Here is a 72,089-nt window from a genome sequence, read left to right as displayed (position 1 = left end):
TGCCTTTTAGAAATTGACTTTCGAATAATCTCGAAAAATTAAAATATCTCTATCGTCCAAACCCTTGGACATACATTGACGAGACTCTGACATGAAGTTGACATATATGTTCCCTCAAAGTGACATAAGTTTTGTCTCTCAGATGCCTACAGATCGGGAGATATTTGCCTTTTAAAAATTGACTTTCGAATAATCTCAAATAATTAAAATGTCTCTATCCTCCAAACCCTTGAACATACATTGACGAGACTCTGACATGAAGTTGACATATATGTTCCCTCAAAGTGACATAAGTTTTGTCTCTCAGATGCCTACAGATCGTTAGATATTTGCCTTCTAAAAATTGACTTTCGAATAATCTCTAAAAATTTAAATGTCTCTATCCTCCAAACCCTTGGACATACATTGACGTGACTCTGACAGGAAGTTGACATATATATTCCCTCAAAGTGACATTAGTTTTGTCTCTCAGATTCCTACGGATCGGGAGATATTTGCCTCTAAATAATTCACTTCCAAATAATCTCAAAAATTAAAATGTCTCTATCGTCCAAACCCTTGGACATACATTGACGAGACTCTGACATGCAGTTGACATATGCGTTCCCTCAAAGTGACATAAGGGTTGTCTCTCATATGCCTACAGATCGGGAGATATTTGCCTTTTAATAATTGACTTTCGAATAATCTCGAAAAATTAAAATGTCTCTGTCGTCCAAACCCTTGGACATACATTAACGAGATTCTGACATGAAGTTGACATATGTTCCCTCTAAGTGACATAAGTTTTGTCTCTCAGATTCCTACAGATCGGGAGATATTTGCCTTTTAAAATTTGACTTTCGAATAATCTATAAAAATTTAAATGTCTCTATCCTCCAAACCCTTGGACATACATTGACGTGACTCTGATCGGAAGTTGACATATACGTTCCCTCAAAGTGACATAAGTTCTGTCTCTCAGATTCCAACAGATTGGGAGATATTTGCCTTTTAAAAATTGACTTTCGAATAATCTCTAAAAATTTAAATGTCTCTATCCTCCAAACCCTTCGAAATACATTGACGTGACTATGACATGAAGTTGACATATACGTTCCCTCAAAGTGACATAAGTTTTGTCTCTCAGATTCATATAGATCGGGAGATATTTGCCTTTTCAAAAATTGACTTTCGAATAATCTCGAAGAATTAAAATGTCTCTATCCTCAAAACCCTTGGACATACATTGACGAGACTCTGACATGAAGTTGACATATGCGTTCCCTCAAAGTGGCATAAGGGTTGTCTCTCAGATGCCTAGAGATCGGGAGATATTTGCCTTTTAAAAATTGACTTTCGAATGATCTCGAAAAATTAAAATGTCTCTATCGTCCAAACCCTTGGACATACATTGACGAGATTCTCACATGAAGTTGACATATACGTTCCCACATAGTGACATAAGTTTTGTCTCTTAGATTCCTATTGATCGGGAGATATTTGCCTTTTCAAAAATTGAATTTCGAATAATCTCTAAAAATTTAAATGTCTCTATCCTCCAAACCCTTGGACATACATTGTCGTGCCTCTGACAGCAAGTTGACATATACGTTCCCTCAAAGTGACATAAGTTTTGTCTCTCAGATTCCTACAATCGGGAGATATTTGCCTTTAAAAATTGACTTTCGAATAATCTCGAAAAATTAAAATGTCTCTATCCTCCAAACCCTTGAACATACTGTAGCGTGGGTCGGTATACAACCTTGATTGTCAACCCTTGATTTCTTGCGGGGATTGTAAGAGACCACAAAGTCTTCCAACAATAATAAATTTAATCAACTAAAACGTCTTTACAGCACAAAATAATCTCGTCTACAACACACTTCTCCTACAAGCGATTCACACTTCAGCTCTCTTCGCAGTATTTCTTCCACACTCTCACCTACTACACTACTCAAAGCCGATTGTCAATCGGCTTTTATACAAATACAACAATGTCTATGCAACAATGCTAAACGCAACAATGCTAAACGCAACAATGCCAATAATACAACAATGCATGAATACAACAATGTCTATAAACTAACAACAATGCCAACCCCAACACATCACACTACCCCCTCCTTAAAGCTGCTCGTCCCCTAGCAGCACCCAAATACGGCGCCAACCTGTCCAGGTGGACTACCATCTTCCGGGTCCGGGTATGCCGCTGAATCCGATAAACCACGTCGTTGATTCTGGCCACCACCCTTTAGGGGCCCTCCCAAGATGTTTGTAGCTTGGGAGACTTCCCTTTTGTCCGGGTAGGATGATACAACCACACGCGATCTCCCTCCTGGAAGCCAGCCGAGTTTGCCAGGCGATCATAGCGTGCCTTCATTCGGTCGCTGGCCATCTTCAGATGCTGGCGGGCATGGTTATGCGCGTCATAGAGTCGTTCCTCGAGATCCGCCGCATAATCGGTTGTCGACTTCTCCCTATCTGGTGGAGACCCGAACATAAGGTCGCACGGCAGGCGTAGCTCTCTCCCAAACACTAGGCTGGCCGGTGTTACCCCCGTAGTCTCGTGGGTCGAGGCTCGGTACGCCAGGAGGAAGAGAGGCAGTCTGGTGTCCCAGTCCCGCTGATGTGATGAGACGACCTTCCGTAGATGTTCTTCGACCGTTTTCACATAGCGCTCTATCATGCCGTCCGACTGTGGGTGCAGAGGAGTGGTGCGAGTCTTGGCCACCCCCAGACGCTGCAACACTTCTTGGAGCAGTCGGGATTCAAAGTTCCGGCCCTGGTCGCTGTGCAGCTCCCTCGGAACTCCGAAGCGGCAGAAGAAATTGCTTATGAGTACATCTGCCACTGTTGATGCCTCCTGATTGGGTATGGCATAGACCTCTGGCCATTTCGTAAAATAATCCATTGCGATCAGGAGATAGCGGTTTCCTGCGTCGCTCCTCGGGAAGGGTCCCGCGATGTCTATGGCGATCCTCTCAAATGGAGCGCCCACGTTGTATTGGCGCATGAGGCCGCGACTTCTGGTCCTGGGGCCCCGGCTGGCGGCACATGTGTCACATTGCCGACACCATTGCTCCACGTCGCTCCTGGAGTGTAGCCAGTAATACCGCCGCCTGATCTTGTCTAGGGTTTTGTTAATTCCCAGGTGCCCTCCGGAAGACCCTCCATGAACCTCGGCCAGAACCTCCTTTATCTTATTTCGTGGCAGGACCAATTGAGCCGTCTTCGCTTTACCATCCGCCGACTCCCAATGTCGTTCTAGCACACCGTCCCTAATCGATAGGGAGTCCCACTGTGCCCAGTAGCTCTTGTAGACCGGGCTACGGTCAGCAATGTCATCCCACTGGGGTCGTTGTCCCTTTTCCATCTCTTGAAAGATCTGCCCCACATCTTGGTCCTCCAGCTGCTCTTTTCTTAATGTTACCCGGTCCCAACCATCCGCGACTGTAACGGCGACGGCTCGCACCTTCACGCGACCCGCTCGTTGCTCGAACTTCTGGCAGTGGCCACAGTCCTCCGAGCATGGCCTTCTAGAGAGAGCGTCGGCGTTGGTATGCCTCCGTCCTTGTCGATGTTCAGAGGTAAAGTTATATTCTTGTAGTCGCTGGACCCAACGGGCAGTCTGTCTCTCCAGGTTCTTGAAACTGAGCAGCCACGTTAAGGCGGAGTGATCCGTACGCAGGTGGAACTCTTGCCCATACAGGTACTTGTGGAAATGTTCCAAGGTTTTTACCACAGCCAGCAGCTCCCTCCGGGTGACACAGTAATTCCTCTCGGGGCGGGATAGGGTCTTGCTATAGTAGCCTATTACTCGCTCCTGGCCATCTTGTACCTGGGATAACACGCCTCCGATCCCAACACTGCTTGCGTCGGTGTCTATCAGGAACTTCTCGCCAGGTCGTGGATATCCTAAAATGGGCGATGCACACAGCGACTCTTTTAAGGACTCGAATGCGACGTTCGCCTCCGGGGACCAGTGGAACGTTCTTTTCTCCTCGGTGAGTTGAGTCAGTGGCTTGGCGATGTCAGCAAACCCGGCAATGAATCTCCGATAGTAGGTGCATAGGCCGATGAAACTCCTTAGCTCGTGCTTGTCCTTTGGCCTCGGCCACTCTCGCACAGCTTTCAGCTTTTCGGGGTCGGTGGTCACCCCGCCGGGGGAAACCACATGTCCTAGATATTTCGCTTCCTTCTGGAACATCCGACACTTTCCGGAGTTCAGCTTAAGTCCGGCTTCCCTGAGCCTCTGGAGCACTTCCCTCAGATTATTCAAGTGCTCCCGGAATGTCCGACCAATGACGATGACATCATCCAGGTAGACCAAGCAGGATTTGTGCGTCAGGCCACGCAGGACGGACTCCATCAGCCGCTCGAACGTTGCCGGAGCGTTGCAAAGGCCGAATGGCATTACCGTGAATTGCCACAGCCCCTGTCCAGTAGAGAATGCAGTCTTCTCTTTATCCTCGGGATGCAGGGCCACCTGCCAGTAGCCACTCTTTAGGTCTAATGTCGAGAACCATTTGGCCCCTGCCAGTGTGTCTAGGGTGTCGTCGATCCTGGGCAGTGGGAAGCAATCCTTCTTGGTGACGTTATTCAGCTTCCTGTAGTCAACGCAGAACCGCAGTTCCCCGTTCTTCTTTCGCACAAGCACGACGGGTGACGACCACGGGCTGTCTGATGCCTCGATCACACCTTGTTCCCCCATGTCTCTTAGCATACCGTCCACCTCTTCTTGTTTTGCTAACGGAAGCCTCCGAGGAGGCTGACGGATCGGACGAGCATCGCCTGTGCTGATGCGGTGGAGCACTCTGTCCGTCCGCCCATAACCATTGTTTTCTGTTACGAAGACATCCTGAAAGTCGAGGACCAATGACTTCAACTCCCTGACTTCCATTGTCGTCAGGTTCAGGATAGCATCGGCGACCATGCCCTGCAGTGGCTTGCACAGCTCTCTATTCTGCGACGGAGGTTCTGTATTGCCGGCCGGGCCCGCTCACGTGACCGGTTCACACAGGCCCAGGGTTGTGCCTTCCGCCAGCACTTGGTCGCCGTCCCCGACATTCACAATTCTCACAGGCACGCTGCGCTGGGTGCGGACTAGCGCCCTGGCTACGTATAGTCCTTCTCGTGGTAAAGGGTCCACACCAGGTTCTATTATTCCGCTCGCCGTTCCCACGGGGTCGTTCATCCGTGCCATCACCACCCTCTCGCACCGCGCCGGTATTATCTCCTCGCTGGCTAATGTCAGGCGTGTGGATCGGGGTCTGCTCCGAGGGCTCCATAGAGATATCTCTTCTTGGCCCAGTCGCAGCACTTGGCGTCCTAGGTCCACCGTCGCATCGTAAGCTCGCAGGACGTCCAGCCCCAGGATGATCTCGTCCGTGATGTCGGCAACAAAAATCCAGGTGCGGATGGCACTCTGCCCCAGCGTTAGCTCAACTAACACCTCTTTCAAAACGGGGATGGTTTCACCGGACGCTGTCTGCAGCACGTACGGTCTGCTCGGCTCCCGCTCTGATTCTCCCGCTACGACGTCGGGCCTGGCGATGGTCACTGCAGCTCCGGTGTCGATGGTCACATTACAGCGTCTTCCCCGAATCCAGCCTTCGGTGATCAGACCATCGTCACTCCTCTTGGTGACCACGCTCAGTGTAAAGCGAGGGGAAGGGGGTGGTGGGGCCGACGGTCCCCTCCATACGCCGGCCATTACTCGTTTCCCGAGACCTGGTTGGTCCTTGCGGAGACCTGCGGACACCATCTCATCAGGTGGCCGGGGGCGCCGCACTGCCAGCACACCGGTCGCCCCCATCCAGAACGTCTATCCTGGGGCGATCGCTCCTCCGTCGGGTCCTTTGACTGTATTTGACGCACCGTTAGTGTTGATCCTGCGGCTGCCTTTGCTGCCTGTAGCTTCAGGGCCTGTCCGAGTGCTTCATTGAGGGATCGGTCCCCGCCCATTAGTAGGTGTTGCTTAATCTCTCTGTCTCCCAGGCCGTCGATGAAAGCGTGAGCGGCCTCCCTCTGCAAGAAATCTGCTGGAAGCCCTACGAACGCTCGATGGGCCAGCTTCTCTATTGCCGCTGCGAATTCCTGCAGAGTTTCGCCCCTCCCCTGCGTCCTTGATTTCAACTGAGATCGGTAGACCGCCGCCAGCTGATGGTCCCCGTAACGGCCCTCTAATGCGTTGAGGATGTCGTCGTAGGCCGCCCCAACAGGAAGGCCATGCAGGATGTCAGCAGCCTGCCCCTGAAGTACGGCAAGGAGATGCGTTACCTTCTCCCCAGACGTCCAGCCATTGTGGTTGGCCACAGCCTCAAACTGCCGATGAAATACTGTCCAAGACGTGGATCCGTCGAACTTAGGCGGTTTCACACGGTCCGTGCCACCCACGAACGTTCCGGCCCCTCCGTGCCTTGTTCGGGCTTCCACCGCCTGCAGCCGTGTCTCGAACTCGCGCCGCGTGGCCTCTAACTTTTGTCCGAGATCGTCGGTGATCCTTTCCTCTAATTCCACCTGACTGCACCTCAGGGCGCTTATTTCTTTCGAAAACTGTGCGCCTAGATTTTCTTGTAGCTGTTGCTGGCTGGCATCCATCTTGTCTTCAAGATTTTCCTGAAGCTGTTGCTGGATGCATGTAAACTGGTCTCGTAGCTGTTTCTGGCTGTCCTGAAGCTGTCTCCGGCTGGCATCCAGCTTGTCTTCAAGATTGTCCAGAAGCTGTTGCTGGATGCATGTAAACTGGTCTCGTAGCTGTTTCTGGCTGTCCTGAAGCTGTTTCTGGCTGGCATCCATCTTGTCTTCAAGATTGTCCTGCAGATGTTGCTGGTCGTTGCTCAGACTCTGCAATCTTTCCAGTATTTCTTGCAGTACACAATCCATGGTTGACAATCCCACTTCTGACACCAATGTAGCGTGGGTCGGTATACAACCTTGATTGTCAACCCTTGATTTCTTGCGGGGATTGTAAGAGACCACAAAGTCTTCCAACAATAATAAATTTAATCAACTAAAACGTCTTTACAGCACAAAATAATCTCGTCTACAACACACTTCTCCTACAAGCGATTCACACTTCAGCTCTCTTCGCAGTATTTCTTCCACACTCTCACCTACTACACTACTCAAAGCCAAAACCAACCAAAAAGCTAACTGAGGGCGGAGGCCTGCGCAAGCGCAAGCATCGTCCCTACCTAGGTGAAACCATTCCTGCGCACAAGGCGCATTGCTGAAAATGGTAAACAGTCTTAATATAAGAAACGGAAATTTTGCTATCGCTAACAGGGTTACGTCGTGGCGGGAGCCTCGACCATTCAAACTGGGATCCGTTGCTGATGATGGGAGGTCATCTCGTCAGGCAAGTTGTCCAAAGGAATTTGGTTGGTTGGATCTCCGGGGTTTGAACCCAGAGAGGGAGGGGCCGTTTCGGCTGAAGGCCTCTGCGGCATGGGGGGAAGATCACTTCAGCTGATGGCCTCCATGATCGGGGGGAGGGTGGCGGGCCGTGCCCCTATTAAGTTATACCCTGGCATTCGCCTTACAACTGAGGAAAAGCACGGAAAACCTCAGTCAGGGTAGCCGAGTAGTCTAACCACTCGTTGTGCCGACTTGGCCGTCTTTTGGGGACGGCCTCGGCTGGCCTGCTGAACATCGGTCGCCCTCTGTTGGCCTTGGGCGACCTCTGGCAGCCCTGGTTCGACACGAGTCCCACTGGACACAACCAAAAAGCTAACTGAGGGCGGAGGCCTGCGCAAGCGCAAGCATCGTCCCTACCTCTCTCCAGGCTGTGCCGGTGGGGGTCTCGTCCGTTGTCGCCGCATCCACTCACTCTCTGCCTCTCCGCCTCCTCAATCGGCTTTTATACAAATACAACAATGTCTATGCAACAATGCTAAACGCAACAATGCTAAACGCAACAATGCTAAACGCAACAATGCTAAACGCAACAATGCTAAACGCAACAATGCTAAACGCAACAATGCTAAACGCAACAATGCTAAACGCAACAATGCCAATAATACAACAATGCATGAATACAACAATGTCTATAAACTAACAACAATGCCAACCCCAACACATCACAATACATTGACGAGACTCTGACATGAAGTTGACATATGCGTTCCCTCAATGTGACATAAGGTTTGTCTCTCAGATGCCTACAGATCGGGAGATATTTGCCTTTTAGAAATTGACTTTCGAATAAGCTCTAAAAATTTAAATGTCTCTATCCTCCAAACTCTTGGACATACATTGACGTGACTCTGACAGGAAGTTGACATATATATTCCCTCAAAGTGACATTAGTTTTGTCTCTCAGATTCCTACGGATCGGGAGATATTTGCCTTTAAATAATTCACTTCCAAATAATCTCGAAAAATTAAAATGTCTCTATCGTCCAAACCCTTGGACATACATTGACGAGACTCTGACATGCAGTTGACATATGCGTTCCCTCAAAGTGACATAAGGGTTGTCTCTCATATGCCTACAGATCGGGAGATATTTGCCTTTTAAAAATTGACTTTCGAATAATTTCGAAAAATTAAAATCTCTCTATCGTCCAAACCCTTGGACACATATTGACGAGATTCTGAAATGAAGTTGACATATACGTTCCCTCTAAGTGACATAAGTTTTGTCTCTCAGATTCCTACAGATCGGGAGATATTTGCCTTTAAAAAGTGTCTTTCGAATAATCTATAAAAATTTAAATGTCTCTATCCTCCAAACCCTTGGACATACATTGACGTGACTCTGACCGGAAGTTGACATATACGTTCCCTCAAAGTGACATAAGTTTTGTCTCTCAGATTCCAACAGATTGGGAGATATTTGCCTTTTAAAAATTGACTTTCGATTAATCTCTAAAAATTTAAATGTCTCTATCCTTCAAACCCTTCGAAATACATTGACGTGACAATGACATGAAGTTGACATATACGTTCCCTCAAAGTGACATAAGTTTTGTCTCTCAGATTAATACAGATCGGGAGATATTTGCCTTTTAATAATTGACTTTCGAATAATCTCGAAAAATTAAAATGTCTCTATCCTCCAAACCCTTTAACATACATTGACGAGACTCTGACATGAAGTTGACATATGCGTTCCATCATGTGACATAAGGTTTGTCTCTCAGATGCCTACAGATCGGGAGATATTTGCCTTTTAGAAATTGACTTTCGAATAATCTCGAAAAATTAAAATATCTCTATCGTCCAAACCCTTGGACATACATTGACGAGATTCTGACATCTAGTTGACATATACGTTCCCTCAAGGTGACATAAGTTTTGTCTCTCTGATTCCTACAGATCGGGAGATATTTGCCTTTTCAAAAATTGACTTTCGAATAATCTCTAAAAATTTAAATGTCTCTATCCTCCAAACCCTTGGACATACAATGACGTGACTCTGACAGGAAGTTGATATATACGTTCCCTCAAAGTGACATAAGTTTTGTCTCTCAGATTCCTATAGATCGGGAGATATTTGCCTTTTAATAATTGACTTTCAAATAATCTCTAAAAATTTAAATGTCTCTATCCTCCAAACCCTTGGACATACATTGACGTGCCTCTGACTGCAAGTTGACATATACGTTCCCTCAAAGTGGCATAAGGTTTGTCTCTCAGATGCCTACAGATCGGGAGATATTTGCCTTTTAAAAATTGACTTTCGAATAATCTCGAAAAATTAAAATGTCTCTATCGTCCAAACCCTTGGACATACATTGACGAGATTCTCACACGAAGTTGACATATACGTTCCCTCAAAGTGACATAAGTTTTGTCTCTCAGATTCCTACAGATCGGGAGATATTTGCCTTTTAAAAATTGACTTTCGAATAATCTCGAAAAATTAAAATGTCTCTATCCTCCAAACCCTTGAACATACATTGACGAGACTCTGACATGAAGTTCACATATGCGTTCCGTCAATGTGACATAAGGTTTGTCTCTCAGATGCCTACAGATCTGGAGATATTTGCCTTTTAGAAATTGACTTTCGAATAATCTCGAAAAATTAAAATATCTCTATCGTCCAAACCCTTGGACATACATTGACGAGACTCTTACATGAAGTTGACATATATGTTCCCTCAAAGTGACATAAGTTTTGTCTCTCAGATGCCTACAGATCGGGAGATATTTGCCTTTTAAAAATTGACTTTCGAATAATCTCTAAAAATTTAAATGTCTCTATCCTCCAAACCCTTGGACATACATTGACGTGACTCTGTCAGGAAGTTGACATATATATTCCCTCAAAGTGACATTAGTTTTGTCTCTCAGATTCCTACGGATCGGGAGATATTTGCCTCTAAATAATTCACTTCCAAATAATCTCGAAAAATTAAAATGTCTCTATCGTCCAAACCCTTGGACATATATTGACAAGACTCTGACATGCAGTTAACATATGCGTTCCCTCTAAGTGACATAAGTTTTGTCTCTCAGATTCCTACAGATCGGGAGATATTTGCCTTTTAATAATTGACTTTCGAATAATCTCGAAAAATTAAAATGTCTCTGTCGTCCAAACCCTTGGACATACATTGACGAGATTCTGACATGAAGTTGACATATACGTTCCCTCTAAGTGACATAAGTTTTGTCTCTCAGATTCCTACAGATCGGGAGATATTTGCCTTTTAAAAATTGACTTTCGAATAATCTATAATAATTTAAATGTCTCTATCCTCCAAACCCTTGGACATACATTGACGTGACTCTGACCGGAAGTTGACATATACGTTCCCTCAAAGTGACATAAGTTCTGTCTCTCAGATTCCAACAGATTGGGAGATATTTGCCTTTTAATAATTGACTTTCGAATAATCTCTAAAAATTTAAATGTCTCTATCCTCCAAACCCTTCGAAATACATTGACGTGACTATGACATGAAGTTGACATATACGTTCCCTCAAAGTGACATAAGTTTTGTCTCTCAGATTCATACAGATCGGAGATATTTGCCTTTTCAAAAATTGACTTTCGAATAATCTCGAAAAATTAAAATGTCTCTATCCTTAAAACCCTTGGACATACATTGACGAGACTCTGACATGAAGTTGACATATGCGTTCCCTCAAAGTGGCATAAGGTTTGTCTCTCAGATGCCTACAGATCGGGAGATATTTGCCTTTTAATAATTGACTTTCGAATGATCTCGAAAAATTAAAATGTCTCTATCGTCCAAACCCTTGGACATACATTGACGAGATTCTCACATGAAGTTGACATATACGTTCCCTCAAAGTGACATAAGTTTTGTCTCTTAGATTCTTATTGATCGGGAGATATTTGCCTCTTCAAAAATTGAATTTCGAATAATCTCTAAAAATTTAAATGTCTCTATCCTCCAAACCCTTGGACATACATTACCGTGCCTCTGACAGCAAGTTGACATATACGTTCCCTCAAAGTGACATTAGTTTTGTCTCTCAGATTCCTACTGATCGGGAGATATTTGTTTTTTAATAATTAACTTTCGAATAATCTCGAAAATTTAAAATGTCTCTATCGTCCAAACCCTTGGACATACATTGACGAGATTCTGACATCTAGTTGACATATACGTTCCCTCAAGGTGACATAAGCTTTGTCTCTCTGATTCCTACAGATCGGGAGATATTTGCCTTTTCAAAAATTGACTTTCGCATAATCTCTAAAAATTTAAATGTCTCTATCCTCCAAACCCTTGGACATACATTGACGTGACTCTGACAGGAAGTTGATATATACGTTCCCTCAAAGTGACATATGTTTTGTCTCTCAGATTCCTACAGATCGGGAGATATTTGCCTTTTAAAAATTGACTTTCAAATAATCTCTAAAAATTTAAATGTCTCTATCCTCCAAACCCTTGGACATACATTGACGTGCCTCTGACTGCAAGTTGACATATACGTTCCCTCAAAGTGGCATAAGGTTTGTCTCTCAGATGCCTACAGATCGGGAAATATTTGCCTTTTAAAAATTAACTTTCGAATAATCTCGAAAAATTAAAATGTCTCTATCGTCCAAACCCTTGGACATACATTGACGAGATTCTCACATGAAGTTGACATATACGTTCCCTCAAAGTGACATAAGTTTTGTCTCTTAGATTCCTATTGATCGGGAGATATTTGCCTTTTCAAAAATTGACTTTCGAATAATCTCTAAAAATTTAAATGTCTCTATCCTCCAAACCCTTGGACATACATTGACGTGCCTCTGACAGCAAGTTGACATATACGTTCCCTCAAAGTGACATACGTTTTGTCTCTCAGATTCCTACAGATCGGGAGATATTTGCCTTTTAGAAATTGACTTTCGAATAATCTCGAAAAATTAAAATATCTCTATCGTCCAAACCCTTGGACATACATTGACGAGACTCTGACATGACGTTGACATATATGTTCCCTCAAAGTGACATAAGTTTTGTCTCTCAGATGCCTACAGATCGGGAGATATTTGCCTTTTAACAATTGACTTTCGAATAATCTCGAAAAATTAAAATGTCTCTATTCTCCAAACCCTTGAACATACATTGACGAGACTCTGACATGAAGTTGACATATATGTCCCCTCAAAGTGACATAAGTTTTGTCTCTCAGATGCCTACAGATCGTTAGATATTTTCCTTCTAAAATTGACTTTCGAATAATCTCTAAAAATTTAAATGTCTCTATCCTCCAAACCCTTGGACATACATTGACGTGACTCTGACAGGAAGTTGACACATATATTCCCTCAAAGTGACATTAGTTTTGTCTCTCAGATTCCTACGGATCGGGAGATATTTGCCTCTAAATAATTCACTTCGAAATAATCTCGAAAAATTAAAATGTCTCTATCGTCCAGTCCCTTGGACATACATTGACGAGACTCTGACATGCAGTTGACATATGCGTTCCCTCTAAGTGACATAAGGGTTGTCTCTCATATGCCTACAGATCGGGAGATATTTGCCTTTTATAAATTGACTTTCGAATAATCTCAAAAAATTAAAATGTCTCTGTCGTCCAAACCCTTGGACATACATTGACGAGATTCTGACCGGAAGTTGACATATACGTTCCCTCAAAGTGACATAAGTTCTGTCTCTCGGATTCCAACAGATTGGGAGATATTTGCCTTTTAAAAATTGACTTTCGAATAATCTCGAAAAATTAAAATGTCTCTATCCTCCAAACCCTTGGACATACATTGACGAGACTCTGACATGAAGTTGACATATGCGTTCCCTCAAAGTGGCATAAGGGTTGTCTCTCAGATGCCTACAGATCGGGAGATATTTGCCTTTTAATAATTGACTTTCGAATGATCTCGAAAAATTGAAATGTCTCTATCGTCCAAACCCTTGGACATACATTGACCAGATTCTCACATGAAGTTGACATATACGTTCCATCAAAGTGACATAAGTTTTGTCTCTTAGATTCCTATTGATCGGGAGATATTTGCCTTTTCAAAAATTGACTTTCGAATTATCTCTAAAAATTTAAATGTCTCTATCCTCCAAACCCTTGGACATACATTGACGTGACTCTGACAGGAAGTTGATATATACGTTCCCTCAAAGTGACATATGTTTTGTCTCTCAGATTCCTACAAATCGGGAGATATTTGCCTTTTAAAAATTGACTTTCAATTAATCTCTAAAAATTTAAATGTCTCTATCCTCCAAACCCTTGGACATACATTGACGTGCCTCTGACTGCAAGTTGACATATACGTTCCCTCAAAGTGGCATAAGGTTTGTCTCTCAGATGCCTACAGTTCGGGAGATATTTGCCTTTTAATAATTAACTTTCGAATAATCTCGAAAAATTAAAATGTCTCTATCGTCCAAACCCTTGGACATACATTGACGAGATTCTCACATGAAGTTGACATATACGTTCCCTCAAAGTGACATAAGTTTTGTCTCTCAGATTCCTACAGATCGGGAGATATTTGCCTTTTAAAAATTGACTTTCGAATAATCTCGAAAAATTAAAATGTCTCTATCCTCCAAACCCTTGAACATACATTGACGAGACTCTGACATGAAGTTGACATATGCGTTCCTTCAATGTGACATAAGGTTTGTCTCTCAGATGAATACAGATCGGGAGATATTTGCCTTTTAGAAATTGACTTTCGAATAATCTCGAAGAATTAAAATATCTCTATCGTCCAAACCCTTGGACATACATTGACGAGACTCTGACATGAAGTTGACATATATGTTCCCTCAAAGTGACATAAGTTTTGTCTCTCAGATGAATACAGATCGGGAGATATTTGCCTTTTAAAAATTGACTTTCGAATAATCTCGAAAAATTTAAATGACTCTATCCTCCAAACCCTTGAACATACATTGACGAGACTCTGACATGAAGTTGACATTTATGTTCCCTCAAAGTGACATAAGTTTTGTCTCTCAGATGCCTACAGATCGTTAGATATTTGCCTTCTAAAAATTGACTTTCGAATAATCTCTAAAAATTTAAATGTCTCTATCCTCCAAACCCTTGGACATACATTGACGTGACTCTGACAGGAAGTTGACATATATATTCCCTCAAAGTGACATTAGTTTTGTCTCTCAGATTCCTACGGATCGGGAGATATTTGCCTTTAAATAATTCACTTCCAAATAATCTCGAAAAATTAAAATGTCTCTATCGTCCAAACCCTTGGTCATATATTGACGAGACTCTGACATGCAGTTAACATATGCGTTCCCTCTAAGTGACATAAGTTTTGTCTCTCAGATTCCTACAGATCGGGAGATATTTGCCTTTTAATAATTGACTTTCGAATAATCTCGAAAAATTAAAATGTCTCTGTCGTCCAAACCCTTGGACATATATTGACGAGATTCTGACATGAAGTTGACATATACGTTCCCTCTAAGTGACATAAGTTTTGTCTCTCAGATTCCTACAGATCGGGAGATATTTGCCTTTTAAAAATTGACTTTCGAATAATCTATAATAATTTAAATGTCTCTATCCTCCAAACCCTTGGACATACATTGACGTGACTCTGACCGGAAGTTGACATATACGTTCCCTCAAAGTGACATAAGTTCTGTCTCTCAGATTCCAACAGATTGGGAGATATTTGCCTTTTAAAAATTGACTTTCGAATAATCTCTAAAAATTTAAATGTCTCTATCCTCCAAACCCTTCGAAATACATTGACGTGACTATGACATGAAGTTGACATATACGTTCCCTCAAAGTGACATAAGTTTTGTCTCTCAGATTCATACAGATCGGGAGATATTTGCCTTTTCAAAAATTGACTTTCGAATAATCTCGAAAAATTAAAATGTCTCTATCCTCAAAACCCTTGGACATACATTGACGAGACTCTGACATGAAGTTGACATATGCGTTCCCTCAAAGTGGCATAAGGGTTGTCTCTCAGATGCCTACAGATCGGGAGATATTTGCCTTTTAATAATTGACTTTCGAATGATCTCGAAAAATTAAAATATCTCTATCGTCCAAACCCTTGGACATACATTGACGAGATTCTCACATGAAGTTGACATATACGTTCCCTCAAAGTGACATAAGTTTTGTCTCTTAGATTCCTATTGATCGGGAGATATTTGCCTTTTCAAAAATTGAATTTCGAATAATCTCTAAAAATTTAAATGTCTCTATCCTCCAAACCCTTGGACATACATTACCGTGCCTCTGACAGCAAGTTGACATATACGTTCCCTCAAAGTGACATTAGTTTTGTCTCTCAGATTCCTACTGATCGGGAGATATTTGTTTTTTAATAATTAACTTTCGAATAATCTCGAAAAATTAAAATGTCTCTATCGTCCAAACCCTTGGACATACATTGACGAGATTCTGACATCTAGTTGACATATACGTTCCCTCAAGGTGACATAAGCTTTGTCTCTCTGATTCCTACAGATCGGGAGATATTTGCCTTTTCAAAAATTGACTTTCGCATAATCTCTAAAAATTTAAATGTCTCTATCCTCCAAACCCTTGGACATACATTGACGTGACTCTGACAGGAAGTTGATATATACGTTCCCTCAAAGTGACATATGTTTTGTCTCTCAGATTCCTACAGATCGGGAGATATTTGCCTTTTAAAAATTGACTTTCAAATAATCTCTAAAAATTTAAATGTCTCTATCCTCCAAACCCTTGGACATACATTGACGTGCCTCTGACTGCAAGTTGACATATACGTTCCCTCAAAGTGGCATAAGGTTTGTCTCTCAGATGCCTACAGATCGGGAAATATTTGCCTTTTAAAATTAACTTTCGAATAATCTCGAAAAATTAAAATGTCTCTATCGTCCAAACCCTTGGACATACATTGACGAGATTCTCACATGAAGTTGACATATACGTTCCCTCAAAGTGACATAAGTTTTGTCTCTTAGATTCCTATTGATCGGGAGATATTTGCCTTTTCAAAAATTGACTTTCGAATAATCTCTAAAAATTTAAATGTCTCTATCCTCCAAACCCTTGGACATACATTGACGTGCCTCTGACAGCAAGTTGACATATACGTTCCCTCAAAGTGACATAAGTTTTGTCTCTCAGATTCCTACAGATCGGGAGATATTTGCCTTTTAGAAATTGACTTTCGAATAATCTCGAAAATTAAAATATCTCTATCGTCCAAACCCTTGGACATACATTGACGAGACTCTGACATGACGTTGACATATATGTTCCCTCAAAGTGACATAAGTTTTGTCTCTCAGATGCCTACAGATCGGGAGATATTTGCCTTTTAAAAATTGTCTTTCGAATAATCTCGAAAAATTAAAATGTCTCTATTCTCCAAACCCTTGAACATACATTGACGAGACTCTGACATGAAGTTGACATATATGTCCCCTCAAAGTGACATAAGTTTTGTCTCTCAGATGCCTACAGATCGTTAGATATTTTCCTTCAAAAATTGACTTTCCAATAATCTCTAAAAATTTAAATGTCTCTATCCTCCAAACCCTTGGACATACATTGACGTGACTCTGACAGGAAGTTGACACATATATTCCCTCAAAGTGACATTAGTTTATGTCTCTCAGATTCCTACGGATCGGGAGATATTTGCCTCTAAATAATTCACTTCCAAATAATCTCGAAAAATTAAAATGTCTCTATCGTCCAGTCCCTTGGACATACATTGACGAGACTCTGACATGCAGTTGACATATGCGTTCCCTCTAAGTGACATAAGGGTTGTCTCTCATATGCCTACAGATCGGGAGATATTTGCCTTTTATAAATTGACTTTCGAAAAATCTCGAAAAATTAAAATGTCTCTGTCGTCCAAACCCTTGGACATACATTGACGAGATTCTGACCGGAAGTTGACATATACGTTCCCTCAAAGTGACATAAGTTCTGTCTCTCAGATTCCAACAGATTGGGAGATATTTGCCTTTTAAAAATTGACTTTCGAATAATCTCGAAAAATTAAAATGTCTCTATCCTCCAAACCCTTGGACATACATTGACGAGACTCTGACATGAAGTTGACATATGCGTTCCCTCAAAGTGGCATAAGGGTTGTCTCTCAGATGCCTACAGATCGGGAGATATTTGCCTTTTAAAAATTGACTTTCGAATAATCTCGAAAAATTAAAATGTCTCTGTCGTCCAAACCCTTGGACATACATTGACGAGATTCTGACATGAAGTTGACATATACGTTCCCTCTAAGTGACATAAGTTTTGTCTCTCAGATTCCTACAGATCGGGAGATATTTGCCTTTTAAAAATTGACTTTCGAATAATCTATAATAATTTAAATGTCTCTATCCTCCAAACCCTTGGACATACATTGACGTGACTCTGACCGGAAGTTGACATATACGTTCCCTCAAAGTGACATAAGTTCTGTCTCTCAGATTCCAACAGATTGGGAGATATTTGCCTTTTAAAAATTGACTTTCGAATAATCTCTAAAAATTTAAATGTCTCTATCCTCCAAACCCTTCGAAATACATTGACGTGACTATGACATGAAGTTGACATATACGTTCCCTCAAAGTGACATAAGTTTTGTCTCTCAGATTCATACAGATCGGGAGATATTTGCCTTTTCAAAAATTGACTTTCGAATAATCTCGAAAAATTAAAATGTCTCTATCCTCAAAACCCTTGGACATACATTGACGAGACTCTGACATGAAGTTGACATATGCGTTCCCTCAAAGTGGCATAAGGGTTGTCTCTCAGATGCCTACAGATCGGGAGATATTTGCCTTTTAATAATTGACTTTCGAATGATCTCGAAAAATTAAAATATCTCTATCGTCCAAACCCTTGGACATACATTGACGAGATTCTCACATGAAGTTGACATATACGTTCCCTCAAAGTGACATAAGTTTTGTCTCTTAGATTCCTATTGATCGGGAGATATTTGCCTTTTCAAAAATTGAATTTCGAATAATCTCTAAAAATTTAAATGTCTCTATCCTCCAAACCCTTGGACATACATTACCGTGCCTCTGACAGCAAGTTGACATATACGTTCCCTCAAAGTGACATTAGTTTTGTCTCTCAGATTCCTACTGATCGGGAGATATTTGTTTTTTAATAATTAACTTTCGAATAATCTCGAAAAATTAAAATGTCTCTATCGTCCAAACCCTTGGACATACATTGACGAGATTCTGACATCTAGTTGACATATACGTTCCCTCAAGGTGACATAAGCTTTGTCTCTCTGATTCCTACAGATCGGGAGATATTTGCCTTTTCAAAAATTGACTTTCGCATAATCTCTAAAAATTTAAATGTCTCTATCCTCCAAACCCTTGGACATACATTGACGTGACTCTGACAGGAAGTTGATATATACGTTCCCTCAAAGTGACATATGTTTTGTCTCTCAGATTCCTACAGATCGGGAGATATTTGCCTTTTAAAAATTGACTTTCAAATAATCTCTAAAAATTTAAATGTCTCTATCCTCCAAACCCTTGGACATACATTGACGTGAATCTGACATGAAGTTGACATATACGTTTCCTCAAAGTGACATAAGTTTTGTCTCTCAGATTCCTAACAGATCGGGAGATATTTGCCTTTTCAAAAATTGACTTTCGAATAATCTCGATAAATTAAAATATCTCTATCCTCCAAACACTTGGACATACATTGACGTGACTCTGACATGAAGTTGACATATACGTTCCCTCAAAGTGACATAAGTTTTGTCTCTCAGATTAATACAGATCGGGAGATATTTGCCTTTTCAAAGATTGACTTTCGAATAATCTTGAAAAATTAAAATGTCTCTATACTCCAAACCCTTGGACATACATTGACGTGACTCTGACATAAAGTTGACATATATGTTTCCTCAAAATGACATGAGTTTTGTCTCTCAGATTCCTACAGATCGGGAGATATTTGCCTTTTCAAAAATTGACTTTCGAATAATCTCGAAAAATTTAAATGTCTGTATCATCCAAACCGTTAGACATACATTAACGTGACTCTGAAATGAAGTTGACATATACGTTCCCTCAAAGTGACATAAGTTTTGTCTCTCAGATTCCTACAGATCGGGAGATATTTGCCTTTTCAAAAATTCACTTTCGAATAATCTCGAAAAATTAAAATGTCTGTATCATCCAAACCGTTGGACATACATTGACGTGACTCTGAAATTAAGTTGACATATACGGTCCCTCAAAGTGACATAAGTTTTTGTCTCTCAGATTCCTAACAGATCGGGAGATATTTGCCTTTTCAAAGATTGACTTTCGAATAATCTCGAAAAATTAAAATATCTCTATCCTCCAAACACTTGGACATACATTGACGTGACTCTGACATGAAGTTGACATATACGTTCCCTCAAAGTGACATAAGTTTTGTCTCTCAGATTAATACAGATCGGGAGATAATTGCCTTTTCAAAGATTGACTTTCGAATAATCTCGAAAAATTAAAATGTCTCTATACTCCAAACCCTTGGACATACATTGACGTGACTCTGACATAAAGTTGACATATACGTTTCCTCAAAGTGACATAAATGTTGTCTCTCAGATTCCTACAGATTTGGAGATATTTGCCTTTTCAAAAATTGACTTTCGAATAATCTCGAAAAATTAAAATATCTCTATCCTCCAAACCGTTGGACATACATTGACGTGCCTCTGACATGAAGTTAACATATACGTTCCCTCAAAGTGACATAAGTTTCGTCTCTCAGGTTAATACGGATCGGGAGATATTTGCCTTTTGATAAATTGACTTTCGAATAATCTCGAATAATTAAAATGTCTCTATCCTCCAAACCCTTGGACATACATTGACTTGAATCTGACATGAAGTTGACATATACGTTCCCTCAAAGTAACATAAGTGTTGTCTCTCAGATTCCTACAAATCGGGAGATATTTGCCTTTTGATAAATTGACTTTCGAATAATCTCGAAAAATTAAAATGTCTCTTTCCTCCAAACCCTTGGACATACATTGACGTGACTCTGACATGAAGTTGACATATACGTTCCCTCAAAATGACATAAGTTTTGTCTCTCAGATTCCTACAGATCTGGAGATATTTGCCTTTCCAAAAATTGACTTTCGAATAATTACGAAAAATAAAAATGTCTCTATCCTCCAAACCCTTGGACATATATTGACGTGACTCTGACATTAAGTTGACATATACGTTACCTCAGAGTGACATAAGTTTCGTCTCTCAGGTTCCTACAGATCGGGAGATATTTGCCTTTTCAAAAATTGACTTTCGAATAATCTCGAAAAATTAAAATGTCTCTATCCTCCAAACCCTTGGACATACATTCACGTGAATCTGACATGAGGTTGACATATACGTTCCCTCAAAGTGTCATAAGTGTTGTCTCTCAGATTCCTACAGATCGGGAGATATTTGCCTTTTCAAAAATTGACTTTCGAATAATCTCGAAAAATTAAAATGTCTCTATCCTCTAAACCCTTTTACATACATTGACGTGACTCTGACATGAAGTTGACATATACGTTCCCTCAAAGTTATATAAGTTTTGTCTCTCAGATTCCTACAGATCGGGAGATATTTGCCTTTTCAAAAATTGACTTTCGAATAGTCTCGAAAAATTAAAATGTCTCTATCCTCCAAACCCTTGGACATACATTGACGTGACTCTGACATGAAGTTGACATGTACGTTACCTCAAAGTGACATAATTGTTGTCTCTCAGATTCCTACAGATCGGGAGATATTTACCTTTTCAGAAATTGACTTTCGAATAATCTCGAAAAATTAAAATGTCTCTATCCTCCAAACCCTTGGACATACATTGACGTCAATCTGACATGAAGTTGACATATACGTTCCCTCAAAGTGACATAAGTTTTCCTACAGATCGGGAAATATTTGCCTTTTCAAAAATTGACTTTCGAATAATCTCGAAAAATTAAAATATCTCTATCCTTCAAACCCTTGGACATACATTGACGTGACTCTGACATAAAGTTGACATATACGTTCCCTCAAAATGACATAAGTTTTGTCTCTCAGATTCCTACAGATCGGGAGATATTTGCCTTTTCAAAAATTGACTTTCGAATAATCTCGAAAAATTTAAATGTCTGTATCATCCAAACCGTTAGACATACATTGACGTGACTCTGAAATGAAGTTGACATATACGTTCCCTCAAAGTGACATAAGTTTTGTCTCTCAGATTCCTACAGATCGGGAGATATTTGCCTTTTCAAAGATTGACTTTCGAATAATCTCGAAAAATTAAAATGTCTCTATACTCCAAACCCTTGGACATACATTGACGTGACTCTGACATAAAGTTGACATATACGTTTCCTCAAAGTGACATAAATGTTGTCTCTCAGATTCCTACAGATTTGGAGATATTTGCCTTTTCAAAAATTGACTTTCGAATAATCTCGAAAAATTGAAATATCTCTATCCTCCAAACCGTTGGACATACATTGACGTGCCTCTGACATGAAGTTAACATATACGTTCCCTCAAAGTGACATAAGTTTCGTCTCTCAGGTTAATACACATCGGGAGATATTTGCCTTTTGATAAATTGACTTTCGAATAATCTCGAAAAATTAAAATGTCTCTATCCTCCAAACCCTTGGACATACATTGACTTGAATCTGACATGAAGTTGACATATACGTTCCCTCAAAGTAACATAAGTGTTGTCTCTCAGATTCCTACAGATCGGTAGATATTTGCCTTTTGATAAATTGACTTTCGAATAATCTCGAAAAATTAAAATGTCTCTTTCCTCCAAACCCTTGGACATACATTGACGTGACTCTGACATGAAGTTGACATATACGTTCCCTCAAAATGACATAAGTTTTGTCTCTCAGATTCCTACAGATCTGGAGATATTTGCCTTTCCAAAAATTGACTTTCGAATAATTACGAAAAATTAAAATGTCTCTATCCTCCAAACCCTTGGACATACATTGACGTGACTCTGACATGAAGTTGACATATACGTTACCTCAGAGTGACATAAGTTTCGTCTCTCAGGTTCCTACAGATCGGGAGATATTTGCCTTTTCAAAAATTGACTTTCGAATGATCTCGAAAAATTAAAATGTCTCTATCCTCCAAACCCTTGGACATACATTCACGTGAATCTGACATGAGGTTGACATATACGTTCCCTCAAAGTGTCATAAGTGTTGTCTCTCAGATTCCTACAGATCGGGAGATATTTGCCTTTTCAAAAATTGACTTTCGAATAATCTCGAAAAATTAAAATGTCTCTATCCTCTAAACCCTTGGACATACATTGACGTGACTCTGACATGAAGTTGACATATACGTTCCCTCAAAGTTATATAAGTTTTGTCTCTCAGATTCCTACAGATCGGGAGATATTTGCCTTTTCAAAAATTGACTTTCGAATAATCTCGAAAAATTAAAATGTCTCTATCCTCCAAACCCTTAGACATACATTGACGTGACTCTGACATGAAGTTAACATATACGTTTCCTCAAAGTGACAAGTTTTGTCTCTCAGATTCCTACAGATCGGGAGATATTTGCCTTTTCATAAATTCACTTTCGAATAATCTCGAAAAATTAAAATGTCTCTATCCTCCAAACACTTGGACATACATTGACGTCAATCTGACATGAAGTTGACATATACGTTCCCTCAAAGTGACATAAGTTTTCCTACAGATCGGGAAATATTTGCCTTTTCAAAAATTGACTTTCGAATAATCTCGAAAAATTAAAATATCTCTATCCTTCAAACCCTTGGACATACATTGACGTGACTCTGACATAAAGTTGACATATACGTTCCCTCAAAATGACAAAAGTTTTGTCTCTCAGATTCCTACAGATCGGGAGATATTTGCCTATTCATAAATTCACTTTCGAATAATCTCGAAAAATTAAAATGTCTCTATCCTCCAAACACTTGGACATACATTGACGTGACTCTGACATGAAGTTGACATATACGTTCCCTCAAAGTGACATAAGTTTTGTCTCTCAGATTAATACAGATCGGGAGATATTTGCCTTTTCAAAGATTGACTTTCGAATAATCTCGAAAAATTAAAATGTCTCTATACTCCAAACCCTTGGACATACATTGACGTGACTCTGACATAAAGTTGACATATATGTTTCCTCAATATGACATGAGTTTTGTCTCTCAGATTCCTACAGATCGGGAGATATTTGCCTTTTCAAAAATTGACTTTCGAATAATCTCGAAAAATTTAAATGTCTGTATCATCCAAACCGTTAGACATACATTAACGTGACTCTGAAATGAAGTTGACATATACGTTCCCTCAAAGTGACATAAGTTTTGTCTCTCAGATTCCTACAGATCGGGAGATATTTGCCTTTTCAAAAATTCACTTTCGAATAATCTCGAAAAATTAAAATGTCTCTATCCTCCAAACCGTTGGACATACATTGACGTGACTCTGAAATTAAGTTGACATATACGGTCCCTCAAAGTGACATAAGTTTTTGTCTCTCAGATTCCTAACAGATCGGGAGATATTTGCCTTTTCAAAGATTGACTTTCGAATAATCTCGAAAAATTAAAATATCTCTATCCTCCAAACACTTGGACATACATTGACGTGACTCTGACATGAAGTTGACATATACGTTCCCTCAAAGTGACATAAGTTTTGTCTCTCAGATTAATACAGATCGGGAGATAATTGCCTTTTCAAAGATTGACTTTCGAATAATCTCGAAAAATTAAAATGTCTCTATACTCCAAACCCTTGGACATACATTGACGTGACTCTGACATAAAGTTGACATATACGTTTCCTCAAAGTGACATAAATGTTGTTTCTCAGATTCCTACAGATTTGGAGATATTTGCCTTTTCAAAAATTGACTTTCGAATAATCTCGAAAAATTTAAATATCTCTATCCTCCAAACCGTTGGACATACATTGACGTGCCTCTGACATGAAGTTAACATATACGTTCCCTCAAAGTGACATAAGTTTCGTCTCTCAGGTTAATACAGATCGGGAGATATTTGCCTTTTGATAAATTGACTTTCGAATAATCTCGAATAATTAAAATGTCTCTATCCTCCAAACCCTTGGACATACATTGACTTGAATCTGACATGAAGTTGACATATACGTTCCCTCAAAGTAACATAAGTGTTGTCTCTCAGATTCCTACAGATCGGGAGATATTTGCCTTTTGATAAATTGACTTTCGAATAATCTCGAAAAATTAAAATGTCTCTTTCCTCCAAACCCTTGGACATACATTGACGTGACTCTGACATGAAGTTGACATATACGTTCCCTCAAAATGACATAAGTTTTGTCTCTCAGATTCCTACAGATCTGGAGATATTTGCCTTTCCAAAAATTGACTTTCGAATAATTACGAAAAATAAAAATGCCTCTATCCTCCAAACCCTTGGACATATATTGACGTGACTCTGACATTAAGTTGACATATACGTTACCTCAGAGTGAAATAAGTTTCATCTCTCAGGTTCCTACAGATCGGGAGATATTTGCCTTTTCAAAAATTGACTTTCGAATAATCTCGAAAAATTAAAATGTCTCTATCCTCCAAACCCTTGGACATACATTCACGTGAATCTGACATGAGGTTGACATATACGTTCCCTCAAAGTGTCATAAGTGTTGTCTCTCAGATTCCTACAGATCGGGAGATATTTGCCTTTTCAAAAATTGACTTTCGAATAATCTCGAAAAATTAAAATGTCTCTATCCTCTAAACCCTTTTACATACATTGACGTGACTCTGACATGAAGTTGACATATACGTTCCCTCAAAGTTATATAAGTTTTGTCTCTCAGATTCCTACAGATCGGGAGATATTTGCCTTTTCAAAAATTGACTTTCGAATAGTCTCGAAAAATTTAAATGTCTCTATCCTCCAAACCCTTGGACATACATTGACGTGACTCTGACATGAAGTTGACATGTACGTTACCTCAAAGTGACATAATTGTTGTCTCTCAGATTCCTACAGATCGGGAGATATTTACCTTTTCAGAAATTGACTTTCGAATAATCTCGAAAAATTAAAATGTCTCTATCCTCCAAACCCTTGGACATACATTGACGTCAATCTGACATGAAGTTGACATATACGTTCCCTCAAAGTGACATAAGTTTTCCTACAGATCGGGAAATATTTGCCTTTTCAAAAATTGACTTTCGAATAATCTCGAAAAATTAAAATATCTCTATCCTTCAAACCCTTGGACATACATTGACGTGACTCTGACATAAAGTTGACATATACGTTCCCTCAAAATGACATAAGTTTTGTCTCTCAGATTCCTACAGATCGGGAGATATTTGCCTTTTCAAAAATTGACTTTCGAATAATCTCGAAAAATTTAAATGTCTGTATCATCCAAACCGTTAGACATACATTGACGTGACTCTGAAATGAAGTTGACATATACGTTTCCTCAAAGTGACATAAGTTTTGTCTCTCAGATTCCTACAGATCGGGAGATATTTGCCTTTTCAAAGATTGACTTTCGAATAATCTCGAAAAATTAAAATGTCTCTATACTCCAAACCCTTGGACATACATTGACGTGACTCTGACATAAAGTTGACATATACGTTTCCTCAAAGTGACATAAATGTTGTCTCTCAGATTCCTACAGATTTGGAGATATTTGCCTTTTCAAAAATTGACTTTCGAATAATCTCGAAAAATTAAAATATCTCTATCCTCCAAACCGTTGGACATACATTGACGTGCCTCTGACATGAAGTTAACATATACGTTCCCTCAAAGTGACATAAGTTTCGTCTCTCAGGTTAATACAGATCGGGAGATATTTGCCTTTTGATAAATTGACTTTCGAATAATCTCGAAAAATTAAAATGTCTCTATCCTCCAAACCCTTGGACATACATTGACTTGAATCTGACATGAAGTTGACATATACGTTCCCTCAAAGTAACATAAGTGTTGTCTCTCAGATTCCTACAGATCGGTAGATATTTGCCTTTTGATAAATTGACTTTCGAATAATCTCGAAAAATTAAAATGTCTCTTTCCTCCAAACCCTTGGACATACATTGACGTGACTCTGACATGAAGTTGACATATACGTTCCCTCAAAATGACATAAGTTTTGTCTCTCAGATTCCTACAGATCTGGAGATATTTGCCTTTCCAAAAATTGACTTTCGAATAATTACGAAAAATTAAAATGTCTCTATCCTCCAAACCCTTGGACATACATTGACGTGACTCTGACATGAAGTTGACATATACGTTACCTCAGAGTGACATAAGTTTCGTCTCTCAGGTTCCTACAGATCGGGAGATATTTGCCTTTTCAAAAATTGACTTTCGAATGATCTCGAAAAATTAAAATGTCTCTATCCTCCAAACCCTTGGACATACATTCACGTGAATCTGACATGAGGTTGACATATACGTTCCCTCAAAGTGTCATAAGTGTTGTCTCTCAGATTCCTACAGATCGGGAGATATTTGCCTTTTCAAAAATTGACTTTCGAATAATCTCGAAAAATTAAAATGTCTCTATCCTCTAAACCCTTGGACATACATTGACGTGACTCTGACATGAAGTTGACATATACGTTCCCTCAAAGTTATATAAGTTTTGTCTCTCAGATTCCTACAGATCGGGAGATATTTGCCTTTTCAAAAATTGACTTTCGAATAATCTCGAAAAATTAAAATGTCTCTATCCTCCAAACCCTTAGACATACATTGACGTGACTCTGACATGAAGTTAACATATACGTTTCCTCAAAGTGACAAGTTTTGTCTCTCAGATTCCTACAGATCGGGAGATATTTGCCTTTTCAAAAATTGACTTTCGAATAGTCTCGAAAAATTAAAATGTCTCTATCCTCCAAACCCTTGGACATACATTGACGTCAATCTGACATGAAGTTGACATATACGTTCCCTCAAAGTGACATAAGTTTTCCTACAGATCGGGAAATATTTGCCTTTTCAAAAATTGACTTTCGAATAATCTCGAAAAATTAAAATATCTCTATCCTTCAAACCCTTGGACATACATTGACGTGACTCTGACATAAAGTTGACATATACGTTCCCTCAAAATGACAAAAGTTTTGTCTCTCAGATTAATACAGATCGGGAGATATTTGCCTTTTCAAAAATTGACTTTCGAATAATCTCGAAAAATTTAAATGTCTGTATCATCCAAACCGTTAGACATACATTGACGTGACTCTGAAATGAAGTTGACATATACGTTCCCTCAAAGTGACATAAGTTTTGTCTCTCAGATTCCTACAGATCGGGAGATATTTGCCTTTTCATAAATTCACTTTCGAATAATCTCGAAAAATTAAAATGTCTCTATCCTCCAAACCCTTGGACATACTTTGACGTGACTCTGACATAAAGTTGACATATACGTTTCCTCAAAGTGACATAAATGTTGTCTCTCAGATTTCTACAGATTTGGAGATATTTGCCTTTTCATAAATTGACTTTCGAATAATCTCGAAAAATTAAAATATCTCTATCCTCCAAACCCTTGGACATACACTGAAGTGCCTCTGACATGAAGTTAACATATACGTTCCCTCAAAGTGTCATAAGTTTTGTTTCTCAGGTTAATACAGATCGGGAGATATTTGCCTTTTCAGAAATTGACTTTCGAATAATCTCGAAAAATTAAAATGTCTCTATCCTCCAAACCCTAGGACATACATTGACGTGAATCTGACATGAAGTTGACATATACGTTCCCTCAAAGTGACATAAGTTTTGTCTCTCAGATTAATACAGATCGGGAGATATTTCCCTTTTGAAAAATTCACTTTCGAATAATCTCGAAAAATTAAAATGTCTCTATCCTCCAAACCCTTGGACATACATTGACGTGTCTCTGACATGAAGTTGACATATACGTTCCCTCAAAGTGACATAAGGTTTGTCTCTCAGATTCCTACAGATCGGGAGATATTTGCCTTTTCAGAAATTGACTTTCGAATAATCTCGAAAAATTAAAATGTCTCTATCCTCCAAACACTTGGACATACATTGACGTGAATCTGACATGAAGTTGACATTTACGTTACCTCAAAGTGACATAAGAGTTGTCTCTAAGATTCCTACAGATCGGGAGATATTTGATTTTTCAAGAATTGACTTTTGAATAATATCGAAAATTTAAAATATCTCTATCCTCCAAACCCTTGGACATACATTGACGTGACTGAGACATCAAGTTGACATATACGTTCCCTCAAAGTGACATAAGTTTTTTCTCTCTAATTCCTACAGATCGGGAGATATTTGCCTTTTCAAAAATTGACTTTCGAATAATCTCGAAAAATTAAAATATCTCTATCCTCCAAACCCTTGGACATACATTGACTTGCCTCTGACATGATGTTGACATATACGTTCCCTCAAAGTGACATAAGTGTTGTCTCTCAGATTCCTACGGATCTGGAGATATTTGCCTTTTCAGAAATTGACTTTCGAATAATCTCGAAAAATTAAAATGTCTCTATCCTCCAAACCCTTGGACATACCTTGACGTGACTCTGACATGAAGTTGACATATACGTTCCCTCAAAGTGACATAAGTGTTGTCTCTCAGATTTCTACGGATCAGGAGATATTTGCCTCTCATAAATTGACTTTCGAATAATCTCGAAAAATTAAAATATCTCTAATCTTCAAACCCTTGGACATACATTGACGTGACTCTGACATGAAGTTGACACATACATTCCCTCAAAGTGACATAAGTGTTGTCTCTCAGATTCCTACGGATCGGGAGATATTTGCCTTTTCAAAAATTAACTTTCGAATAATCTCGAAAAATTAAAATGTCTCTATCCTCCAAATCCTTGGACATACATTGACGTGACTCTGACATGAAGTTGACATTTACGTTCCCTCAAAGTTACATCAGTTTTGTCTCTCAGATTCCTACTGATCGGGAGTTATTTACCTTTTGAATAATTGTTTTTCGAATAATCTCGAAAAATTAAAATGTCTCTATTCTCCAAACCCTTGGACATACATTGACGTGACTCTGACATGATGTTAACATATACGTTACCTCAAAGTGACATAATTTTTGTCTCTCAGATTCCTACAGATCGGGAGATATTTGCCTTTTTAAAAATTGACTTTCGAATAATCTCGAAAAATTAAAATGTCTCTATCCTCGAAACCCTTGGACATACATTGACGTGACTCAGACATGAATTTGACATATACGTTCCCTCAAAGTGACATAAATTTTGTCTCTCACATTCCTACAGATCGGGAGATATTTGCCTTTTCAAAAAATGACTTTCGAATAATCTCGAAAAATTAAAATGTCACTATCCTCTGAACCCTTGGACATACATTGACGTGACTCTGACATGCAGTTGACATATGCGTTCCCTCAAAGTGACATAAGGGTTGTCTCTCATATGCCTACAGATCGGGAGATATTTGCTTTTTAAAAATTGACTTTCGAATAATCTCGAAAAATTAAAATGTCTCTGTCGTCCAAACCCTTGGACATACATTGACGAGATTCTGACATGAAGTTAACATATACGTTTCCTCTAAGTGACATAAATGTTTTCTCTCAGATTCCTACAGATCGGGAGATATTTGCCTTTTAAAAATTCACTTTCGAATAATCTATACAAATTTAAATGTCTCTATCCTCCAAACCCTTCGAAATACATTGACGTGACTATGACATGAAGTTGACATATACATTCCCTCAAAGTGACATAAGTTTTGTCTCTCAGATTCATACAGATCGGGAGATCTTTGCCTTTTCAAAAATTGACTTTCGAATAATCTCGAAAAATTAAAATGTCTCTATCCTCAAAACCCTTGGACATACATTGACGAGACTCTGACATGAAGTTGACATATGCGTTCCCTCAAAGAGGCATAAGGGTTGTATCTCAGATGCCTACAGATCGGGAGATATTTGCCTTTTAAAAATTGAGTTTCGAATGATCTCGAAAAATTAAAATGTCTCTATCGTCCAAACCCTTGGACATACATTGACGAGATTCTCACATGATGTTGACATATACGTTCCCTCAAAGTGACATAAGTTTTGTCTCTTAGATTCCTATTGATCGGGAGATATTTGCCTTTTCAAAAATTGACTTTCGAATAATCTCTAAAAATTTAAATGTCTCTATCCTCCAAACCCTTGGACATACATTGACGTGCCTCTGACAGCAAGTTGACATATACGTTCCCTCAAAGTGACATAAGTTTTGTCTCTCAGATTCCTACAGATCGGGAGATATTTCCCTTTAAAAATTGACTTTCGAATAATCTCGAAAAATTTAAATGTCTCTATTCTCCAAACCCTTTAACATACATTGAAGAGACTCTGACATGAAGTTGACATATGCGTTCCCTCATGTGACATAAGGTTTGTCTCGCAGATGCCTACAGATCGGGAGATATTTGCCTTTTCATAAATTCACTTTCGAATAATCTCGAAAAATTAAAATGTCTCTATCCTCCAAACCCTTGGACATACATTGACGTGTCTCTGACATGAAGTTGACATATACGTTCCCTCAAAGTGACATAAGGTTTGTCTCTCAGATTCCTACAGATCGGGAGATATTTGCCTTTTCAGAAATTGACTTTCGAATAATCTCGAAAAATTAAAATGTCTCTATCCTCCAAACACTTGGACATACATTGACGTGAATCTGACATGAAGTTGACATTTACGTTACCTCAAAGTGACATAAGAGTTGTCTCTAAGATTCCTACAGATCGGGAGATATTTGATTTTTCAAGAATTGACTTTTGAATAATATCGAAAATTTAAAATATCTCTATCCTCCAAACCCTTGGACATACATTGACGTGACTGAGACATCAAGTTGACATATACGTTCCCTCAAAGTGACATAAGTTTTTTCTCTCTAATTCCTACAGATCGGGAGATATTTGCCTTTTCAAAAATTGACTTTCGAATAATCTCGAAAAATTAAAATATCTCTATCCTCCAAACCCTTGGACATACATTGACTTGCCTCTGACATGATGTTGACATATACGTTCCCTCAAAGTGACATAAGTGTTGTCTCTCAGATTCCTACGGATCTGGAGATATTTGCCTTTTCAGAAATTGACTTTCGAATAATCTCGAAAAATTAAAATGTCTCTATCCTCCAAACCCTTGGACATACCTTGACGTGACTCTGACATGAAGTTGACATATACGTTCCCTCAAAGTGACATAAGTGTTGTCTCTCAGATTTCTACGGATCAGGAGATATTTGCCTCTCATAAATTGACTTTCGAATAATCTCGAAAAATTAAAATATCTCTAATCTTCAAACCCTTGGACATACATTGACGTGACTCTGACATGAAGTTGACACATACATTCCCTCAAAGTGACATAAGTGTTGTCTCTCAGATTCCTACGGATCGGGAGATATTTGCCTTTTCAAAAATTAACTTTCGAATAATCTCGAAAAATTAAAATGTCTCTATCCTCCAAACCCTTGGACATACATTGACGTGACTCTGACATGAAGTTGACATTTACGTTCCCTCAAAGTTACATCAGTTTTGTCTCTCAGATTCCTACTGATCGGGAGTTATTTACCTTTTGAATAATTGTTTTTCGAATAATCTCGAAAAATTAAAATGTCTCTATTCTCCAAACCCTTGGACATACATTGACGTGACTCTGACATGATGTTAACATATACGTTACCTCAAAGTGACATAATTTTTGTCTCTCAGATTCCTACAGATCGGGAGATATTTGCCTTTTTAAAAATTGACTTTCGAATAATCTCGAAAAATTAAAATGTCACTATCCTCTGAACCCTTGGACATACATTGACGTGACTCTGACATGCAGTTGACATATGCGTTCCCTCAAAGTGACATAAGGGTTGTCTCTCATATGCCTACAGATCGGGAGATATTTGCCTTTTAAAAATTGACTTTCGAATAATCTCGAAAAATTAAAATGTCTCTGTCGTCCAAACCCTTGGACATACATTGACGAGATTCTGACATGAAGTTAACATATACGTTTCCTCTAAGTGACATAAATGTTTTCTCTCAGATTCCTACAGATCGGGAGATATTTGCCTTTTAAAAATTCACTTTCGAATAATCTATAAAAATTTAAATGTCTCTATCCTCCAAACCCTTCGAAATACATTGACGTGACTATGACATGAAGTTGACATATACATTCCCTCAAAGTGACATAAGTTTTGTCTCTCAGATTCATACAGATCGGGAGATCTTTGCCTTTTCAAAAATTGACTTTCGAATAATCTCGAAAAATTAAAATGTCTCTATCCTCAAAACCCTTGGACATACATTGACGAGACTCTGACATGAAGTTGACATATGCGTTCCCTCAAAGAGGCATAAGGGTTGTATCTCAGATGCCTACAGATCGGGAGATATTTGCCTTTTAAAAATTGAGTTTCGAATGATCTCGAAAAATTAAAATGTCTCTATCGTCCAAACCCTTGGACATACATTGACGAGATTCTCACATGAAGTTGACATATACGTTCCCTCAAAGTGACATAAGTTTTGTCTCTTAGATTCCTATTGATCGGGAGATATTTGCCTTTTCAAAAATTGACTTTCGAATAATCTCTAAAAATTTAAATGTCTCTATCCTCCAAACCCTTGGACATACATTGACGTGCCTCTGACAGCAAGTTGACATATACGTTCCCTCAAAGTGACATAAGTTTTGTCTCTCAGATTCCTACAGATCGGGAGATATTTGCCTTTTAAAAATTGACTTTCGAATAATCTCGAAAAATTTAAATGTCTCTATTCTCCAAACCCTTTAACATACATTGAAGAGACTCTGACATGAAGTTGACATATGCGTTCCCTCATGTGACATAAGGTTTGTCTCGCAGATGCCTACAGATCGGGAGATATTTGCCTTTTAGAAATTGACTTTCGAATAATCTCGAGAAATTAAAATATCTCTATCGTCCAAACCCTTGGACATACATTGACGAGATTCTGATATCTAGTTGACATATACGTTCCCTCAATGTGACATAAGTTTTGTCTCTCTGATTCCTACAGATCGGGAGATATTTGCCTTTTCAAAAATTGACTTTCGAATAATCTCTAAAAATTTAAATGTCTCTATCCTCCAAACCCTTGGACATACATTGACGTGACTCTGACAGGAAGTTGATATATACGTTCCCTCGAAGTGACATATGTTTTGTCTCTCAGATTCCTACAGATCGGGAGATATTTGAATTTTAAAAATTGACTTTCAAATAATCTCTAAAAATTTAAATGTCTCTATCCTCCAAACCCTTGGACATACATTGACGTGCCTCTGACTGCAAGTTGACATATACGTTCCCTCAAAGTGGCATAAGGTTTGTCTCTCAGATGCCTACAGATCGGGAGATATTTGCCTTTAAAAAATTAACTTTCGAATAATCTCGAAAAATTAAAATGTCTCTATCGTCCAAACCCTTGGACATACATTGACGAGATTCTCACATGAAGTTGACATATACGTTCCCTCAAAGTGACATAAGTTTTGTCTCTTAGATTCCTATTGATCGGGAGATATATGCCATTTCAAAAATTGACTTTCGAATAATCTCTAAAAATTTAAATGTCTCTATCCTCCAAACCCTTGGACATACATTGACGTACCTCTGACAGCAAGTTGACATATACGTTCCCTCAAAGTGACATAAGTTTTGTCTCTCAGATTCCTACAGATCGGGAGATATTTGCCTTTAAATATTGACTTTCGAATAATCTCGAAAAATTAAAATGTCTCTATCCTCCAAACCCTTGAACATACTTTGACGAGACTCTGACATGAAGTTGACATATGCGTTCCCTCAATGTGACATAAGGTTTGTCTCTCAGATGCCTACAGATCGGGAGATATTTGCCTTTTAGAAATTGACTTTCGAATAATCTCGAAAAATTAAAATATCTCTATCGTCCAAACCCTTGGACATACATTGACGAGACTCTGACATGAAGTTGACATATATGTTCCCTCAAAGTGACATAAGTTTTGTCTCTCAGATGCCTACAGATCGGGAGATATTTGCCTTTTAATAATTGACTTTCGAATAATCTCGAAAAATTAAAATGTCTCTATCCTCCAAACCCTTGAACATACATTGACGAGACTCTGACATGAAGTTGACAAATATGTTCCCTCAAAGTGACATAAGTTTTGTCTCTCAGATGCCTACAGATAGTTAGATATTTGCCTTCTAAATATTGACTTTCGAATAATCTCTAAAAATTTAAATGTCTCTATCCTCCAAACCCTTGAACATACATTGACGTGACTCTGACAGGAAGTTTACATATATATTCCCTCAAAGTGACATTAGCTTTGTCTCTCAGATTCCTACGGATCGGGAGATATTTGCCTTTAAATAATTAACTTCCAAATAATCTCGAAAAATTAAAATGTCTCTATCGTCCAAACCCTTGGACATACATTGACGAGACTCTGACATGCAGTTGACATATGCGTTCCCTCAAAGTGACATAAGGGTTGTCTCTCATATGCCTACAGATCGGGAGATATTTGCCTTTTAAAAATTGACTTTCGAATAATCTCGAAAAATTAAAATCTCTCTATCGTCCAAACCCTTGGACATACATTGACGAGATTCTGACATGCAGTTGACATATGCGTTCCCTCAAAGTGACATAAGGGTTGTCTCTCAGATTCCTACAGATCGGGAGATATTTGCCTTTTAAAAATTGTCTTTCGAATAATCTATAAAAATTTAAATGTCTCTATCCTCCAACCCCTTGGTCATACTTTGACGTTACTCTGACCGGAAGTTGACATATACGTTCCCTCAAAGTGACATAAGTTTTGTCTCTCAGATTCCAACAGATTGGAAGATATTTGCCTTTTAAAAATTGACTTTCGATTAATCTCTAAAAATTTAAATGTCTCTATCCTCCAAACCCTTCGAAATACATTGACGTGACTATGACATGAAGTTGACATATACGTTCCCTCAAAGTGACATAAGTTTTGTCTCTCAGATTAATACAGATCGGGAGATATTTGCCTTTTAATAATTGGCTTTCGAATAATCTCGAAAAATTAAAATGTCTCTATCCTCCAAACCCTTTAACATACATTGACGAGACTCTGACATGAAGTTGACATATGCGTTCCCTCATGTGACATAAGGTTTGTCTCTCAGATGCCTACAGATCGGGAGATATTTGCCTTTTAGAAATTGACTTTCGAATAATCTCGAAAAATTAAATAACTCTATCGTCCAAACCCTTGGACATACATTGACGAGATTCTGACATCTAGTTGACATATACGTTCCCTCAAGGTGACATAAGTTTTGTCTCTCTGATTCCCACAGATCGGGAGATATTTGCATTTTCAAAAATTGACTTTCGAATAATCTCTAAAAATTTAAATGTCTCTATCCTCCAAACCCTTGGACATACAATGACGTGACTCTGACAGGAAGTTGATATATACGTTCCCTCAAAGTGACATAAGTTTTGTCTCTCAGATTCCTACAGATCGGGAGATATTTGCCTTTTAAAAATTGACTTTCAAATAATCTCTAAAAATTTAAATGTCTCTATCCTCCAAACCCTTGGACATACATTGACGTACCTCAGACAGCAAGTTGACATATACGTTCCCTCAAAGTGACATAAGTTTTGTCTCTCAGATTCCTACAGATCGGGAGATATTTGCCTTTAAATATTGACTTTCGAATAATCTCGAAAAATTAAAATGTCTCTATCCTCCAAACCCTTGAACATACTTTGACGATACTCTGACATGAAGTTGACATATGCGTTCCCTCAATGTGACATAAGGTTTGTCTCTCAGATGCCTACAGATCGGGAGATATTTGCCTTTTAGAAATTGACTTTCGAATAATCTCGAAAAATTAAAATATCTCTATCGTCCAAACCCTTGGACATACATTGACGATACTCTGACATGAAGTTGACATATATGTTCCCTCAAAGTGACATAAGTTTTGTCTCTCAGATGCCTACAGATCGGGAGATATTTGCCTTTTAAAAATTGACTTTCGAATAATCTCGAAAAATTAAAATGTCTCTATCCTCCAAACCCTTGAACATACATTGACCAGACTCTGACATGAAGTTGACATATATGTTCCCTCAAAGTGACATAAGTTTTGTCTCTCAGATTCCTACGGATCGGGAAATATTTGCCTTTAAATAATTCACTTCCAAATAATCTCGAAAAATTAAAATGTCTCTATCGTCCAAACCCTTGGACATACATTGACGAGACTCTGACATGCAGTTGACATATGCGTTCCCTCAAAGTGACATAAGGGTTGTCTCTCATAACCTACAGATCGGGAGATATTTGCCTTTTAAAAATTGACTTTCGAATAATTTCGAAAAATTAAAATGTCTCTATCGTCCAAACCCTTGGACATACATTGACGAGATTCTCACATGAAGTTGACATATACGTTCCCTCAAAGTGACATAAGTTTTGTCTCTTAGATTCCTATTGATCGGGAGATATATGCCATTTCAAAAATTGACTTTCGAATAATCTCTAAAAATTTAAATGTCTCTATCCTCCAAACCCTTGGACATACATTGACGTACCTCTGACAGCAAGTTGACATATACGTTCCCTCAAAGTGACATAAGTTTTGTCTCTCAGATTCCTACAGATCGGGAGATATTTGCCTTTAAATATTGACTTTCGAATAATCTCGAAAAATTAAAATGTCTCTATCCTCCAAACCCTTGAACATACTTTGACGAGACTCTGACATGAAGTTGACATATGCGTTCCCTCAATGTGACATAAGGTTTGTCTCTCAGATGCCTACAGATCGGGAGATATTTGCCTTTTAGAAATTGACTTTCGAATAATCTCGAAAAATTAAAATATCTCTATCGTCCAAACCCTTGGACATACATTGACGAGACTCTGACATGAAGTTGACATATATGTTCCCTCAAAGTGACATAAGTTTTGTCTCTCAGATGCCTACAGATCGGGAGATATTTGCCTTTTAATAATTGACTTTCGAATAATCTCGAAAAATTAAAATGTCTCTATCCTCCAAACCCTTGAACATACATTGACGAGACTCTGACATGAAGTTGACAAATATGTTCCCTCAAAGTGACATAAGTTTTGTCTCTCAGATGCCTACAGATAGTTAGATATTTGCCTTCTAAATATTGACTTTCGAATAATCTCTAAAAATTTAAATGTCTCTATCCTCCAAACCCTTGAACATACATTGACGTGACTCTGACAGGAAGTTTACATATATATTCCCTCAAAGTGACATTAGCTTTGTCTCTCAGATTCCTACGGATCGGGAGATATTTGCCTTTAAATAATTAACTTCCAAATAATCTCGAAAAATTAAAATGTCTCTATCGTCCAAACCCTTGGACATACATTGACGAGACTCTGACATGCAGTTGACATATGCGTTCCCTCAAAGTGACATAAGGGTTGTCTCTCATATGCCTACAGATCGGGAGATATTTGCCTTTTAAAAATTGACTTTCGAATAATCTCGAAAAATTAAAATCTCTCTATCGTCCAAACCCTTGGACATACATTGACGAGATTCTGACATGCAGTTGACATATGCGTTCCCTCAAAGTGACATAAGGGTTGTCTCTCAGATTCCTACAGATCGGGAGATATTTGCCTTTTAAAAATTGTCTTTCGAATAATCTATAAAAATTTAAATGTCTCTATCCTCCAACCCCTTGGTCATACTTTGACGTTACTCTGACCGGAAGTTGACATATACGTTCCCTCAAAGTGACATAAGTTTTGTCTCTCAGATTCCAACAGATTGGAAGATATTTGCCTTTTAAAAATTGACTTTCGATTAATCTCTAAAAATTTAAATGTCTCTATCCTCCAAACCCTTCGAAATACATTGACGTGACTATGACATGAAGTTGACATATACGTTCCCTCAAAGTGACATAAGTTTTGTCTCTCAGATTAATACAGATCGGGAGATATTTGCCTTTTAATAATTGGCTTTCGAATAATCTCGAAAAATTAAAATGTCTCTATCCTCCAAACCCTTTAACATACATTGACGAGACTCTGACATGAAGTTGACATATGCGTTCCCTCATGTGACATAAGGTTTGTCTCTCAGATGCCTACAGATCGGGAGATATTTGCCTTTTAGAAATTGACTTTCGAATAATCTCGAAAAATTAAATAACTCTATCGTCCAAACCCTTGGACATACATTGACGAGATTCTGACATCTAGTTGACATATACGTTCCCTCAAGGTGACATAAGTTTTGTCTCTCTGATTCCCACAGATCGGGAGATATTTGCATTTTCAAAAATTGACTTTCGAATAATCTCTAAAAATTTAAATGTCTCTATCCTCCAAACCCTTGGACATACAATGACGTGACTCTGACAGGAAGTTGATATATACGTTCCCTCAAAGTGACATAAGTTTTGTCTCTCAGATTCCTACAGATCGGGAGATATTTGCCTTTTAAAAATTGACTTTCAAATAATCTCTAAAAATTTAAATGTCTCTATCCTCCAAACCCTTGGACATACATTGACGTACCTCAGACAGCAAGTTGACATATACGTTCCCTCAAAGTGACATAAGTTTTGTCTCTCAGATTCCTACAGATCGGGAGATATTTGCCTTTAAATATTGACTTTCGAATAATCTCGAAAAATTAAAATGTCTCTATCCTCCAAACCCTTGAACATACTTTGACGATACTCTGACATGAAGTTGACATATGCGTTCCCTCAATGTGACATAAGGTTTGTCTCTCAGATGCCTACAGATCGGGAGATATTTGCCTTTTAGAAATTGACTTTCGAATAATCTCGAAAAATTAAAATATCTCTATCGTCCAAACCCTTGGACATACATTGACGATACTCTGACATGAAGTTGACATATATGTTCCCTCAAAGTGACATAAGTTTTGTCTCTCAGATGCCTACAGATCGGGAGATATTTGCCTTTTAAAAATTGACTTTCGAATAATCTCGAAAAATTAAAATGTCTCTATCCTCCAAACCCTTGAACATACATTGACCAGACTCTGACATGAAGTTGACATATATGTTCCCTCAAAGTGACATAAGTTTTGTCTCTCAGATTCCTACGGATCGGGAAATATTTGCCTTTAAATAATTCACTTCCAAATAATCTCGAAAAATTAAAATGTCTCTATCGTCCAAACCCTTGGACATACATTGACGAGACTCTGACATGCAGTTGACATATGCGTTCCCTCAAAGTGACATAAGGGTTGTCTCTCATAACCTACAGATCGGGAGATATTTGCCTTTTAAAAATTGACTTTCGAATAATTTCGAAAAATTAAAATCTCTCTATCGTCCAAACCCTTGGACACATATTGACGAGATTCTGAAATGAAGTTGACATATACGTTCCCTCTAAGTGACATAAGTTTTGTCTCTCAGATTCCTACAGATCGGGAGATATTTGCCTTTAAAAAGTGTCTTTCGAATAATCTATAAAAATTTAAATGTCTCTATCCTCCAAACCCTTGGACATACATTGACGTGACTCTGACCGGAAGTTGACATATACGTTCCCTCAAAGTGACATAAGTTTTGTCTCTCAGATTCCAACAGATTGGGAGATATTTGCCTTTTAAAAATTGACTTTCGATTAATCTCTAAAAATTTAAATGTCTCTATCCTTCAAACCCTTCGAAATACATTGACGTGACAATGACATGAAGTTGACATATACGTTCCCTCAAAGTGACATAAGTTTTGTCTCTCAGATTAATACAGATCGGGAGATATTTGCCTTTTAATAATTGACTTTCGAATAATCTCGAAAAATTAAAATGTCTCTATCCTCCAAACCCTTTAACATACATTGACGAGACTCTGACATGAAGTTGACATATGCGTTCCATCATGTGACATAAGGTTTGTCTCTCAGATGCCTACAGATCGGGAGATATTTGCCTTTTAGAAATTGACTTTCGAATAATCTCGAAAAATTAAAATATCTCTATCGTCCAAACCCTTGGACATACATTGACGAGATTCTGACATCTAGTTGACATATACGTTCCCTCAAGGTGACATAAGTTTTGTCTCTCTGATTCCTACAGATCGGGAGATATTTGCCTTTTCAAAAATTGACTTTCGAATAATCTCTAAAAATTTAAATGTCTCTATCCTCCAAACCCTTGGACATACAATGACGTGACTCTGACAGGAAGTTGATATATACGTTCCCTCAAAGTGACATAAGTTTTGTCTCTCAGATTCCTATAGATCGGGAGATATTTGCCTTTTAAAAATTGACTTTCAAATAATCTCTAAAAATTTAAATGTCTCTATCCTCCAAACCCTTGGACATACATTGACGTGCCTCTGACTGCAAGTTGACATATACGTTCCCTCAAAGTGGCATAAGGTTTGTCTCTCAGATGCCTACAGATCGGGAGATATTTGCCTTTTAAAAATTGACTTTCGAATAATCTCGAAAAATTAAAATGTCTCTATCGTCCAAACCCTTGGACATACATTGACGAGATTCTCACACGAAGTTGACATATACGTTCCCTCAAAGTGACATAAGTTTTGTCTCTCAGATTCCTACAGATCGGGAGATATTTGCCTTTTAAAAATTGACTTTCGAATAATCTCGAAAAATTAAAATGTCTCTATCCTCCAAACCCTTAAACATACATTGACGAGACTCTGACATGAAGTTCACATATGCGTTCCGTCAATGTGACATAAGGTTTGTCTCTCAGATGCCTACAGATCTGGAGATATTTGCCTTTTAGAAATTGACTTTCGAATAATCTCGAAAAATTAAAATATCTCTATCGTCCAAACCCTTGGACATACATTGACGAGACTCTGACATGAAGTTGACATATATGTTCCCTCAAAGTGACATAAGTTTTGTCTCTCAGATGCCTACAGATCGGGAGATATTTGCCTTTTAAAAATTGACTTTCGAATAATCTCGAATAATTAAAATGTCTCTATCCTCCAAACCCTTGAACATACATTGACTAGACTCTGACATGAAGTTGACATATATATTCCCTCAAAATGACATAAGTTTTGTCTCTCAGATGCCTACAGATCGTTAGATATTTGCCTTCTAAAAATTGACTTTCGAATAATCTCTAAAAATTTAAATGTCTCTATCCTCCAAACCCTTGGACATACATTGACGTGACTCTGTCAGGAAGTTGACATATATATTCCCTCAAAGTGACATTAGTTTTGTCTCTCAGATTCCTACAGATCGGGAGATATTTGCCTTTTAATAATTGACTTTCGAATAATCTCGAAAAATTAAAATGTCTCTGTCGTCCAAACCCTTGGACATACATTGACGAGATTCTGACATGAAGTTGACATATACGTTCCCTCTAAGTGACATAAGTTTTGTCTCTCAGATTCCTACAGATCGGGAGATATTTGCCTTTTAAAAATTGACTTTCGAATAATCTATAATAATTTAAATGTCTCTATCCTCCAAACCCTTGGACATACATTGACGTGACTCTGACCGGAAGTTGACATACACGTTCCCTCAAAGTGACATAAGTTCTGTCTCTCAGATTCCAACAGATTGGGAGATATTTGCCTTTTAAAAATTGACTTTCGAATAATCTCTAAAAATTTAAATGTCTCTATCCTCCAAACCCTTCGAAATACATTGACGTGACTATGACATGATGTTGACATATACGTTCCCTCAAAGTAACATAAGTTTTGTCTCTCAGATTCATACAGATCGGGAGATATTTGCCTTTTCAAAAATTGACTTTCGAATAATCTCGAAAAATTAAAATGTCTCTATCCTCAAAACCCTTGGACATACATTGACGAGACTCTGACATGAAGTTGACATATGCGTTCCCTCAAAGTGGCATAAGGGTTGTCTCTCAGATGCCTACAGATCGGGATATATTTGCCTTTTAATAATTGACTTTCGAATGATCTCGAAAAATTAAAATGTCTCTATCGTCCAAACCCTTGGACATACATTGACGAGATTCTCACATGAAGTTGACATATACGTTCCCTCAAAGTGACATAAGTTTTGTCTCTTAGATTCCTATTGATCGGGAGATATTTGCCTTTTCAAAAATTGAATTTCGAATAATCTCTAAAAATTTAAATGTCTCTATCCTCCAAACCCTTGGACATACATTACCGTGCCTCTGACAGCAAGTTGACATATACGTTCCCTCAAAGTGACATTAGTTTTGTCTCTCAGATTCCTACTGATCGGGAGATATTTGTTTTTTAATAATTAACTTTCGAATAATCTCGAAAAATTAAAATGTCTCTATCGTCCAAACCCTTGGACATACATTGACGAGATTCTGACATCTAGTTGACATATACGTTCCCTCAAGGTGACATAAGCTTTGTCTCTCTGATTCCTACAGATCGGGAGATATTTGCCTTTTCAAAAATTGACTTTCGCATAATCTCTAAAAATTTAAATGTCTCTATCCTCCAAACCCTTGGACATACATTAACGTGACTCTGACAGGAAGTTGATATATACGTTCCCTCAAAGTGACATATGTTTTGTCTCTCAGATTCCTACAGATCGGGAGATATTTGCCTTTTAAAAATTGACTTTCAAATAATCTCTAAAAATTTAAATGTCTCTATCCTCCAAACCCTTGGACATACATTGACGTGCCTCTGACTGCAAGTTGACATATACGTTCCCTCAAAGTGGCATAAGGTTTGTCTCTTAGATGCCTACAGATCGGGAAATATTTGCCTTTTAAAAATTAACTTTCGAATAATCTCGAAAAATTAAAATGTCTCTATCGTCCAAACCCTTGGACATACATTGACGAGATTCTCACATGAAGTTGACATATACGTTCCCTCAAAGTGACATAAGTTTTGTCTCTTAGATTCCTATTGATCGGGAGATATTTGCCTTTCCAAAAATTGACTTTCGAATAATCTCTAAAAATATAAATGTCTCTATCCTCCAAACCCTTGGACATACATTGACGTGCCTCTGACAGCAAGTTGACATATACGTTCCCTCAAAGTGACATACGTTTTGTCTCTCAGATTCCTACAGATCGGGAGATATTTGCCTTTTAGAAATTGACTTTCGAATAATCTCGAAAAATTAAAATATCTCTATCGTCCAAACCCTTGGACATACATTGACGAGACTCTGACATGACGTTGACATATATGTTCCCTCAAAGTGACATAAGTTTTGTCTCTCAGATGCCTACAGATCGGGAGATATTTGCCTTTTAAAAATTGACTTTCGAATAATCTCGAAAAATTAAAATGTCTCTATTCTCCAAACCCTTGAACATACATTGACGAGACTCTGACATGAAGTTGACATATATGTCCCCTCAAAGTGACATAAGTTTTGTCTCTCAGATGCCTACAGATCGTTAGATATTTTCCTTCTAAAATTGACTTTCGAATAATCTCTAAAAATTTAAATGTCTCTATCCTCCAAACCCTTGGACATACATTGACGTGACTCTGACAGGAAGTTGACACATATATTCCCTCAAAGTGACATTAGTTTTGTCTCTCAGATTCCTACGGATCGGGAGATATTTGCCTCTAAATAATTCACTTCCAAATAATCTCGAAAAATTAAAATGTCTCTATCGTCCAGTCCCTTGGACATACATTGACGAGACTCTGACATGCAGTTGACATATGCGTTCCCTCTAAGTGACATAAGGGTTGTCTCTCATATGCCTACAGATCGGGAGATATTTGCCTTTTATAAATTGACTTTCGAATAATCTCGAAAAATTAAAATGTCTCTGTCGTCCAAACCCTTGGACATACATTGACGAGATTCTGACCGGAAGTTGACATATACGTTCCCTCAAAGTGACATAAGTTCTGTCTCTCAGATTCCAACAGATTGGGAGATATTTGCCTTTTAAAAATTGACTTTCGAATAATCTCGAAAAATTAAAATGTCTCTATCCTCCAAACCCTTGGACATACATTGACGAGACTCTGACATGAAGTTGACATATGCGTTCCCTCAAAGTGGCATAAGGGTTGTCTCTCAGATGCCTACAGATCGGGAGATATTTGCCTTTTAAAAATTGACTTTCGAATGATCTCGAAAAATTGAAATGTCTCTATCGTCCAAACCCTTGGACATACATTGACCAGATTCTCACATGAAGTTGACATATACGTTCCATCAAAGTGACATAAGTTTTGTCTCTTAGATTCCTATTGATCGGGAGATATTTGCCTCTTCAAAAATTGACTTTCGAATAATCTCTAAAAATTTAAATGTCTCTATCCTCCAAACCCTTGGACATACATTGACGTGCCTCTGACAGCAAGTTGACATATACGTTCCCTCAAAGTGATATAAGTTTTGTCTCTCAGATTCCTACAGATCGGGAGATATTTGCCTTTTAAAATTGACTTTCGAATAATCTCGAAAAATTTAAATGTCTCTCCTCCAAACCCTTTAACATACATTGACGAGACTCTGACATGAAGTTGACATATGCGTTCCCTCATGTGACATAAGGTTTGTCTCTCAGATGCATACAGATCGGGAGATATTTGCCTTTTAGAAATTGACTTTCGAATAATCTCGAAAAATTAAAATATCTCTATCGTCCAAACCCTTGGACATACATTGACGAGATTCTGACATCTAGTTGACATATATGTTCCCTCAAGGTGACATAAGTTTTGTCTCTCTGATTCCTACAGATCGGGAGATATTTGCCTTTTCAAAAATTGACTTTCGAATAATCTCTAAAAATTTAAATGTCTCTATCCTCCAAACCCTTGGACATACATTGACGTGACTCTGACAGGAAGTTGATATATACGTTCCCTCAAAGTGACATATGTTTTGTCTCTCAGATTCCTACAAATCGGGAGATATTTGCCTTTTAAAAATTGACTTTCAATTAATCTCTAAAAATTTAAATGTCTCTATCCTCCAAACCCTTGGACATACATTGACGTGCCTCTGACTGCAAGTTGACATATACGTTCCCTCAAAGTGGCATAAGGTTTGTCTCTCAGATGCCTACAGTTCGGGAGATATTTGCCTTTTAATAATTAACTTTCGAATAATCTCGAAAAATTAAAATGTCTCTATCGTCCAAACCCTTCGACATACATTGACGAGATTCTCACATGAAGTTGACATATACGTTCCCTCAAAGTGACATAAGTTTTGTCTCTCAGATTCCTACAGATCGGGAGATATTTGCCTTTTAAAAATTGACTTTCGAATAATCTCGAAAAATTAAAATGTCTCTATCCTCCAAACCCTTGAACATACATTGACGAGACTCTGACATGAAGTTGACATATGCGTTCCTTCAATGTGACATAAGGTTTGTCTCTCAGATGAATACAGATCGGGAGATATTTGCCTTTTAGAAATTGACTTTCGAATAATCTCGAAGAATTAAAATATCTCTATCGTCCAAACCCTTGGACATACATTGACGAGACTCTGACATGAAGTTGACATATATGTTCCCTCAAAGTGACATAAGTTTTGTCTCTCAGATGAATACAGATCGGGAGATATTTGCCTTTTAAAAATTGACTTTCGAATAATCTCGAAAAATTAAAATGACTCTATCCTCCAAACCCTTGAACATACATTGACGAGACTCTGACATGAAGTTGACATTTATGTTCCCTCAAAGTGACATAAGTTTTGTCTCTCAGATGCCTACAGATCGTTAGATATTTGCCTTCTAAAAATTGACTTTCGAATAATCTCTAAAAATTTAAATGTCTCTATCCTCCAAACCCTTGGACATACATTGACGTGACTCTGACAGGAAGTTGACATATATATTCCCTCAAAGTGACATTAGTTTTGTCTCTCAGATTCCCACGGATCGGGAGATATTTGCCTTTAAATAATTCACTTCCAAATAATCTCGAAAAATTAAAATGTCTCTATCGTCCAAACCCTTGGTCATATATTGACGAGACTCTGACATGCAGTTAACATATGCGTTCCCTCTAAGTGACATAAGTTTTGTCTCTCAGATTCCTACAGATCGGGAGATATTTGCCTTTTAATAATTGACTTTCGAATAATCTCGAAAAATTAAAATGTCTCTGTCGTCCAAACCCTTGGACATACATTGACGAGATTCTGACATGAAGTTGACATATACGTTCCCTCTAAGTGACATAAGTTTTGTCTCTCAGATTCCTACAGATCGGGAGATATTTGCCTTTTAAAAATTGACTTTCGAATAATCTATAATAATTTAAATGTCTCTATCCTCCAAACCCTTGGACATACATTGACGTGACTCTGACCGGAAGTTGACATATACGTTCCCTCAAAGTGACATAAGTTCTGTCTCTCAGATTCCAACAGATTGGGAGATATTTGCCTTTTAAAAATTGACTTTCGAATAATCTCTAAAAATTTAAATGTCTCTATCCTCCAAACCCTTCGAAATGCATTGACGTGACTATGACATGAAGTTGACATATACGTTCCCTCAAAGTGACATAAGTTTTGTCTCTCAGATTCATACAGATCGGGAGATATTTGCCTTTTCAAAAATTGACTTTCGAATAATCTCGAAAAATTAAAATGTCTCTATCCTCAAAACCCTTGGACATACATTGACGAGACTCTGACATGAAGTTGACATATGCGTTCCCTCAAAGTGGCATAAGGGTTGTCTCTCAGATGCCTACAGATCGGGAGATATTTGCCTTTTAATAATTGACTTTCGAATGATCTCGAAAAATTAAAATGTCTCTATCGTCCAAACCCTTGGACATACATTGACGAGATTCTCACATGAAGTTGACATATACGTTCCCTCAAAGTGACATAAGTTTTGTCTCTTAGATACCTATTGATCGGGAGATATTTGCCTTTTCAAAAATTGAATTTCGAATAATCTCTAAAAATTTAAATGTCTCTATCCTCCAAACCCTTGGACATACATTACCGTGCCTCTGACAGCAAGTTGACATATACGTTCCCTCAAAGTGACATTAGTTTTGTCTCTCAGATTCCTACTGATCGGGAGATATTTGTTTTTTAATAATTAACTTTCGAATAATCTCGAAAAATTAAAATGTCTCTATCGTCCAAACCCTTGGACATACATTGACGAGATTCTGACATCTAGTTGACATATACGTTCCCTCAAGGTGACATAAGCTTTGTCTCTCTGATTCCTACAGATCGGGAGATATTTGCCTTTTCAAAAATTGACTTTCGCATAATCTCTAAAAATTTAAATGTCTCTATCCTCCAAACCCTTGGACATACATTGACGTGACTCTGACAGGAAGTTGATATATACGTTCCCTCAAAGTGACATATGTTTTGTCTCTCAGATTCCTACAGATCGGGAGATATTTGCCTTTTAAAAATTGACTTTCAAATAATCTCTAAAAATTTAAATGTCTCTATCCTCCAAACCCTTGGACATACATTGACGTGCCTCTGACTGCAAGTTGACATATACGTTCCCTCAAAGTGGCATAAGGTTTGTCTCTCAGATGCCTACAGATCGGGAAATATTTGCCTTTTAAAAATTAACTTTCGAATAATCTCGAAAAATTAAAATGTCTCTATCGTCCAAACCCTTGGACATACATTGACGAGATTCTCACATGAAGTTGACATATACGTTCCCTCAAAGTGACATAAGTTTTGTCTCTTAGATTCCTATTGATCGGGAGATATTTGCCTTTTCAAAAATTGACTTTCGAATAATCTCTAAAAATTTAAATGTCTCTATCCTCCAAACCCTTGGACATACATTGACGTGCCTCTGACAGCAAGTTGACATATACGTTCCCTCAAAGTAACATAAGTTTTGTCTCTCAGATTCCTACAGATCGGGAGATATTTGCCTTTTAGAAATTGACTTTCGAATAATCTCGAAAAATTAAAATATCTCTATCGTCCAAACCCTTGGACATACATTGACGAGCCTCTTACATGACGTTGACATATATGTTCCCTCAAAGTGACATAAGTTTTGTCTCTCAGATGCCTACAGATCGGGAGATATTTGCCTTTTAAAAATTGACTTTCGAATAATCTCGAAAAATTAAAATGTCTCTATTCTCCAAACCCTTGAACATACATTGACGAGACTCTGATATGAAGTTGACATATATGTCCCCTCAAAGTGACATAAGTTTTGTCTCTCAGATGCCTACAGATCGTTAGATATTTTCCTTCTAAAATTGACTTTCGAATAATCTCTAAAAATTTAAATGTCTCTATCCTCCAAACCCTTGGACATACATTGACGTGACTCTGACAGGAAGTTGACACATATATTCCCTCAAAGTGACATTAGTTTTGTCTCTCAGATTCCTACGGATCGGGAGATATTTGCCTCTAAATAATTCACTTCCAAATAATCTCGAAAAATTAAAATGTCTCTATCGTCCAGTCCCTTGGACATACATTGACGAGACTCTGACATGCAGTTGACATATGCGTTCCCTCTAAGTGACATAAGGGTTGTCTCTCATATGCCTACAGATCGGGAGATATTTGCCTTTTATAAATTGACTTTCGAATAATCTCGAAAAATTAAAATGTCTCTGTCGTCCAAACCCTTGGACATACATTGACGAGATTCTGACCGGAAGTTGACATATACGTTCCCTCAAAGTGACATAAGTTCTGTCTCTCAGATTCCAACAGATTGGGAGATATTTGCCTTTTAAAAATTGACTTTCGAATAATCTCGAAAAATTAAAATGTCTCTATCCTCCAAACCCTTGGACATACATTGACGAGACTCTGACATGAAGTTGACATATGCGTTCCCTCAAAGTGGCATAAGGGTTGTCTCTCAGATGCCTACAGATCGGGAGATATTTGCCTTTTAAAAATTGACTTTCGAATGATCTCGAAAAATTGAAATGTCTCTATCGTCCAAACCCTCGGACATACATTGACCAGATTCTCACATGAAGTTGACATATACGTTCCATCATAGTGACATAAGTTTTGTCTCTTAGATTCCTATTGATCGGGATATATTTGCCTCTTCAAAAATTGACTTTCGAATAATCTCTAAAAATTTAAATGTCTCTATCCTCCAAACCCTTGGACATACATTGACGTGCCTCTGACAGCAAGTTGACATATACGTTCCCTCAAAGTGATATAAGTTTTGTCTCTCAGATTCCTACAGATCGGGAGATATTTGCCTTTTAAAATTGACTTTCGAATAATCTCGAAAAATTTAAATGTCTCTCCTCCAAACCCTTTAACATACATTGACGAGACTCTGACATGAAGTTGACATATGCGTTCCCTCATGTGACATAAGGTTTGTCTCTCAGATGCATACAGATCGGGAGATATTTGCCTTTTAGAAATTGACTTTCGAATAATCTCGAAAAATTAAAATATCTCTATCGTCCAAACCCTTGGACATACATTGACGAGATTCTGACATCTAGTTGACATATATGTTCCCTCAAGGTGACATAAGTTTTGTCTCTCTGATTCCTACAGATCGGGAGATATTTGCCTTTTCAAAAATTGACTTTCGAATAATCTCTAAAAATTTAAATGTCTCTATCCTCCAAACCCTTGGACATACATTGACGTGACTCTGACAGGAAGTTGATATATACGTTCCCTCAAAGTGACATATGTTTTGTCTCTCAGATTCCTACAAATCGGGAGATATTTGCCTTTTAAAAATTGACTTTCAATTAATCTCTAAAAATTTAAATGTCTCTATCCTCCAAACCCTTGGACATACATTGACGTGCCTCTGACTGCAAGTTGACATATACGTTCCCTCAAAGTGGCATAAGGTTTGTCTCTCAGATGCCTACAGTTCGGGAGATATTTGCCTTTTAATAATTAACTTTCGAATAATCTCGAAAAATTAAAATGTCTCTATCGTCCAAACCCTTCGACATACATTGAAGAGATTCTCACATGAAGTTGACATATACGTTCCCTCAAAGTGACATAAGTTTTGTCTCTCAGATTCCTACAGATCGGGAGATATTTGCCTTTTAAAAATTGACTTTCGAATAATCTCGAAAAATTAAAATGTCTCTATCCTCCAAACCCTTGAACATACATTGACGAGACTCTGACATGAAGTTGACATATGCGTTCCTTCAATGTGACATAAGGTTTGTCTCTCAGATTCCTACAGATCGGGAGATATTTGCCTTTTAGAAATTGACTTTCGAATAATCTCGAAGAATTAAAATATCTCTATCGTCCAAACCCTTGGACATACATTGACGAGACTCTGATATGAAGTTGACATATATGTTCCCTCAAAGTGACATAAGTTTTGTCTCTCAGATGAATACAGATCGGGAGATATTTGCCTTTTAAAAATTGACTTTCGAATAATCTCGAAAAATTAAAATGACTCTATCCTCCAAACCCTTGAACATACATTGACGAGACTCTGACATGAAGTTGACATTTATGTTCCCTCAAAGTGACATAAGTTTTGTCTCTCAGATGCCTACAGATCGTTAGATATTTGCCTTCAAAAATTGACTTTCGAATAATCTCTAAAAATTTAAATGTCTCTATCCTCCAAACCCTTGGACATACATTGACGTGACTCTGACAGGAAGTTGACATATATATTCCCTCAAAGTGACATTAGTTTTGTCTCTCAGATTCCTACGGATCGGGAGATATTTGCCTTTAAATAATTCACTTCCAAATAATCTCGAAAAATTAAAATGTCTCTATCGTCCAAACCCTTGGACATACATTGACGAGACTCTGACATGCAGTTGACATATGCGTTCCCTCAAAGTGACATAAGGGTTGTCTCTCATGTGACTACAGATCGGGAGATATTTGCCTTTTAAAAATTGACTTTTGAATAATCTCGAAAAATTAAAATCTTTCTATCGTCCAAACCCTTGGACATACATTGACGAGATTCTGAAATGAAGTTGACATATACGATCCCTCTAAGTGACATAAGTTTTGTCTCTCAGATTCCTACAGATCGGGAGATATTTGCCTTTTAAAAATTGTCTTTCGAATAATCTATAAAAATTTAAATGTCTCTATCCTCCAAACCCTTGGACATACATTGACGTGACTCTGACCGGAAGTTGACATATACGTTCCCTCAAAGTGACATAAGTTTTGTCTCTCAGATTCCAACGGATTGGGAGATATTTGCCTTTTAAAAATTGACTTTCGATTAATCTCTAAAAATTTAAATGTCTCTATCCTCCAAACCCTTCGAAATACATTGACGTGACTATGACATGAAGTTGACATATACGTTCCCTCAAAGTGACATAAGTTTTGTCACTCAGATTAATACAGATCGGGAGATATTTGCCTTTTAAAAGCTGACTTTCGAATAATCTCGAAAAATTAAAATGTCTCTATCCTCCAAACCCTTTAACATACATTGACGAGACTCTGACATTAAGTTGACATATACGTTCCCTCAAGGTGACATAAGTTTTGTCTCTCTGATTCCTACAGATCGGGAGATATTTGCCTTTTCAAAAATTGACTTTCGAATAATCTCTAAAAATTTAAATGTCTCTATCCTCCAAACCCTTGGACATACAATGACGTGACTCTGACAGGAAGTTGATATATACGTTCCCTCAAAGTGACATAAGTTTTGTCTCTCAGATTCCTATAGATCGGGAGATATTTGCCTTTTAAAAATTGACTTTCAAATAATATCTAAAAATTTAAATGTCTCTATCCTCCAAACCCTTGGACATACATTGACGTGCCTCTGACTGCAAGTTAACATATACGTTCCCTCAAAGTGGCATAAGGTTTGTCTCTCAGATGCCTACAGATCGGGAGATATTTGCCTTTTAAAAATTGACTTTCGAATAAACACGAAAAATTAAAATGTCTCTATCGTCCAAACCCTTGGACATACATTGACGAGATTCTCACATGAAGTTGACATATACGTTCCCTCAAAGTGACATAAGTTTTGTCTCTTAGATTCTTATCGATCGGGAGATATTTGCCTTTTCAAAAATTGACTTTCGAATAATCTCTAAAAATTTAAATGTCTCTATCCTCCAAACCCTTGGACATACATTGACGTGCCTCTGACAGCAAGTTGACATATAAGTTCCCTCAAAGTGACGTAAGTTTTGTCTCTCAGATTCCTACAGATCGGGAGATATTTGCCTTTTAAAAATTGACTTTCGAATAATCTCGAAAAATTAAAATGTCTCTATCCTCCAAACCCTTGAACATACATTGACGAGACTCTGACATGAAGTTGACATATGCGATACGTCAATGTGACATAAGGTTTGTCTCACAGATGCCTACAGATCGGGAGATATTTGCCTTTTAGAAATTGACTTTCGAATAATCTCGAAAAATTAAAATATCTCTATCGTCCAAACCCTTGCACATACATTGACGAGACTCTGACATGAAGTTGACATATATGTTCCCTCAAAGTGACATAAGTTTTGTCTCTCAGATGCCTACAGATCGGGAGATATTTGCCTTTTAAAAATTGACTTTCGAATAATCTCGAAAAATTAAAATGTCTCTATCCTCCAAACCCTTGAACATACATTGACGAGACTCTGACATGAAGTTGACATATATGTTCCCTCAAAGTGACATACGTTTTGTCTCTCAGATGCCTACAGATCGTTAGATATTTGCCTTCTAAAAATTGACTTTCGAATAATCTCTAAAAATTTAAATGTCTCTATCCTCCAAACCCTTGGACATACATTGACGTGACTCTGTCAGGAAGTTGACATATATATTCCCTCAAAGTGACATTAGTTTTGTCTCTCAGATTCCTACGGATCGGGAGATATTTGCCTCTAAATAATTCACTTCCAAATAATCTCGAAAAATTAAAATGTCTCTATCGTCCAAACCCTTGGACATATATTGACGAGACTCTGACATGCAGTTGACGTATGCGTTCCCTCAAAGTGACATAAGGGTTGTCTCTCATATGCCTACAGATCGGGAGATATTTGCCTTTTAAAAATTGACTTTCGAATAATCTCGAAAAATTAAAATGTCTCTGTCGTCCAAACCCTTGGACATACATTGACGAGATTCTGACATGAAGTTGACATATACGTTCCCTCTAAGTGACATAAGTTTTGTCTCTCAGATTCCTACAGATCGGGAGATATTTGCCTTTTAAAAATTGACTTTCGAATAATCTATAAAAATTTAAATGTCTCTATCCTCCAAACCCTTGGACATACATTGACGTGACTCTGACCGGAAGTTGACATATACGTTCCCTCAAAGTGACATAAGTTCTGTCTCTCAGATTCCAACAGATTGGGAGATATTTGCCTTTTAAAAATTGACTTTCGAATAATCTCTAAAAATTTAAATGTCTCTATCCTCCAAACCCTTCGAAATACATTGACGTGACTATGACATGAAGTTGACATATACGTTCCCTCAAAGTGACATAAGTTTTGTCTCTCAGATTCATACAGATCGGGAGATATTTGCCTTTTCAAAAATTGACTTTCGAATAATCTCGAAAAATTAAAATGTCTCTATCCTCAAAACCCTTGGACATACATTGACGAGACTCTGACATGAAGTTGACATATTCGTTCCCTCAAAGTGGCATAAGGTTTGTCTCTCAGATGCCTACAGATCGGGAGATATTTGCCTTTTAAAAATTGACTTTCGAATGATCTCGAAAAATTAATATGTCTCTATCGTCCAAACCCTTGGACATACTTTGACGAGATTCTCACATGAAGTTGACATATACGTTCCCTCAAAGTGACATAAGTTTTGTCTCTTAGATTCCTATTGATCGGGAGATATTTGCCTTTTCAAACATTGAATTTCGAATAATCTCTAAAAATTTAAATGTCTCTATCCTCCAAACCCTTGGACATACATTGACGTGCCTCTGACAGAAAGTTGACATATACGTTCCCTCAAAGTGACATAAGTTTTGTTTCTCAGATTCCTACTGATCGGGAGATATTTGCCTTTTAGTAATTGACTTTCGAATAATCTCGAAAAATTAAAATGTCTCTATCCTCCAAACCCTTTAACATATATTGACGAGACTCTGATATGAAGTTGACATATGCGTTCCCTCATGTGACATAAGGTTTGTCTCTCAGATGCCTACAGATCGGGAGATATTTGCCTTTTAGAAATTGACTTTCGAATAATCTCGAAAAATTAAAATATCTCTATCGTCCAAACCCTTGGACATACATTGACGAGATTCTGACATCTAGTTGACATATACGTTCCCTCAAGGTGACATAAGTTTTGTCTCTCTGATTCCTACAGATCGGGAGATATTTGCCTTTTCAAAAATTGACTTTCGAATAATCTCTAAAAATTTAAATGTCTCTATCCTCCAAACCCTTGGACATACATTGACGTGACTCTGACAGGAAGTTGATATATACGTTCCCTCAAAGTGACATATGTTTTGTCTCTCAGATTCCTACAGATCGGGAGATATTTGCCTTTTAAAAATTGACTTTCAAATAATCTCTAAAAATTTAAATGTCTCTATCCTCCAAACCCTTGGACATACATTGACGTGCCTCTGACTGCAAGTTGACATATACGTTCCCTCAAAGTGGCATAAGGTTTGTCTCTCAGATGCCTACAGATCGGGAAATATTTGCCTTTTAAAAATTAAATTTCGAATAATCTCGACAAATTAAAATGTCTCTATCGTCCAAACCCTTGGACATACATTAACGAGATTCTCACATGAAGTTGACATATACGTTCCCTCAAAGTGACATAAGTTTTGTCTCTTAGATTCCTATTGATCGGGAGATATTTGCCTTTTCAAAAATTGACTTTCGAATAATCTCTAAAAATTTAAATGTCTCTATCCTACAAACCCTTGGACATACATTGACGTGCCCCTGACAGCAAGTTGACATATACGTTCCCTCAAAGTGACATAAGTTTTGTCTCTCAGATTCCTACAGATCGGGAGATATTTGCCTTTTAGGTATTGACTTTCGAATAATCTCGAAAAATTAAAATATCTCTATCGTCCAAACCCTTGGACATACATTGACGAGACTCTGACATGAAGTTGACATATATGTTCCCTCAAAGTGACATAAGTTTTGTCTCTCAGATGCCTACAGATCGGGAGATATTTGCATTTTAAAAATTGACTTTCGAATAATCTCGAAAAATTAAAGTGTCTCTATTCTCCAAACCCTTGAACATACATTGACGAGACTCTGACATGAAGTTGACATATATGTTCCCTCAAAGTGACATAAGTTTTGTCTCTCAGATGCCTACAGATCGTTAGATATTTGCCTTCTAAAATTGACTTTCGAATAATATCTAAAAATTTAAATGTCTCTATCCTCCAAACCCTTGGACATACATTGACGTGACTCTGACAGGAAGTTGACACATATATTCCCTCAAAGTGACATTAGTTTTGTCTCTCAGATTCCTACGGATCGGGAGATATTTGCCTCTAAATAATTCACTTCCAAATAATCTCGAAAAATTAAAATGTCTCTATCGTCCAGTCCCTTGGACATACATTGACGAGACTCTGACATGCAGTTGACATATGCGTTCCCTCTAAGTGACATAAGGGTTGTCTCTCATATGCCTACAGATCGGGAGATATTTGCCTTTTAAAAATTGACTTTCGAATAATCTCGAAAAATTAAAATGTCTCTGTCGTCCAAACCCTTGGACATACATTGACGTGACTCTGACAGGAAGTTGATATATACGTTCCCTCAAAGTGACATATGTTTTGTCTCTCAGATTCCTACAAATCGGGAGATATTTGCCTTTTAAAAATTGACTTTCAAATAATCTCTAAAAATTTAAATGTCTCTATCCTCCAAACCCTTGGACATACATTGACGAGCCTCTGACTGCAAGTTGACATATACGTTCCCTCAAAGTGGCATAAGGTTTGTCTCTCAGATGCCTACAGTTCGGGAGATATTTGCCTTTTAATAATTAACTTTCGAATAATCTCGAAAAATTAAAATGTCTCTATCGTCCAAACCCTTAGACATACATTGACGTGACTATGACATGAAGTTGACATATGCGTTCCTTCAATTTGACATAAGGTTTGTCTCTCAGATGCCTACAGATCGGGAGATATTTGCCTTTTAGAAATTGACTTTCGAATAATCTCGAAAAATTAAAATATCTCTATCGTCCAAACCCTTGGACATACATTGACGAGACTCTGACATGAAGTTGACATATATGTTCCCTCAAAGTGACATAAGTTTTGTCTCTCAGATGAATACAGATCGGGAGATATTTGCCTTTTAAAAATTGACTTTCGAATAATCTCGAAAAATTAAAATGTCTCTATCCTCCAAACCCTTGAACATACATTGACGAGACTCTGACATGAAGTTGACATATATGTTCCCTCAAAGTGACATAAGTTTTGTCTCTCAGATGCCTACAGATCGTTAGATATTTGCCTTCTAAAAATTGACTTTCGAATAATCTCTAATAATTTAAATGTCTCTATCCTCCAAACCCTTGGACATACATTGACGTGACTCTGACAGCAAGTTGACATATATATTCCCTCAAAGTGACATTAGTTTTGTCTCTCAGATTCCTACGGATCGGGAGATATTTGCCTTTAAATAATTCACTTCCAAATAATCTCGAAGAATTGAAATCTCTCTATCGTCCAAACCCTTGGACATACATTGACGAGATTCTGAAATGAAGTTGACATATACGTTCCCTCTAAGTGACATAACTTTTGTCTCTCAGATTCTTACAGATCGGGAGATATTTGCCTTTTAAAAATTGTCTTTCGAATAATCTATAAAAATTTAAATGTCTCTATCCTCCAAACCCTTGGACATACATTGACGAGACTCTGACCGGAAGTTGACATATACGTTCCCTCAAAGTGGCATAAGTTTTGTCTCTCAGATTCCAACAGATTGGGAGATATTTGCCTTTTAAAAATTGACTTTCGATTAATCTCTAAAAATTTAAATGTCTCTATCCTCCAAACCCTTCGAAATACATTGACGTGACTATGACATGAAGTTGACATATACGTTCCCTCAAAGTGACATAAGTTTTGTCTCTCAGATTAATACAGATCGGGAGATATTTGCCTTTTAAAAGCTGACTTTCGAATAATCTCGAAAAATTAAAATGTCTCTATCCTCCAAACCCTTTAACATACATTGACGAGACTCTGACATGAAGTTGACATGTGCGTTCCCTCATGTGACATAAGGTTTGTCTCTCAGATGCCTACAGATCGGGAGATATTTACCTTTTAGAAATTGACTTTCGAATAATCTCGAAAAATTAAAATATCTCTATCGTCCAAACCCTTGGACATACATTGACGAGATTCTGACATGTAGTTGACATATACGTTCCCTCAAGGTGACATAAGTTTTGTCTCTCTGATTCCTACAGATCGGGAGATATTTGCCTTTTCAAAAATTGACTTTCGAATAATCTCTAAAAATTTTAATGTCTCTATCCTCCAAACCCTTGGACATACTATGACGTGAAACTGTCAGGAAGTTGATATATACGTTCCCTCAAAGTGACATAAGTTTTGTCTCTCAGATTCCTACAGATCGGGAGATATTTGCCTTTTGAAAATTAACTTTCAAATAATCTCTAAAAATTTAAATGTCTCTATCCTCCAAACCCTTGGACATACTTTGACGTGCCTCTGACTGCAAGTTGACATATACGTTCCCTCAAAGTGGCATAAGGTTTGTCTCTCAGATGCCTACAGATCGGGAGATATTTGCCTTTAAAAATTGACTTTCGAATAATCTCGAAAAATTCAAATGTCTCTATCGTCCAAACCCTTGGACATACATTGACGAGATTCTCACATGAAGTTGACATATACGTTCCCTCAAAGTGACATAAGTTTTGTCTCTCAGACTCCAACAGATTGGGAGATATTTGCCTTTTAAAAGTTGACTTTCGAAAAATCTCTAAAAATTTAAATGTCTCTATCCTCCAAACCCTTCGAAATACATTGACGTGACTATGACATGAAGTTGACATATACGTTTCCTCAAAGTGACATAAGTTTTGCCTATCAGATTAATACAGATCGGGAGATATTTGCCTTTTCAAAAATTGACTTTCGAATAATCTCGAAAAATTAAAATGTCTCTATCCTCCAAACCCTTGAACATACATTGACGAGACTCTGACATGAAGTTGACATATGCGTTCCCTCAATGTGTCATAAGGTTTGTCTCTCAGATGCCTACAGATCGGGAGATATTTGCCTTTTAGAAATTGACTTTCGAATAATCTCGAAAAATTAAAATGTCTCTATCCTCCAAACCCTTGAACATACATTGACGAGACTCTGACACGAAGTTGACATATATGTTCCCTCAAAGTGACATAAGTTTTGTCTCTCAGATGCCTACAGATCGATAGATATTTGCCTTCTAATAATTGACTTTCGAATAATCTCTAAAAATTTAAATGTCTCTATCCTCCAAACCCTTGGACATACATTAACGTGAATCTGACAGGAAGTTGACATATATATTCCCTCAAAGTGACATTAGTTTTGTCTCTCAGATTCCTACGGATCGGGAGATATTTGCCTTTAAATAATTCACTTCCAAATAATCTCGAAAAATTATAATGTCTCTATCGTCCAAACCCTTGGACATACATTGACGAGACTCTGATATGCAGTTGACATATGCGTTCCCTTATAGTGCCATAAGGGTTGTCTCTCATATGCCTACAGATCGGGAGATATTTGCCTTTAAAAATTGACTTTCGAATAATCTCGAAAAATTAAAATGTCTCTATCCTCGAAACCCTTTAACATACATTGACGAGACTCTGACATGAAGTTGACATATGCGTTCCCTCATGTGACATAAGGTTTGTCTCTCAGATGCCTACAGATCGGGAGATATTTACCTTTTAGAAATTGACTTTCGAATAATCTCGAAAAATTAAAATATCTCTATCGTCCAAACCCTTGGACATACATTGACGAGATTCTGACATCTAGTTGACATCTACGTTCACTCAAGGTGACATAAGTTTTGTCTCTCTGATTCCTACAGATCGGGAGATATTTGCCTTTTCAAAAATTGACTTTCGAATAATCTCTAAAAATTTAAATGTCTCTATCCTCCAAACCCTTGGACATACAATGACGTGACTCTGACAGGAAGTTGATATATACGTTCCCTCAAAGTGACATAAGTTTTGTCTCTCAGATTCCTACAGATCGGGAGATATTTGCCTTTTGAAAATTGACTTTCAAATAATCTCTAAAAATTTAAATGTCTCTATCCTCCAAACCCTTGGACATACATTGACGTGCCTCTGACTGCAAGTTGACATATACGTTCCCTCAAAGTGGCATAAGGTTTGTCTCTCAGATGCCTACAGATCGGGAGATATTTGCCTTTTAAAAATTGACTTTCGAATAATCTCGAAAAATTAAAATGTCTCTGTCGTCCAAACCCTTGGACATACATTGACGAGATTCTGACATGAAGTTGACATATACGTTCCCTCTAAGTGACATAAGTTTTGTCTCTCAGATTCCTACAGATCGGGAGATATTTGCCTTTTAAAAATTGACTTTCGAATAATCTATAAAAATTTAAATGTCTCTATCCTCCAAACCCTTGGACATACATTGACGTGACTCTGACCGGAAGTTGACATATACGTTCCCTCAAAGTGACATAAGTTCTGTCTCTCAGATTCCAACAGATTGGGAGATATTTGCCTTTTAAAAATTGACTTTCGAATAATCTCTAAAAATTTAAATGTCTCTATCCTCCAAACCCTTCGAAATACATTGACGTGACTATGACATGAAGTTGACATATACGTTCCCTCAAAGTGACATAAGTTTTGTCTCTCAGATTCATACTGATCGGGAGATATTTGCCTTTTAGAAATTGACTTTCGAATAATCTCGAAAAATTCAAATGTCTCTATCCTCCAAACCCTTTAACATATATTGACGAGACTCTGACATGAAGTTGACATATGCGTTCCCTCATGTGACATAAGGTTTGTCTCTCAGATGCCTACAGATCGGGAGATATTTGCCTTTTAGAATTTGACTTTCGAATAATCTCGAAAAATTAAAATATCTCTATCGTCCAAACCCTTGGACATACATTGACGAGATTCTGACATCTTGTTGACATATACGTTCCCTCAAGGTGACATAAGTTTTGTCTCTCTGATTCCTACAGATCGGGAGATATTTGCCTTTTCAAAAATTGACTTTCGAATAATCTCTAAAAATTTAAATGTCTCTATCCTCCAAACCCTTGGACATACATTGACGTGACTCTGACAGGAAGTTGATATATACGTTCCCTCAAAGTGACATATGTTTTGTCTCTCAGATTCCTACAGATCGGGAGATATTTGCCTTTTAAAAATTGACTTTCAAATAATCTCTAAAAATTTAAATGTCTCTATCCTCCAAACCCTTGGACATACATTGACGTGCCTCTGACTGCAAGTTGACATATACGTTCCCTCAAAGTGGCATAAGGTTTGTCTCTCAGATGCCTACAGATCGGGAAATATTTGCCTTTTAAAAATTAAATTTCGAATAATCTCGACAAATTAAAATGTCTCTATCGTCCAAACCCTTGGACATACATTAACGAGATTCTCACATGAAGTTGACATATACGTTCCCTCAAAGTGACATAAGTTTTGTCTCTTAGATTCCTATTGATCGGGAGATATTTGCCTTTTCAATAATTGACTTTCGAATAATCTCTAAAAATTTAAATGTCTCTATCCTCCAAACCCTTGGACATACATTGACGTGCCTCTGACAGCAAGTTGACATATACGTTCCCTCAAAGTGACATAAGTTTTGTCTCTCAGATTCCTACAGATCGGGAGATATTTGCCTTTTAGATATTGACTTTCGAATAATCTCGAAAAATTAAAATATCTCTATCGTCCAAACCCTTGGACATACATTGACGAGACTCTGACAAGAAGTTGACATACATGTTCCCTCAAAGTGACATAAGTTTTGTCTCTCAGATGCCTACAGATCGGGAGATATTTGCCTTTTAAAAATTGACTTTCGAATAATCTCGAAAAATTAAAATGTCTCTATTCTCCAAACCCTTGAACATACATTGACGAGACTCTGACATGAAGTTGACATATATGTTCCCTCAAAGTGACATAAGTTTTGTCTCTCAGATTCCTACAGATCGTTAGATATTTGCCTTCTAAAATTAACTTTCGAATAATCTCTAAAAATTTAAATGTCTCTATCCTCCAAACCCTTGGACATACATTGACGTGACTCTGACAGGAAGTTGACATATATATTCCCTCAAAGTGACATTAGTTTTGTCTCTCAGATTCCTACGGATCGGGAGATATTTGCCTCTAAATAATTCACTTCCAAATAATCTCGAAAAATTAAAATGTCTCTATCGTCCAGTCCCTTGGACATACATTGACGAGACTCTGACATGCAGTTGACATATGCGTTCCCTCTAAGTGACATAAGGGTTGTCTCTCATATGCCTACAGATCGGGAGATATTTGCCTTTTAAAAATTGACTTTCGAATAATCTCGAAAAATTAAAATGTCTCTGTCGTCCAAACCCTTGGACATACATTGACGTGACTCTGACAGGAAGTTGATATATACGTTCCCTCAAAGTGATATATGTTTTGTCTCTCAGATTCCTACAAATCGGGAGATATTTGCCTTTTAAAATTGACTTTCAAATAATCTCTAAAAATTTAAATGTCTCTATCCTCCAAACCCTTGGACATACATTGACGAGCCTCTGACTGCAAGTTGACATATACGTTCCTTCAATTTGACATAAGGTTTGTCTCTCAGATGCCTACAGATCGGGAGATATTTGCCTTTTAGTAATTGACTTTCGAATAATCTCGAAAAATTAAAATATCTCTATCGTCCAAACCCTTGGACATACATTGACGAGACTCTGACATGAAGTTGACATATATGTTCCCTCAAAGTGACATAAGTTTTGTCTCTCAGATGAATACAGATCGGGAGATATTTGCCTTTTAAAAATTGACTTTCGAATAATCTCGAAAAATTAAAATGTCTCTATCCTCCAAACCCTTGAACATACATTGACGAGACTCTGACATGAAGTTGACATATATGTTCCCTCAAAGTGACATAAGTTTTGTCTCTCAGATGCTTACAGATCGTTAGATATTTGCCTTCTAAAAATTGACTTTCGAATAATCTCTAATAATTTAAATGTCTCTATCCTCCAAACCCTTGGACATACATTGACGTGACTCTGATAGGAAGTTGACATATATATTCCCTCAAAGTGACATTAGTTTTGTCTCTCAGATTCCTACGGATCGGGAGATATTTGCCTTTAAATAATTCACTTCCAAATAATCTCGAAAAATTGAAATCTCTCTATCGTCCAAACCCTTGGACATACATTGACGAGATTCTGAGATGAAGTTGACATATACGTTCCCTCTAAGTGACATAACTTTTGTCTCTCAGATTCCTACAGATCGGGAGATATTTGCCTTTTAAAAATTGTCTTTCGAATAATCTATAAAAATTTAAATGTCTCTATCCTCCAAACCCTTGGACATACATTGACGTGACTCTGACCGGAAGTTGACATATACGTTCCCTCAAAGTGACATAAGTTTTGTCTCTCAGATTCCAACAGATTGGGAGATATTTGCCTTTTAAAAATTGACTTTCGATTAATCTCTAAAAATTTAAATGTCTCTATCCTCCAAACCCTTCGAAATACATTGACGTGACTATGACATGAAGTTGACATATGCGTTCCCTCAAAGTGGCATAAGGTTTGTCTCTCAGATGCCTACAGATCGGGAGATATTTGCCTTTTAAAAATTGACTTTCGAATAATCTCGAAAAATTCAAATGTCTCTATCGTCCAAACCCTTGGACATACATTGACGAGATTCTCACATGAAGTTGACATATACGTTACCTCAAAGTGACATAAGTTTTGTCTCTCAGACTCCAACAGATTGGGAGATATTTGTCTTTTAAAAGTTGACTTTCGAAAAATCTCTAAAAATTTAAATGTCTCTATCCTCCAAACCCTTCGAAATACATTGACGTGACTATGACATGAAGTTGACATATACGTTTCCTCAAAGTGACATAAGTTTTGTCTATCAGATTAATACAGATCGGGAGATATTTGCCTTTTCAAAAATTGACTTTCGAATAATCTCGAAAAATTAAAATGTCTCTATCCTCCAAACCCTTGAACATACATTGACGAGACTCTGACATGAAGTTGACATATGCGTTCCCTCAATGTGTCATAAGGTTTGTCTCTCAGATGCCTACAGATCGGGAGATATTTGCCTTTTAGAATTTGACTTTCGAATAATCTCGAAAAATTAAAATATCTCTATCGTCCAAACCCTTGGACATACATTGACGAGATTCTGACATCTTGTTGACATATACGTTCCCTCAAGGCGACATAAGTTTTGTCTCTCAGATGCTTACAGATCGTTAGATATTTGCCTTCTAAGAATTGACTTTCGAATAATCTCTAATAATTTAAATGTCTCTATCCTCCAAACCCTTGGACATACTTTGACGTGACTCTGACATGAAGTTGACATATACGTTCCCTCAAAGTGACATAAGTTTTGTCTCTCAGATTCCTACAGATCGGGAGATATTTGCCTTTTAAAAATTGACTTTCAAATAATCTCTAAAAATTTAAATGTCTCTATCCTCCAAACCCTTGGACATACATTGACGAGCCTCTGACTGCAAGTTGACATATACGTTCCCTCAAAGTGGCATAAGATTTGTCTCTCAGATGCCTACAGTTCGGGAGATATTTGCCTTTTAATAATTAACTTTCGAATAATCTCGAAAAATTAAAATGTCTCTATCGTCCAAACCCTTAGTCATACATTGACGTGACTATGACATGAAGTTGACATATGCGTTCCTTCAATTTGACATAAGGTTTGTCTCTCAGATGCCTACAGATCGGGAGATATTTGCCTTTTAGTAATTGACTTTCGAATAATCTCGAAAAATTAAAATATCTCTATCGTCCAAACCCTTGGACATACATTGACGAGACTCTGACATGACGTTGACATATATGTTCCCTCAAAGTGACATAAGTTTTGTCTCTCAGATGAATACAGATCGGGAGATATTTGCCTTTTAAAAATTGACTTTCGAATAATCTCGAAAAATTAAAATGTCTCTATCCTCCAAACCCTTGAACATACATTGACGAGACTCTGACATGAAGTTGACATATATGTTCCCTCAAAGTGACATAAGTTTTGTCTCTCAGATGCTTACAGATCGTTAGATATTTGCCTTCTAAGAATTGACTTTCGAATAATCTCTAATAATTTAAATGTCTCTATCCTCCAAACCCTTGGACACACATTGACGTGACTCTGACAGGAAGTTGACATATATATTCCCTCAAAGTGACATTAGTTTTGTCTCTCAGATTCCTACGGATCGGGAGATATTTGCCTTTAAATAATTCACTTCCAAATAATCTCGAAAAATTAAAATGTCTCTATCCTCCAAACCCTTGAACATACATTGACGAGACTCTGACATGAAGTTGACATATGCGTTCCCTCAATGTGTCATAAGGTTTGTCTCTCAGATGCCTACAGATCGGGAGATATTTGCCTTTTAGAAATTGACTTTCGAATAATCTCGAAAAATTAAAATGTCTCTATCCTCCAAACCCTTGAACATACATTGACGAGACTCTGACATGCAGTTGACATATATGTTCCCTCAAAGTGACATAAGTTTTGTCTCTCAGATGCTTACAGATCGTTAGATATTTGCCTTCTAAGAATTGACTTTCGAATAATCTCTAATAATTTAAATGTCTCTATCCTCCAAACCCTTGGACATACTTTGACGTGACTCTGACATGAAGTTGACATATACGTTCCCTCTAAGTGACATAAGGGTTGTCTCTCATATGCCTACAGATCGGGAGATATTTGCCTTTAAAAAATTGACTTTCGAATAATCTCGAAAAATTAAAATGTCTCTGTCGTCCAAACCCTTGGACATACATTGACGTGACTCTGACAGGAAGTTGATATATACGTTCCCTCAAAGTGACATATGTTTTGTCTCTCAGATTCCTACAAATCGGGAGATATTTGCCTTTTAAAAATTGACTTTCAAATAATCTCTAAAAATTTAAATGTCTCTATCCTCCAAACCCTTGGACATACATTGACGAGCCTCTGACTGCAAGTTGACATATACGTTCCCTCAAAGTGGCATAAGATTTGTCTCTCAGATGCCTACAGTTCGGGAGATATTTGCCTTTTAATAATTAACTTTCGAATAATCTCGAAAAATTAAAATGTCTCTATCGTCCAAACCCTTAGACATACATTGACGTGACTATGACATGAAGTTGACATATGCGTTCCTTCAATTTGACATAAGGTTTGTCTCTCAGATGCCTACAGATCGGGAGATATTTGCCTTTTAGTAATTGACTTTCGAATAATCTCGAAAAATTAAAATATCTCTATCGTCCAAACCCTTGGACATACATTGACGAGACTCTGACATGACGTTGACATATATGTTCCCTCAAAGTGACATAAGTTTTGTCTCTCAGATGAATACAGATCGGGAGATATTTGCCTTTTAAAAATTGACTTTCGAATAATCTCGAAAAATTAAAATGTCTCTATCCTCCAAACCCTTGAACATACATTGACGAGACTCTGACATGAAGTTGACATATATGTTCCCTCAAAGTGACATAAGTTTTGTCTCTCAGATGCTTACAGATCGTTAGATATTTGCCTTCTAAGAATTGACTTTCGAATAATCTCTAATAATTTAAATGTCTCTATCCTCCAAACCCTTGGACATACATTGACGTGACTCTGACAGGAAGTTGACATATATATTCCCTCAAAGTGACATTAGTTTTGTCTCTCAGATTCCTACGGATCGGGAGATATTTGCCTTTAAATAATTCACTTCCAAATAATCTCGAAAAATTAAAATGTCTCTATCCTCCAAACCCTTGAACATACATTGACGAGACTCTGACATGAAGTTGACATATGCGTTCCCTCAATGTGTCATAAGGTTTGTCTCTCAGATGCCTACAGATCGGGAGATATTTGCCTTTTAGAAATTGACTTTCGAATAATCTCGAAAAATTAAAATGTCTCTATCGTCCAAACCCTTGAACATACATTGACGAGACTCTGACACGAAGTTGACATATATGTTCCCTCAAAGTGACATAAGTTTTGTCTCTCAGATGCCTACAGATCGGTAGATATTTGCCTTCTAATAATTGACTTTCGAATAATCTCTAAAAATTTAAATGTCTCTATCCTCCAAACCCTTGGACATACATTGACGTGAATCTGACAGGATGTTGACATATATATTCCCTCAAAGTGACATTAGTTTTGTCTCTCAGATTCCTACGGATCGGGAGATATTTGCCTTTAAATAATTCACTTCCAAATAATCTCGAAAAATTATAATGTCTCTATCGTCCAAACCCTTGGACATACATTGACGAGACTCTGACATGCAGTTGACATATGCGTTCCCTTATAGTGCCATAAGGGTTGTCTCTCATATGCCTACAGATCGGGAGATATTTGCCTTTAAAAATTGACTTTCGAATAATCTCGAAAAATTAAAATGTCTCTATCCTCCAAACCCTTTAACATACATTGACGAGACTCTGTCATGAAGTTGACATATGCGTTCCCTCATGTGACATAAGGTTTGTCTCTCAGATGCCTACAGATCGGGAGATATTTACCTTTTAGAAATTTACTTTCGAATAATCTCGAAAAATTAAAATATCTCTATCGTCCAAACCCTTGGACATACATTGACGAGATTCTGACATCTAGTTGACATCTACGTTCCCTCAAGGTGACATAAGTTTTGTCTCTCTGATTCCTACAGATCGGGAGATATTTGCCTTTTCAAAAATTGACTTTCGAATAATCTCTAAACATTTAAATGTCTCTATCCTCCAAACCCTTGGACATACAATGACGTGACTCTGACAGGAAGTTGATATATATACGTTCCCTCAAAGTGACATAAGTTTTGTCTCTCAGATTCCTACAGATCGGGAGATATTTGCCTTTTGAAAATTGACTTTCAAATAATCTCTAAAAATTTAAATGTCTCTATCCTCCAAACCCTTGGACATACATTGACGTGCCTTTGACTGCAAGTTGACATATACGTTCCCTCAAAGTGGCATAAGGTTTGTCTCTCAGATGCCTACAGATCGGGAGATATTTGCCTTTTAAAAATTGACTTTCGAATAATCTCGAAAAATTTAAATGTCTCTATCGTTCAAACCCTTGGACATACATTGACGAGATTCTCACATGAAGTTGACATATACGTTCCCTCAAAGTGACATAAGTTTTGTCTCTCAGACTCCAACAGATTGGGAGATATTTGCCTTTTAAAAATTGACTTTCGAAAAATCTCTAAAAATTTAAATGTCTCTATCCTCCAAACCCTTCGAAATACATTGACGTGACTATGACATGAAGTTGACATATACGTTCCCTGAAAGTGACATAAGTTTTGTCTATCAGATTAATACAGATCGGGAGATATTTGCCTTTTCAAAAATTGACTTTCGAATAATCTCGAAAAATTAAAATGTCTCTATCCTCCAAACCCTTGAACATACATTGACGAGACTCTGACATGAAGTTGACATATATGTTCCCTCAAATTGACATAAGTTGTGTATCTCAGATGCCTACAGATCGGGAGATAATTGCCTTTTAATAATTGACTTTCGAATAATCTCGAAAAATTAAAATGTCTCTATCCTCCAAACCCTTGAACATACATAGACGAGACTCTGACATGAAGTTGACATGTATGTTCCCTCAAAGTGGCATAAGTTTTGTCTCTCAGATGCCTACAGATCGGTAGATATTTGCCTTCTAAAAATTGACTTTCGAATAATCTCGAAAAATTTAAATGTCTCTATCCTGCAAACCCTTGGACATACATTGACGTGACTCTGACAGGAAGTTGACATATATATTCCCTCAAAGTGACATTAGTTTTGTATCTCAGATTCCTACGGATCGGGAGATATTTGCCTTTAAATAATTCACTTCCAAATAATCTCGAAAAATTAAAATGTCTCTATCCTCCAAACCCTTGAACATACATTGACGAGACTCTGACATGAAGTTGACATATGCGTTCCCTCAATGTGTCATAAGGTTTGTCTCTCAAATGCCTACAGATCGGGAGATATTTGCCTTTTAGAAATTGACTTTCGAATAATCTCGAAAAATTAAAATATCTCTATCGTCCAAACCCTTGGACATACATTGACGAGACTCTGACATGAAGTTGACATATATGTTCCCTCAAAGTGACATAAGTTTTGTCTCTCAGATGCCTACAGATCGGGAGATATTTGCCTTTTAAAAATTGACTTTCGAATAATCTCGAAAAATTAAAATGTCTCTATCCTCCAAACACTTGAACATACATTGACGAGACTCTGACACGAAGTTGACATATATGTTCCCTCAAAGTGACATAAGTTTTGTCTCTCAGATGCCTACAGATCGGTAGATATTTGCCTTCTAATAATTGACTTTCGAATAAACTCTAAAAATTTAAATGTCTCTATCCTCCAAACCCTTGGACATACATTGACGTGACTCTGACAGGAAGTTGACATATATATTCCCTCAAAGTGACATTAGTTTTGTCTCTCAGATTCCTACGGATCGGGAGATATTTGCCTTTAAATAATTCACTTCCAAATAATCTCGAAAAATTATAATGTCTCTATCGTCCAAACCCTTGGACATACATTGACGAGACTCTGACATGCAGTTGACATATGCGTTCCCTCATAGTGCCATAAGGGTTGTCTCTCATATGCCTACAGATCGGGAGATATTTGCCTTTAAAAATTGACTTTCGAATAATCTCGAAAAATTAAAATGTCGCTATCGTCCAAACCCTTGGACATACATTGACGAGATTCTGACATGAAGTTGACATATACGTTCCCTCTAAGTGACATAAGTTTTGTCACTCAGATTCCTACAGATCGGGAGATATTTGCCTTTTAAAAATTGACTTTCGAATAATCTCGAAAAATTCAAATGTCTCTATCCTCCAAACCCTTGGACATACATTGACGTGACTATGACATGAAGTTGACATATACGTTCCCTCAAAGTGACGTAAGTTTTGTCTCTCATATTAATTCAGATCGGGAGATATTTGCCTTTTCAAAAATTGACTTTCGAATAATCTCGAAAAATTAAAATGAATCTCTATCGTCCAAACCCTTGGACATACATTGACGTGACTCTGACATGAGGTTGACATATACGTTCCCTCAATGTGACATAAGGTTTGTCTCTCAGATTCCTACAGATCGGGAGATATTTGCCTTTTCAAAAATTGACTTTCGAATAATCTCGAAAAATTCAAATGTCTCTATCCATCAAACCCTTTTTCGTACATTGTCGTGACTCTGACATGAAGTTGATATGTAAATGTCCTCATAGTGACATTAGTTTTGTCTCTCAGATTCCTACATATCGAGAGATATATGCCTCTGAATAATTGACTTTCGAATAACCCTGAAAAATTAAAATGTCTGTATCCTGCACACCCTTGGACATATATTGACGTGACTCTGACATGACGATGACGTATGCGTTCCCTCAAAGTGACATAAGTTTTGTCTCTCAGATTCCTACAGATCGGGAGATATTTGCCTTTTCAAAACTTGACTTTCGAATAATCTCGAAAAATTAAAATGTCTTTATCCTCCAAACCCTTGGACATACATTGACGTGACTCTGACTGGAAGTTTACATATACGTTCCCTCAATGTGACATAAGTTTTGTCTCTCAGATTCCTACAGATCGGGAGATATTTGCCTTTTAAGAACTGACTTTCGAATAATCTCTAATAATTTAAATGTCTCTATACTCCAAACCCTTGGACATTCATTGACGTGACTGTGACATGAAGTTGACATATACGTTCCCTCAAAGTGACATAAGTTTTGTCTCTCAGATTCCTACATATCGGGAGATATTTGCCTTTAAATATTGACTTTCGAATAATCTCGAAAAATTCAAATGTCTCTATCCTCCAAACCCTTGGACACACATTGACGTGCCTCTGACAGGAAGTTGACATATACGTTCCCTCAAAGTGACATAAGGTTTATATCTTAATTGCATCATGCTTGTGTTCCTCAATACAGTACTTTTATTTTCCGTCGTTACACAAGCTTATTGTTAAAATCATATAAAATTTCACATAAAATTGTTACATTTTAAAATTGACGACATGTTTCGATATACAATTCTATCATCGTCAGGTCTATCAAAATTAAAATTAAAATCTGGTGTATCTGTTGCTCTGCTTATATTGCTTTTGTTTTTATCCGTTTTTATTACATCTCCAGGCTTCTTTCATTTAATTTTGGAGACGCGCCTGGGTGCCTATATCTGCAAAATCAATTTTAATTTTCATATCGTGATTCTGGCTACCGACATAGGAAATGGAATAATATTACTCTAATTTTATATTATTTTAAGGAATTACTCAAATATATCGTAATACAAGCAAAAGAAATGCAATCACAAAATATAAAGTATTATAACATACCGGGTTGTGTGTGAGGTGCGTGTCCGTTGTTATAAAATTAGAGTAATATTATTCCATTTCCTATGTCGGTAGCCAGAATCATGATATGAAAATTAAAATTGATTTTGCAGATATAGGCACCCAGGCGCGTCTACAAAATTAAATGAAAGAAGCCTGGAGATGTAATAAAAACGGATAAAAACAAAAGCAATATAAGCAGAGCAACAGATACACCAGATTTTAATTTTAATTTTGATAGACCTGACGATGATAGAATTGTATATCGAAACATGTCGTCAATTTTAAAATGTAACAATTTTATGTGAAATTTTATATGATTTTAACAATAAGCTTGTGTAACGACGGAAAATAAAAGTACTGGACATAAGGTTTGTCTCTCAGATTCCTACAGATCGGGAGATATTTGCCTTTTAAAAATTGAGTTTCGAATAATCTCTAAAAATTTAAATGTCTCTATCCTCCAGACCCTTTGACATACATTGACGTGACTATGACATGAAGTTGACATATACGTTCCCTCAAAGTGACATAAGTTTTGTCTCTCAGATTAATACAGATCGGGAGATATTTGCCTTTTCAAAAATTGACTTTCGAATTATCTCGAAAAATTAAAATGTCTCTATCCTCCAAACCCTTGGACATACATTGACGATACTCTGACATGAAGTTGACATATGCGTTCCCTCAATGTGACATACGGTTTGTTTCTCAGATGCCTACAGATCGGGAGATATTTGCCTTTTAGAAATTGACTTTCGAATAATCTCGAAAAATTA

At 37.7% G+C, this 72,089-nt stretch overlaps 1 long non-coding RNA gene across 1 annotated transcript; it reads right to left on the bottom strand.

Annotated features, from left to right (window-relative positions):
* Window positions 1-70,857: 70,857 nt before the first annotated feature.
* LOC147871693 (uncharacterized) lies at window positions 70,858-71,348 on the bottom strand. The gene is made up of 2 exons (XR_015538438.1): window positions 71,314-71,348; window positions 70,858-71,153 (listed from the first exon to the last, which is right to left on the bottom strand). It is a non-coding gene; the product is annotated as an uncharacterized LOC147871693 (long non-coding RNA).
* Between the last annotated feature and the right edge of the window lie 741 nt (window positions 71,349-72,089).

Source organism: Zootermopsis nevadensis, unplaced genomic scaffold (assembly GCF_977971745.1).
Source record: "Zootermopsis nevadensis isolate Lab colony 2312 unplaced genomic scaffold, Znev_1.0 Znev_ptg000044l, whole genome shotgun sequence".
Taxonomy (NCBI): Eukaryota; Metazoa; Arthropoda; class Insecta; order Blattodea; family Termopsidae; genus Zootermopsis; species Zootermopsis nevadensis.
Note: the sequence above shows the minus strand (reverse complement) of the source record. Positions and strands in the feature narration are given on the sequence as shown.